The sequence below is a fragment of the Oncorhynchus mykiss genome, chromosome 32, assembly GCF_013265735.2.
Source record: "Oncorhynchus mykiss isolate Arlee chromosome 32, USDA_OmykA_1.1, whole genome shotgun sequence".
Taxonomy (NCBI): domain Eukaryota; kingdom Metazoa; phylum Chordata; class Actinopteri; order Salmoniformes; family Salmonidae; genus Oncorhynchus; species Oncorhynchus mykiss.
The window spans coordinates 6,297,073-6,369,161 of record NC_050572.1 but is presented as its reverse complement, the minus strand read 5'-3'; the positions used below and the strand labels follow the sequence as shown (position 1 = coordinate 6,369,161).

The following is a 72,089-nucleotide window of genomic DNA, read 5'->3' as shown; positions in this document are numbered from 1 at the left end:
GAGCCAACACCTACTCAAACAAAACCTACTACTTAATGGCAAATAAACCTGGTAAATATCATGTGGCACTCAGAAAACAAATACACACAAAACTAGAAATAATTTTAAAGATAAAGATGCAAATGTGCTTATCAGAATGAAATAATGTGATTTATAAATCAGATTGAAATAACATTGCGATTATTAATCAGAATAAAACAACAATGTGATTTTAAATTAGAATGAAACAACAGTTGGACTGATCCTACAGAGTTCTTAGACTCAACAACCCTGAAGCAATTATCAGTAGACAAATAAGAAACACAATTTTTTATATATTAGACACTGGTAGCTTAAAGATTGTACCCTTTTCTTTAAAAAGTTCGGCCTAAAATGACATACCCATATCTAACTGCCTGTAGCTTGGGATCTGAAGCAAGGATATTCATATTCTTGGTACCATTTTAAAGGAAACACTTTGAAGTTTGTGGAAATGTGAAATTAATGTAGGAGAATATAACACATTAGATATGGTAAAAGATAATATGAACAAAACACTTTTTATTTTTATCATCTTTGAAATGCAAGAGAAAGGCCATACTTTCAGATAGGATTCTAGGTGTAATTTAGATTTTGGCCAACAGATGGCAGCGGTGTGTGTGCAAAGTTTCAGACTGATCCAGTGAAGAATTATTTTACTGCACAATATTTAGCATGGACTCTGCCAGGAGTTAGCCCAAATGTGCTGAATTGATACATTTCAGTACATAACTATAGAGAATTGATACATTTCAGTACATAACTATAGAGAACATGCAAAAATTCTATGGTATTAAAAAAAAAAATGTTTAGACACTCCCAGGAATGTCATACATGATGGATCATTAGTTTATAAACTAACTTTCACACATCTAGATGGCCGGGCGGGGAGGGTGTGGAGCCAGAGACAGCAGTGGGGTTTAACTGTAAACCCCAGTTCCTTCATTTGGACATAAAAATGGATTTTATCGAACAAAACTATGCTACATTTAATCTCTGGGACCCTCAGGATGACAAATCAGAGTAAGAATACTGAATATAAGTACATGATTTACCTTCAGAGGTGAATGTATCAAACCAGTTGCAGTGAAACAGAAAGGCAAAAATCTTCCCAGGGTTTATTAAAAATAGACAAACAAATACAATAACATATTTTAGCGTAACACAATACGCTAAAAAACAAGATATAGATTTACCAATAATGGCTGTTGTCTCAATGAGCAAGGCTGAACAGGCTCCAGCCCACGATGGCACCAGTGGACCAGTCAATCGAGGGATTGTGTCGCTGGAGCCAAGAGAATCCCAATACCACAGGAACCTGCAGAGACTCAATTAGCAGGAATTGGATCGTCTGGCTGTGGTTCCCTGACACTCCTAGGTTGACGGGGGTGGTATGGTGGGTGACCCGGCCTATAGAGCGCCCATCCAGTGCTCTAACATCCATGGGAATGGAGAGGGGTTGAGTGGGGATGACCCGCTCGGATGCCAGGGTAACATCCAAAAGACTTTTATCGACCCCCAATTCGATGAGTATCTGGAGAGACTTGGACTGGTCCCCCCACAGCAGGATGGCGTGGAGAGAGGGGTGAGTAAGGCGAGAAGAACCATTATATTTAAGACCCAGCAGAGTACTCATTCCTACCAATGAGCTAGGTGTCTTGAAGTGACAGGTAGACACATAATGATCGGCAGTACCACAATACAGAGAACTCTGGGTGTTAAGTCTGCGTACGCGTTCGGCTGGAGACAACCCTGCCAAGCTGCATCGGCTCGGGAAGAGGTAAATCGGCAGACTTAGGAGGCTCTTGGAGGAACTCGGGTAAGCTCGGATCATCTCGGGGGCATAGGACTTCCAGAATTCATCAGATGCGAGGTGGGATCCTTGAGTGAGCGATTGGGACACAATCAGACCTCTTCTCCCTCCTATGTTCCCTTAGCCGTCCATCAATCTGGATGGTCAAAGCGATGAGTGTGTCGTGATGCGTCTGTAGTTTCCGGGCTGCAAGCTCATCCTTTACTTCCTCCAATAATACGTGCAGGAACGTGTCGAACAGTGCTTTCGGGTTCCAGGCATCCTCTGCTGCTAGCGTGCGGAAAACCACTGCATAGTCTATCACACTGAGGGACTCCTGCTGAAGCTGGAGTAACTTCCGGGCAGCCTCTCTCCCAGACACCGAGCCTCAAAAACCTCCAGACTTAGGCAGACAGTGGATTGTTGCTCCCACAACACCGTGGCCCAGGCGAGTGCCCTCCCAGACATCAGCGTATTACATTACTCGAGTGGTCCGAGGGGAACAAAGAAGAAGGCTGAAGCTCGAAAATGAGGAAGCACTGAGAGGGAAAGGCCCGGCAGGTTCTGGAATCTCTATTGAGGCGCTCCGGCTGCTACCAGTCGGGTTGCTGAGGGGCTGGGAGGTTCCCATCGTGGTAACCTACGAAATTGCTCCCGCAATGTGCCCAATGCTAGGTTGTGACGTTCGGCCACGTCCTGGAACCCTTCCATCAGACCACGAAGCAACTCGTCGTGTCTACCAATGGTGGCTCCTTGGGAGGAGATGTCGCTGCGGGTGGGGAAGTGGGGTGGGGAAGATGGGTGACACCTGGAGGGGGGTGGAGACAAGCACAAGAACAGGTGAAAAGGCTTTTGACTGTTTTTGATGGCCTTTTTTTAATTGAACATTTTGGAAGCTTTTAACTTTTCAGCTTGAAATAATAAATGTTATAAAAATATTATATAAATGTCTTAACACAAAAAATATACACAAAATAATAATACATTATCTGATGATGGAATTGCTTTAGAACAGAACTTATGAACAGCATTCTCACATAGGTATTCCTCTTATCCAGATGGGTTAGGGCAGTGTGCAGTGTGGAGTGTGGTTGAGATTGCATCGTCTGTGGACCTATTTGGGCGGTAAGCAAATTGGAGTGGGTCTAGGGTGTCAGGTAGGGTGGAGGTGATATGGTCCTTGACTAGTCTCTCAAAGCACTTCATGATGACGGATGTGAGTGCTACGGGGCGGTAGTCGTTTAGCTCAGTTACCTTAGCTTTCTTGCGAACAGGAACAATTCATCCAACTTTGCCGACATCTTGCCAGTATCCCCACCGAAGAGGCCAAATGCTATTTTAAATAAATGTATAGAAAATTACCCAATTTAGTAATTTTATATATGACTATTATACATACAAATTATACCCATCCACAACAAAAAAAACATTTTGTGTCAGAGGAAACACCTTACACCTGGTGACCGTGTCAGACCTCAAATCAAATCAAATCAAATCAAATTTTATTTGTCACATACACATGGTTAGCAGATGTTAATGCGAGTGTAGCGAAATGCTTGTGCTTCTAGTTCCGACAATGCAGTAATAACAAGTAATCTAACTAACAATTCCAAAACTACTGTCTTGTACACAGTGTAAGGGGATAAAGAATATGTACATAAGGATATATGAATGAGTGATGGTACAGAGCAGCATAGGCAAGATACAGTAGATGGTATCGGGTACAGTATGTACAAATGAGATGAGTATGTAAACAAAGTGGCATAGTATAGTATAAAGTGGCTAGTGATACATGTATTACATAAGGATACCGTCGATGATATAGAGTACAGTATATACGTATGCATATGAGATGAATAATGTAGGGTAAGTAACATTTATATAAGGTAGCATTGTTTAAAGTGGCTAGTGATATATTTACATCATTTCCCATCAATTCCCATTATTAAAGTGGCTGGAGTTGAGTCAGTGTCAGTGTGTTGGCAGCAGCCACTCAGTGTTAGTGGTGGCTGTTTAACAGTCTGATGGCCTTGAGATAGAAGCTGTTTTTCAGTCTCTCGGTCCCAGCTTTGATGCACCTGTACTGACCTCGCCTTCTGGATGATAGCGGGGTGAACAGGCAGTGGCTCGGGTGGTTGATGTCCTTGATGATCTTTATGGCCTTCCTGTGACATCGGGTGGTGTAGGTGTCCTGGAGGGCAGGTAGTTTGCCCCCGGTGATGCGTTGTGCAGACCTCACTACCCTCTGGAGAGCCTTACGGTTGAGGGCGGTGCAGTTGCCATACCAGGCGGTGATACAGCCCGCCAGGATGCTCTCGATTGTGCATCTGTAGAAGTTTGTGAGTGCTTTTGGTGACAAGCCGAATTTCTTCAGCCTCCTGAGGTTGAAGAGGCGCTGCTGCGCCTTCTTCACGATGCTGTCTGTGTGAGTGGACCAATTCAGTTTGTCTGTGATGTGTATGCCGAGGAACTTAAATCTTGCTACCCTCTCCACTACTGTTCCATCGATGTGGATAGGGGGGTGTTCCCTCTGCTGTTTCCTGAAGTCCACAATCATCTCCTTAGTTTTGTTGACGTTGAGTGTGAGGTTGTTTTCCTGACACCACACTCCGAGGGCCCTCACCTCCTCCCTGTAGGCCGTCTCATCGTTGTTGGTAATCAAGCCTACCACTGTTGTGTCGTCCGCAAACTTGATGATTGAGTTGGAGGCGTGCGTGGCCACGCAGTCGTGGGTGAACAGGGAGTACAGGAGAGGGCTCAGAACGCAACCTTGTGGGGCCCCAGTGTTGAGGATCAGCGGGGAGGAGATGTTGTTGCCTACCCTCACCACCTGGGGGCGGCCCGTCAGGAAGTCCAGTACCCAGTTGCACAGGGCGGGGTCGAGACCCAGGGTCTCGAGCTTGATGACGAGCTTGGAGGGTACTATGGTGTTGAATGCCGAGCTGTAGTCGATGAACAGCATTCTCACATAGGTATTCCTCTTGTCCAGATGGGTTAGGGCAGTGTGCAGTGTGGTTGAGATTGCATCGTCTGTGGACCTATTTGGGCGGTAAGCAAATTGGAGTGGGTCTAGGGTGTCAGGTAGGGTGGAGGTGATATGGTCCTTGACTAGTCTCTCAAAGCACTTCATGATGACGGATGTGAGTGCTACGGGGCGGTAGTCATTTAGCTCAGTTACCTTAGCTTTCTTGGGAACAGGAACAATGGTGGCCCTCTTGAAGCATGTGGGAACAGCAGACTGGTATAGGGATTGATTGAATATGTCCGTAAACACACCGGCCAGCTGGTCTGCGCATGCTCTGAGGGCGCGGCTGGGGATGCCATCTGGGCCTGCAGCCTTGCGAGGGTTAACACGTTTAAATGTCTTACTCACCTCGGCTGCAGTGAAGGAGAGACCGCATGTTTTCGTTGCAGGCCGTGTCAGTGGCACTGTATTGTCCTCAAAGCGGGCAAAAAAGTTATTTAGTCTGCCTGGGAGCAAGACATCCTGGTCCGTGACTGGGCTGGATTTCTTCCTGTAGTCCGTGATTGACTGTAGACCCTGCCACATGCCTCTTGTGTCTGAGCCGTTGAATTGAGATTCTACTTTGTCTCTGTACTGGCGCTTAGCTTGTTTGATAGCCTTGCGGAGGGAATAGCTGCACTGTTTGTATTCGGTCATGTTACCAGACACCTTGCCCTGATTAAAAGCAGTGGTTCGCGCTTTCAGTTTCACACGAATGCTGCCATCAATCCACGGTTTCTGGTTAGGGAATGTTTTAATCGTTGCTATGGGAACGACATCTTCAACGCACGTTCTAATGAACTCGCACACCGAATCAGCGTATTCGTCAATGTTGTTATCTGACGCAATACGAAACATCTCCCAGTCCACGTGATGGAAGCAGTCTTGGAGTGTGGAGTCAGCTTGGTCGGACCAGCGTTGGACAGACCTCAGCGTGGGAGCCTCTTGTTTTAGTTTCTGTCTGTAGGCAGGGATCAACAAAATGGAGTCGTGGTCAGCTTTTCCGAAAGGGGGGCGGGGCAGGGCCTTATATGCGTCGCGGAAGTTAGAGTAACAATGGTCCAAGGTCTTTCCTCCCCTGGTTGCGCAATCGATATGCTGATAAAATTTGGGGAGTCTTGTTTTCAGATTAGCCTTGTTAAAATCCCCAGCTACAATGAATGCAGCCTCCGGATAAATTGTTTCCAGTTTGCAGAGAGTTAAATAAAGTTCGTTCAGAGCCATCGATGTGTCTGCTTGGGGGGGGATATATACGGCTGTGATTATAATCGAAGAGAATTCTCTTGGTAGATAATGCGGTCTACATTTGATTGTGAGGAATTCTAAATCAGGTGAACAGAAGGATTTGAGTTCCTGTATGTTTCTTTCATCGCACCATGTCACGTTGGCCATGAGGCATACGCCCCCGCCCCTCTTCCTACCAGAAAGATGTTTGTTTCTGTCTGCGCGATGTGTGGAGAATGTGTGGAGAAGACCTGGTGACCGAGTCCCTACAGCGCGATGGGACAAGGACGTCCCGGTCGGCCAAACCTTCCCCTAACTCGGATGACGCTGGGCCAATTGTGGGTCGCCTCATGGGTCTCCCGGTCGCGGCCAGCACGGGTCTCTAACCAGCATCTGTAGAAACGCAGTTTGCGCTGCGATGCAGTGTCTTAGACCCCTGCAGCACTTGGGAAGGTCCATCCACATTTTTTTATGCTTATCAATTGCCTTGCACAAAGTATCAAAATACTAAAATACCACACATGACTCTTAAAGAATTTAATTTAAATGTTAATAGTATTTTTTGATGACAGAAAGAATGAGGAAAATATGGAAAAAATAAATAATGAAATGTTAATTACATAAAGCAGCCCCTGTAATCATCTGCCAGAGAGTAGCCCCAATCCGCCCGAGCCCCAAGTAGTACATTTGGGCCAGATAACTCACATCGGAATTGGCCCGAGCTTAATCCCCGCATCCTAGCCATAAGTAATACTGCCGAAGGCTGCCCAGACTCGGGCCACATGACGTCGGCCAAGTGCCCTGACTCTCAGAATCGTCCCAGATCCACTGTGCTAGCTGGGATAGCTTTCACCTGTATTTACCTGGTCAGTTTATGTCTTGGAAGAGCAGGTGTTCATAATGTTTGTACACTCAGTGTATCGTTAAATCCACTTAAGAGGAACAACGGATAAATATTGAAGATCCTCATACCTTTTTATGTGTTTATTTTCAAAATATTAAGCTAAGACAATTACCAACTTCATAGTTAAGAACACTAAAACAATATAGAACACTATAACAATATAACTATATAGAACACTATAACAATAAAGAACACTATAACAATATAGAACACTATAACAATATAGAACACTATCACAATATAGAACACTATAACAATATAGAACACTACAACAATATAGAACACTACAACAATATAGAACACTGTAACTATATGGAACACTATAACAATATAGAACACTACAACAATATAGAACACTACAACAATATAGAACAATACAACAGTATAGAACAATACAACAGTATAGAACACTACAACAGTGTAGAACACTACAACAATATAGAACACTACAACAATATAGAACAATACAACAGTATAGAACACTGTAACTATATGCTAAGATTCTCCGAAAGAATTCCTCTCATGTACTGTAGTCTGTCTTTAGTCTCCCTACCTATTACCTATTAACGTACTGTAGGCTCTCACCTTTAGTCTCCCTACCTTTAGTCTCCCTACCGATTAATGACCTTGGGTCTGTCTTTAGTCTCCCTACCTATTAACATACTGTAGTCTCTGTCTTTAGTCTCCCTACCTATTAATGTACTGTAGTCTCTATCTTTAGTCTCCCTACCTATTAATGTACTGTAGTCTCTGTAGTCTCCCTACCTATTAATGACCTTGGGTCTGTCTTTAGTCTCCCTACCTATTAACGTATTGTAGGCTCTCTCTTTAATCTCCATACCTATTCAGATACTGTAGTCTCTTTGTAGGCTCCCTACCTGGACCAGTACTGTGATCTCCATATATGAATGTACTGTAGCCTCTATTTAGTCTCCATATATATGAATGTACTGTAGTCTCTCTTTAGTCTCCATATATATGAATGTACTGTAGTCTTCCTGTTGTCTCCATATATATGAATGTACTGTAGTCTCTCTTTAGTCACAATATATATGAATGTACTGTAGTCTCTCTTTAGTCTCCATATATATATGTATGTACTGTAGTCTCTCTTTAGTCACAATATATATGAATGTACTGTAGTCTCTCTGTAGTCTCCATATATATGAATGTACTGTAGTCTCTCTTTAGTCTCCATACATATTAATGTACTGTAGTCTTTCTGTAGTCTCCATATCTATTTACGTACTGTAGTTTCTCTTTAGTCTCCCTGTACTGTAGTCTCTCTGTAGTCTCCATATATATGAATGTACAGTAGTCTCTCTGTAGTCTCCATATCTATTTACGTACTGTAGTTTCTCTTTAGTCTCCCTGTACTGTAGTCTCTCTGTAGTCTCCATATATATGAATGTACTGTAGTCTCTCTGTAGTCTCCATACATATTAATGTACTGTAGTCTCTCTGTAGTCTCCATATCTATTTACGTACTGTAGTTTCTCTTTAGTCTCCCTGTATTGTAGTCTCTCTGTAGTCTCCATATATATGAATGGACTGTAGTCTCTCTGTAGTCTCCATACATATGAATGTACTGTAGTCTCTCTGTAGTCTCCATACATATTAATGTACTGTAGTCTCTCTGTAGTCTCCATATCTATTTACGTACTGTAGTTTCTCTTTAGTCTCCCTGTATTGTAGTCTCTCTGTAGTCTCCATATATATGAATGGACTGTAGTCTCTCTGTAGTCTCCATACATATGAATGTACTGTAGTCTTTCTGTAGTCTCCATATCTATTAAGGTACTGTAGTTTCTCTTTAGTCTCCATATCTATTAAGGTACTGTAGTTTCTCTTTAGTCTCCATATCTATTAAGGTACTGTAGTTTCTCTTTAGTCTCCATACCCATCACCAAAATGTAGTGGGAAGAAGTTAGCGCTGTATCCTTCCAGTGTGTGTAGCTGTACAACAGTAGCAGGCAGCAGGACCATCGCGTGCTATAAACTGAGCTGCTCACAAACACTACTACTGAATTATTAACACACTTTTCTCTGCACGGCACCAGGACGGGACCGAGGGATGGGTGGGGGGGAGGGGAGGATAGAGGCAGTTGGAGAAGGGGTTGGGGTGAAAGGGAGGGAGAGGAGAGAGGGATGGTTGGAAAGAAGGAGGGAAAGAAAGTGAATATGTGGTCAGGGATACGGACAAGAAACGCAGACTCAGTGAGCGTCAAATCAAATCTTATTGGTCACATACACGTGTTTATCAGATGTTAAATGCGAGTGTAGCGAAATGCTTGTGCTTCTAGTTCCGACAGGGCAGCGATATCTAACAAGTAATATCTAACAATTCCACAACTAATAGCTAATATACATACATCTAAGTAAAGGAATATAATTAAGAATATAGAAATATATGGACGAGCAATGTCAGAGCGGCATAGACTACGATAGTATAGAATCCAGTATATACATATGAGATGAGTAATGCAAGATATGTAAACATTATTAAAGTGACATTGGGTGCTGTAGGTGTCCTGGAGGGCAGGTAGTATGCCCCCGGTGATGCGTTGTGCAGACCGCACCACCCTCTGGAGAGCCCTGCGATTGTGAACAGTGCAGTTGCCGTACCAGGCGGTGATACAGCCCGACAGGATCCTCTCAATTGTGCATCTGTAAATGTTTGTGATGGTTTTAGGTGACAAGACAAATTTCTTCAGCCTCCTGAGGTTGAAGTGGTGCTGTTGCACCTTCTTCACCACACTGTCTGTGTGGGTGGACCATTTCAGTTTGTCAGTGATATGTACACTAAGGAACTTAAAACATTCCATCTTCTCCACTACTGTCCCGTCAATGTGGATAGGGGGGCGCTCCGTCTGCCTTTTCCTGAAGTCCATGATCATCTCCTTTGTTTTGTTGACGTTGAGTGAGAGGTTATTTTCCTGACACCACACTCCCAGAGCCCTCACCTCCTCCCTGTAGACTGTCTCGTCATTGTTGACAATCAAGCCTACTACTGTTGTGTCGTCTGCAAACTTGATTACTCAGTTGGAGGCGTGCATGGCCACACGGTCATGTGTGAACAGGGAGTACAGGAGAGGGCTAAGCACGCACCCTTGTGGGGCCCCAGCATTGAGGATCAGCGAAGTGAAGGTGTTGTTTCCTACCTTCACCACCTGGAGGCGGCCCATCAGGAAGTCCAGGACCCAATTGCACATGGCGGAATTCAGACCCCTTAATGATGAGCTTGGAGGGTACTATCCTGCTGAATGCTGAGCTTTAGTCAATTAACAGCATTCTTATATAGGTATTCCTCTTGTCCAGATGGGATAGGGCAGAGTGCAGTGTGATGACGATTTCATCGTATGTGGACCTGTTGGGGCGGTAAGCATATTCGAGTAAGGTGGAGGGGATATGATCCTTGACTAGTCTCTCAAGGCACTTCATGATGACAGAAGTGAGTGCTAGTCATTTAGTTCTGTTACTTTTGCATTCTTGGCTACAGGAACAATGGTGGCCATCTTGTGGGGACGTGGGGACAGCAGACTGGGATAGGGAGAGATTTAATATGTCCGTAAACACACTAGCCAGCTGGTCTGCGCATGCTCTGAGGACTTGGTTATTGATGTCGTCTGGGCCGGCAGCCTTGCGAAGATTAACACGTTGAAATATCTTACTCACGTCGGCCACGGAGGAGGAGAGCCCACAGTCCTTGGTAGAGGGCCGTGTCGGTGGCACTGTGTTATCCTCAATTCGGGCAAATAACGTGTTTAGCTTTCCGGCAGCAAGACGTCAATGTTAGGGTAGGTATGAATAGTCGCAGTGGGTACAACATCTCCTATACACTTCTTGATAAACTCAGTAACCGTATCAGTATTTATATAGCTATTATTCTCTGAAGCTACCCGGAACTTATCCCAGTCCACGTGATCAAAACAATCTTGAAGCGTGGATTCTGATTGGTCAGACCAGCGTTGAATAGTCCTTAGCACGGGTACTTCCTGTTTGAGTTTCTGTCTATAGAAAGGGAGGATCAAAATCGAGTCATGGTCAGATTTGCTGAAAGGAGGGCCGGGGAGGTTCTTGTTTGGGGACACGCACCTCAGGGCGAGTGCGTGGAAAGGAACAGGGTGTACTGGGCTCTGGAGGCGCACAGGAAGTCTGGTGCATGGTGTTGGCACTGGTGGTACTGGGCTGGTGACACGCACCTCAGGGCGAGTGTGAGAAGGAGGCACAGGACCATGGAGACGCATTGTAGATTTAGAACAAAGAGCTGGCTCAATACGCCTTGGCTGGATGCCCATTCTAGCCCGGCAAATGCGAGGAGCTGGAATAGAGCGCACCGGGCTAGAATAGCACACTGGAGACACAGTGCGCATCTCTGCTCTACCCGGTGCCTGACCAGTTATACGCTCCACACGGTAAGCACGAGGAGTTGGCTCAGGTCTCCTACCTGACGCAGCAAATCACCTCGTGTGCCCCCCCCAAAAACAATCTTGGGGCTGCCTCTCGGGCTTCCGTGCTAGCCGTGTACTTTCACATCGTCACTGTTCCTCTATTCTCCTATATTTATCCTTGTAGTATCGCCATTCCGCTTTCGCTGCCTCTAACTCCTCCTTAGGACGGCGATGCTCCCCCAGCTGTGTCCAGGGTCCTGCTCCATCTCCTCCCAGGTCCATTTCCCCATTAAGCGCTGTTCCTCCTTTTCACGCTGCTTGGTCCTGGTTTGGTGGGTTATTCTGTCACGTTTGTCATAATGATGAGACCAAGGCGCAGCGTGATAAGAATACGTGTGTGAGCAAGGAGGCCTACAAACCTGACTCAGTTACACCAGCTCTGTCAGGAGGAATGGGCCAAAATTCACCCAAAATATTGTGGGAAGCTTGTGGAAGGCTACCAAAAATGTTTGACCCAAATGAAACAATTAGGTAAACAATTTAAAGGCAATGCTACCAAATACTAATTGAATGTATGTAAACTTCTGACCCACTGGGAATGTGATGAAAGAAATAAAAGCTGAAATAAATCATTCTCTCTACTGTTATTCAGACATTTCACATTATTAAAATAAAGTGGTGATCCTAACTGACCTAAGACAGGGAATTTTTACTAGGATTATGAATGTCAGGATTTGTGAAAAACTGAGTTTAAATGCATTTGGCTAAAGTGTATGTACACTTCCGGCTTCAACTGTATGTCCCACAGCTGACACAGACTCACAAAGAATTTGAAAACAAATAAAACATTGATAAACTCTCATATTGTACATACCACAATGTGCAATCACAGCAGCATGATGCTTTACCCGTTGCCATGAGAAAGCGTCAAAAAGTGGAGCACAAACAACATTGTAAATTCAACCAATATTTTTCTGATTACTTATCTTCCCCTACTATTCGTACAACTATTTCCACATTGTTAAAAAAAACACTGTAATGTACATAGCTGATGATCTAACATTTAAATAGCTGATGATCTAACATTTATATAGCTGATGATCTAACATTTATATAGCTGATGATCTAACATTTATATAGCTGATGATCTAACATTTATATAGCTGGTGATCTAACATTTATATAGCTGATGATATAACATTTATATAGCTGATGATATAACATTTATATAGCTGATGATATAACATTTATATAGCTGATGATCTAACATTTATATAGCTGATGATCTAACATTTATATAGCTGGTGATCTAACATTTATATAGCTGATGATATAACATTTATATAGCTGATGATCTAACACTTACATAGTTGATGATATAACATTTATATAGCTGATGATCTAACACTTATATAGCTGATGATATAACATTTATATAGCTGATGATCTAACATTTATATAGCTGATGATCTAACATTTATATAGCTGATGATAACATTTATATAGCTGATGATCTAACATTTATATAGCTGATGATCTAACATTTGCAATGTCTTCATCCCTCTCAGACCTTCATGATACCATGTTTACTGTTGTTTGTAAATTGTTTCTTCTCACTCTTGTTTATTTGTTTTTGTGTTTTTGTATTTTATATATATATATATATATATATATATATATATATATATATATATATATATATATATATATATATATATATATACTATTCCTGTTAGCTGTTGCCATCCAGTTAACAATGGGAATTCCAACTATAATCTATCAATGGCTTCATCCGAAATGGTACCCTTATCCCTATGTAGGGCACTGCTTTTTATTTTTTACCAGGGACCATAGGGCACTGATCAAGTATAGTCTATAAGGAATAGGGTACCATTTGAGACGTGTTCCCTATTCATTAGGCCTATAGAACAAGCTCCACTTGCACAGTCTATTCCATGGTAACCGTTTAGTAACTACTGTGCATATGACTGTCCACATTTGCCACAGACATTAAAGGGATAGTTCGGGATATCTACTTCCCGCCCCCCAGAGTCAGATGAACCAATTTTTACGACTCCACTTCCAGTGTGAAGGAAGTTTAGAGGTAGTTTTGCGAGCTAATGCTAACTGGCTTAGCGCAAATACTGGAAGTCGTCGCATGCTAGCTGAAGCCGAAGCGTCTGCGCCAAGCTAGCGGAACTGCATCCAACTTTCTTCATTATATATATTTTGTCATAACATGGTTTGTCCTCCTTAAGTTATCCTGACCAATAGTGGGGCTAATAACAGTCCATGGGTCACATTCACACACACCAGTCACACACAGTAATCACATTGGTTATGCACGAGGGGTTGGTGGTCACCCACACACTCACAATAAACCATGCCGAGACCTTCTAGCTTGTACGTGACCCGTGTAATTGGCACCTTGGGAGGTCCCCTACTGTGAAAAGAGGGAAGCTACACCCCTCTCCCTGAAAAGACCTTCACTTTTTTATAAAATGTAAAATGAAAACAGCAATATTAATACTTTGTCCTTCTTGAGAAGCCGTAGCCAGTAGACACTTTCTCAAAATAGTCAGAATTAAGAAATCTGTCATTCTTTTTTGTATTTTCCTTAATTATTATTTGCCCCTACCCACCCGTCCCCTAATTAGAGTAAACTAATGGCTTTTACTTCCTGTTTATACATACTATATACATGTTACGGACACAGTATATTTTACATTGTTTTTTTGCTAAGAGTATAATTATATTATTGTTTAATTGACTATGACTTTTCAAATCACCCAGCAGCGCTATTTGCAGAGTTAGCTCCAGGTAAATGTTGTCCTTCTTCAACCATTCCTGAACCTGCGTCCAGACACAAGCTACATATGGACAGTACCAAAACGAGCTACATATGAACAGTACCAAAACAAGCTACATATGAACAGTACCAAAACAAGCTACATAGGAACAGTACCAAAACAAGCTACATATGGACAGCACCAAAACAAGCTACATATGGACAGTACCAAAACAAGCTACATATGGACAGTACCAAAACAAGCTACATATGGACAGTACCAAAACAAGCTACACATGGACAGTACCAAAACAAGCTACATATGGACAGTACCAAAACAAGCTACACATGGACAGTACCAAAACAAGCTACATATGAACAGTACCAAAACAAGCTATATATGAACAGTACCAAAACAAGCTACATATGAACAGTACCAAAACAAGCTACATATGAACAGTACCAAACAAGCTACACATGGACAGTACCAAAACAAGCTACATATGAACAGTACCAAAACAAGCTACGTATGAACAGTACCAAAAGAAGCTACATATGAACAGTACCAAAACAAGCTACATATGGACAGTACCAAAACAAGCTACATATGAACAGTACCAAAACAAGCTACATATGAACAGTACCAAAACAAGCTACGTATGAACAGTACCAAAACAAGCTACATATGGACAGTACCAAAACAAGCTACATATGGACAGTACCAAAACAAGCTACATATGAACAGTACCAAACAAGCTACATATGGACAGTACCAAAACAAGCTACATATGAACAGTACCAAAACAAGCTACATATCAACAGCACCAAAACAAGCTACATATGAACAGTACCAAAACAAGCTACGTATGAACAGTACCAAAACAAGCTACATATGGACAGTACCAAAACAAGCTACATATGGACAGTACCAAAACAAGCTACATATGAACAGTACCAAACAAGCTACATATGGACAGTACCAAAACAAGCTACATATGAACAGTACCAAAACAAGCTACATATGAACAGCACCAAAACAAGCTACATATGGACAGTACCAAAACAAGCTACATATGAACAGCACCAAAACAAGCTACATATGAACAGTACCAAAACAAGCTACATATGAACAGTACCAAAACAAGCTACATATGGGCAGCACCAAAACAAGCTACATATGAACATTACCAAAACAAGCTACATATGAACAGCACCAAAACAAGCTACATATGAACAGCACCAAAACAAGCTACATTTGAACAGCACCAAAACAAGCTACATATGGACAGTACCAAAACAAGCTACATATGAACAGCACCAAAACAAGCTACATATGAACAGTACCAAAACAAGCTACATATGAACAGCACCAAAACAAGCTACATATGAACAGTACCAAAACAAGCTACATATGAACAGCACCAAAACAAGCTACATATGAACAGCACCAAAACAAGCTACATATGGACAGCACCAAAACAAGCTACATATGAACAGTACCAAAACAAGCTACATATGAACAGTACCAAACAAGCTACATATGGACAGTACCAAAACAAGCTACATATGAACAGTACCAAAACAAGCTACATATGAACAGCACCAAAACAAGCTACATTTGAACAGCACCAAAACAAGCTACATATGGACAGTACCAAAACAAGCTACATATGAACAGCACCAAAACAAGCTACATATGAACAGTACCAAAACAAGCTACATATGAACAGCACCAAAACAAGCTACATATGGACAGTACCAAAACAAGCTACATATGGACAGCACCAAAACAAATTATCTAATGATTTTTTTCTCTTTGCAGAAAAATCTGCATAGCTGGGATGGTTGTATCCCCCGTATATATAACATTATATTACTTGCAAGAATTTTGTATAACAATTTCAATAGAAAAACTCTCAATTTTGAATCCGGCGTCCTTTTGTGCATCAGTTCAGGAGATATTATCTGAGGAGATCTTAGCCGCGTAATTTAACAAGACAATCATGTTTGGTGCAGTATTTCTCAATGAAAGAAATGTGTATGACAACAAAGACTTTAGTTAAGAATCCCTACTGCTGACCAATCACCAACGAAGGGGCGTAGACTTCGCCTACTGACTTCGGCTTGCCTCAAGAAATTCTCCGAACAACCGAAAAAAAAGTCCAAAACTACATGTCATCATAATATATGAACAAACTCTTCCGAACCGTTTAGTTTGGGAAGCATGCGGATGCCTTTAGCCTCCTCTACCCTCCCTTACCCTCTCGTGACAAGAAACCCCATGACTACACCACCATCCCGTCCCCTCCCCTCCCCTCCTCTCCTCTCACCTCACCCCTCTCAATCCTTGCCCTTATACCTCTACACGCTACAGTAAGTAGGCCTGCAAGCCAGTTTACACAGTGGCGCGCACACACGCGCACACACACACACAGGGACAGCTAGGCAGTATTGTCTGATAAGGAGAATAGAGCATATTTTATAATCAGTTAATAATATCTAATCCCTTTTCAATGAACTCCAGAGTCAGGGCAGAGAGTCAGGGCAGAGAGTCAGGGCAGAGAGTCAGGGTCCTGTTCGAGTGGGAGAGTTAGGGCAGAGAGTCAGGGCAGAGAGTCAGGGCAGAGAGTCAGGGTCCTGTTCGAGTGGGAGAGTTAGGGCAGAGAGTTAGGGCAGAGAGTCAGGGCAGAGAGTCAGGGCAGAGAGTCAGAGCAGTGAGTCAGGGCAGAGAGTCAGGGTCCTGTTCGAGTGGGAGAGTTAGGGCAGAGAGTAGGGGAGAGACTGGATCCTTTGGGAGAGTTAGGGGAGAGAGTGGTGGAGAGACTGGGTACTAAGGGAGAGTTAGGGGAGAGAGTAGGGGAGAGACTGGGTACTAAGGGAGAGTTAGGGCAGAGAGTGGTGGAGTGACTGGGTACTAAGGGAGAGGTAGGGGAGAGACTGGGTACTAAGGGAGAGTTAGGGGAGAGAGTAGGGGAAAGATCATGTGGGGAGACAATGGGAGTGGCAGACTGTGGGAACCGTTTCTCCCCTGGGAACAAGAGACACTTCCACCTAGTCACCACACAGTCCCCATTCACATACACACAGTCTCCCATTCACTCACAACATTCACTCACTGGCAGTTAGGGTTAGCTATTGAAGGAGAGAGCCACGCTATGCTAAATATGCAACCCACAAGGCACAATAGCTGGCTTCTCTAGTTAAACAAGCACAGAGTCTCTCTCTTTCTCTGTCAAAGACAGAAACACCAACCCTTTCTCTCACACTTTCACAACTAAACCAGTGTGTTTCTGCTGTATGAGCGATTTTGGAGATGTTACCTTTCTTTCTACCTCTCTCTCTCACATACACACACACACACACACACACACACACACACACACATACACACACACACACACACACACACACACACACATGTGCGCGCGCACACACACACATGGACACACAAAGGACCTGCAACTAGGCCAGCTGCGATATGTTTCCTGTCACTAGGCCAGCTGCGATGTGTTTCCTGTCACTAGGCCAGCTGCGATGTGTTTCCTGTCAGTAGGCCAGCTGCGATGTGTTTCCTGTCACTAGGCCAGCTGCGATGTGTTTCCTGTCACTAGGCCAGCTGCGATGTGTTTCCTGTCACTAGGCCAGCTGCAGGGTGTTTCCTGTTACTAGGCCAGCTGTAGTGTGTTTCCTGTCACTAGGCCAGCTGCAGTGTGTTTCCTGTCACTAGACCATCTGCAGGGTGTTTCCTGTCACTAGTATCAGTGGAGAACACCCCTTCCAGGCCAATAGGAGACACCATATTACATAGTTTAAGGGATATATCAGTGGAGACCACCTCTTCCAGGACAATAGGAGACACCATGTTACATTGTTTAAGGGATGTATCAGTGGAGACCACCTCTTCCAGGACAATAGGAGACACCATATTTCTCTCAGCCAGGGGGGAAGAAGAATGTCTAAACCGATTTAGGAAAATGTTGCCTTAAAATACAATTTAAAGTTTGGTATGGATGCATACAGTCTTTTACCGTCTTTCCGTATTCGTAAATTTGTTAATTTTATCCGAGATTGTTTAACTTGCGATATACATTTTGAAACTGCACTATCGATTTTGTTTCCCAATACCAAGAAGGGAGGGCCATGGGAAGCATTGAACAACAGATATTCATCCTTAAGCAAATTATTAATTTTGACAGTAGATATTCTGCTGGTTAAAACAAGAGGGACATTAGTCCATCTACTGAGGTCGGATTGAATTGATTTGAGCGTTCTGTTAAGGTTTCTGACAACAGTTTAATCTAAGGAAGGAAATAGAGCTACTCCCAAATATTTTAAATGGGAAACGATTGTGATTTCATAAGTAGAGACGGAGTCCTCCATCGGGATCCTGAGAGACAATAAGGCTAATTTCCTTAGATTCATTTTAGAACTTGAGATGGAGCTGAATTTGTCTACGATTCGCAGAGCTTTTGGGAGGAATTGAGATACATTGTCTAGATATAGTAAAATATTGTCTGTGTATAATGAGATTAAGGCATCGTTGGATTTTAGAGTAATTGGTGTTATTTTCTTCGATTGGCCAATTGCCCGTGTAATAGGTGTGAAACGGCTAGCTAGTTAGCGGGGTGCGCACTAATAACGTTTAAATCGGTGACGTCACTCGCTCTAAGACCTTGAAATAGTTGTTTCCTTTGCTTTGCAAGGGCGCGGCTTTTGAGGAGCGATGGGTAACGATGCTTCGAGGGTGTCAGTTCTTGAGGTGTGCAGAGGGTCCCTGGTTCGAGCCCAGGTAGGGGGGCGGAGAGGGATGGAAGGAACACTCTTATACCTGGGCCAACGGTTCCATGGATAATAAGAATAGCAAAGGTGAAATTGGATCCCCTTGTCTGCTGCTTCTAGTGATTCTGAACGGAGGAGAACAGATATTGCGTGTTATAACTATGGCTGAGGGATTGGCATATAATATTTTAATCGCATTAATGAAATTGAAGTCCCAAATGTTCCAAGACGGAGATAAAACAGCCCAAGGAGCTTTGTTCCTAATAAAATAAATATAACATATGAAATTATATGAGATTATAAACTGGGGGGTCCAGCCCTGAATACTGATTGGCTGACAGTCGTAGTATATCAGACCGTATACCAAGTGGGCATGACAAAACTTTTATTTTTACTGCTCTAATTACATTGGTAACCAGTTTATAATAGCAATAAAGCACCTTGGGGGTTTGTAGTATATGGCCAATATACCACCACTAAGAGCTGTGTCATACTTCCGACAGAGATGGCCACCTCGCTTCGCATTCCTAGGAAACTATGCAGTATTTTGTTTTTTTACGTGTTATTTCTTACATTGGTACCCCTACGTAATCTTAGGTTTCATTACATACAGTCGGGAAGAACTACTGAATATAAGAGCAACGTCAACTCACCATCAGTACGACCAGGAATATGACTTTTGCGAAGCAGATCCTGTGTTCTGCCTTCCATCCAGGACAACAGAATGGATCCCAGCCTGCGACCCAAGACAACGACGTCGTAAAAGAGGCAAACGAAGCGGTCTTCTGGTCAGGCTCTGGAGACGGGCACATCGCGCGCCACTCCCTAGCATACTACTCGCCAATGTCCAGTCTCTTGACAACAAGGTTAATGAAATCCGAGCAAGGGTAGCATTCCAGAGAGACATCAGAGTCTGTAACATTCTTTGCTTCACGGAAACATGGCTCACTCGAGAGACGCTAACAGAATCGGTGCAGCCAGCTGGTTTCTTCACGCATCGCGCCGACAGAAACAAACATCTTTCTGGTAAGAAGAGGGGCGGGGCGTATGCCTTATGATTAACGAGACGTGGTGGGATCACAACAACATACTCAAGTCCTTCTGTTCACCTGACTTAGAATTCCTCACAATCAAATGTCGACCTCATTATCTACTAAGGGAATTCTCTTCAATTATAATCACAGCCGTATATATTCCCACCCAAGCAGACACACAGCTGTTCCATCAGAGTCCCTGGGTTCGCGCCCAGGCTCTGTCGTAACCGGCCGCGACCGGGAGGTCTGTGGGGCGACGCACAATTGGCCTAGCGTCGTCCGGGTTAGGGAGGGCTTGTTCGGTAGGGATGTCCTTGTCTCATCGCGCACCAGCGACTCCTGTGGCGGGCCGGGCGCAGTGCGCGCTAACCAAGGTTGCCAGGTGCACAGTGTATCCTCCGACACATTGGTGCGGCTGGCTTCCGGGTTGGATGTGCGCTGTGTTAAGAAGCAGTGCGGCTGGTTGGGTTGTGTATCGGAGGACGCAATTGGATACCACGAAATTGGGGAGAAAAAGGGGTTAAAATTAAAAATAAAAATAAATGTTGGGGACCAAGCATCACGTGTTAATGTTTAAACCAAGCATCACGTGTTAATGTTTAAACCAAGCATCACGTGTTAATGTTTAAACCAAGCATCACGTGTTAATGTTTAAGCCAAGCATCACGTGTTAATGTTCAGACCAAGCATCACGTGTTAATGTTTAAACCAAGCATCACGTGTTAATGTTTAAACCAAGCATCACGTGTTAATGTTTAAATCAAGCATCACGTGTTAATGTTCAGACCAAGCATCACGTGTTAATGTTTAAACCAAGCATCACGTGTTAATGTTTAAACCAAGCATCACGTGTTAATGTTTTAACCAAGCATCACGTGTTAATGTTTAAACCAAGCATCACGTGTTAATGTTCATAACAAGCATCACGTGTTAATGTTTAAACCAAGCATCATGTGTTATTGTTGACACCAAGCATCACGTGTTAATGTTGAATCAAGCATCACGTGTTAATGTTGAATCAAGCATCACGTCTTAATGTTGAATCATGCATCACGTGTTAAATGTTGAATCAAGCATCACGTGTTAATGTTGAATCAAGCATCACGTGTTAATGTTTGAACCAAGCATCACGTGTTTATGTTTAAACCAAGCATCACGTGTTATTGTTCATACCAAGCATTACGTGTTAATGTTTAAGCAGGGGGACACGTCTGGCAATGCAGGATTTGAGTCCCTGGCGGCGTAGTGTGTTACTGATGGTAGGCTTTGTTACTTTGGTCCCAGCTCTCGGCAGGTCATTCACTAGGTCCCCCCGTGTGGTTCTGGGATTTTTGCTCACTGTTCTTGTGATCATTTTGACCCCACGGGGTGAGATCTTGCGTGGAGCCCCAGATCGAGGGAGATTATCAGTGGTCTTGTATGTCTTCCATTTCCTAATAATTGCTCCCACAGTTGATTTCTTCAAACCAAGCTGCTTACCTATTGCAGATTCAGTCTTCCCAGCCTGGCGCAGGTCTACAATTTTTGTTTCTGGTGTCCTTTGACAGCTCTTTGGTCTTGGCCATAGTGGAGTTTGGAGTGTGACTGTTTGAGGTTGTGGACAGGTGTCTTTTATACTGATAACAAGTTCAAACAGGTGTAGTGGCGGTCGTTCATTGGCTGAATAATGCAACGTGACAGAAATATGATGCCACGTTTTCAAACTACCGGTAGTTTTTATAGTTTCTTTTATACAAAGTGAAGTGTGCATTTGAACAACAGCATAAATACACCTATTTCACTTTTGCATGTCAAAAGTCGAATGACCACTGGCTGCACATGCTGCCACTGTTTTCAAACGAATTAGATTATACAATTTAGAACGAATGCAGCAGGGAGAATAGAACTAGCATGCAGATGCAATAAGTGAAAACACATGATCTAACTGGGGATAGCTAGCTAACATTTCACAAATCATGATGCGCTAGCCAGTTAACTTTCATCCTGAAATAACTAGCTAGCAAGCTACCAGCCTGTGGTGATTCGGTTTCTGACATGAAGTTAAGTGTATTTACACTACCGTTCAAAAGTTGTTGTTTTTTTGTCCATTAAAATAACATAAAATTGATCAGAAATACGGTGTAGACATTGTTAATGTTGTAAATGACTACTGTAGCTGGAAATGGCTGATTTTTCTTCTGAAACTCTATTCTTGTATATTATTGTTTTGTGAAATGAAGGCCAATCCAAGCAAGACATTGCCAAGAAACTGAAGATCTCATACAACGCTGTGTACTACTCCCTTCACAGAACAGCGCAAACTGGCGCTAACCAGAACAGAAAGAGGAGTAGGAGGCCCCGGTGCACAACTGAGCAAGAGGATAGAAGAGCAAGAGGTACATTAGAGTGTCTAGTTTGAGAAACAGACGCGTCACAAGTCCTCAACTGGCAGCTTCATTAAATAGTAACCGCATAACACCAGTCTCAATATCAACATTGAAGAGATGACTCCGGGATGCAGGTCTTCTAGGCAGAGTTCTGTGTTCTTATGCCCATCTTAATCTTTGATTTTTATTGGCTAGGTTGAGATATGTCATTTCTTTTGCTACTCTGCCTATGCCTCTACTGTGCTCCTGTGGCGTGTATTCATATTTGTTCATGAGATATACTGTGCTTTTTTTCCAAATCTTGTTAAGTATACCCTGTTCTATTACCACCCATACCCTACCTCATCTCCCTCCCTCTACCCATATTCTACCTCATCCCCCTCCCCCCACCCATATCCTACCTCATCTCCCTCCCCCACCCATATCCTACCTCATCTCCCTCCCCCCATATCCTACCTCATCTCCCTCCCCCCACCCATATCCTATCTCATCTACCTCCCTCCACCCAAATCCTACCTCATCTCCCTCCCCCCACCCATATCCTACCTCATCTCCCTCGCCCCACCCATATCCTATCTCATCTACCTCCCTCCACCCATATCCTACCTCATCTCCCTCCCTCCCTCTCTCCCTCCACCCATATCCTACCTCATCTCCCTCCCCCACCCATATCCTATCTCATCTCCCTTCCCCCACCCATATCCTACCTCATCTCCCTCCCTCCCTCTCTCCCTCCACCCATATCCTACCTCATCTCCCTCCCCCACCCATATCCTATCTCATCTCCCTCCCCCCACCCATATCCTACCTCATCTCCCTCCCCCCACCCATATCCTATCTCATCTCCCTCCCCCCACCCATATCCTACCTCATCTCCCTCCCTCCCTCCACCCATATCCTACCTCATCTCCCTCCCCCACCCATATCCTACCTCATCTCCCTCCCTCCCTCCACCCATATCCTACCTCATCTCCCTCCCTCTCTCCCTCCACTCATATCCTGATGGTGGTGGGGGGCGTTTTTATCGATTGAGAAGATTCTCTAAATTACTTGACTTCCAGCAGTGACACCCTAACACACACACACACACACACACACACACACACACACGTACATTCAAACACATCACACACACACACATTCAAACACATCACACACACATTCAAACACATCACACACACACTCAAACACATTCAAACACATCACACACACACACATTCAAACACATCACACACACACACATTCAAACACATCACACACACACACATTCAAACACATCGCACACACACACACGTGTACACTGATGCACGCATGCAAAAGTTACTTCGGAGAGACTGTGTGTGTGCGTGAATAAGTGTTTAAGGTTATACCATTGTTAATTTAAAAGAAGATACATGAGGTCTGTGGGAGAATGGAAGAAGAAAGAGAGAGGGCAGAAGAAGAAAGGGGAGGTATGTTGGTAGTGTCACGCCCTGACCTTAGAGATCCTTTAAATTCTCTATTTGGTCGGTCAGGGTGTGCCTAGGGTGGGAAATCTATGTTCATATTTATTTGTTGGCCTGAGTATGGTTCCCAATCGGAGGCCGCTGTCTATCGTTGTCTCTGATTGGGGATAGTACTTAGGCAGTCCTTTTTCCCCACCTTGTGTTGTGGGATCTTGTCTTTGTGTGTTGCACGTGTTTGCACTACTAGCTTTACGTTCGTTGACTTGTTTATTGTTTTTGGTGGAACAATTATAATTAAAAGAAAATGGTCTTCCTTTAACAACGAGCGTAGCAGGTAGAGAGGGGTGAGAGGTCAACGACGAGCCTCTGTAGAAATGTTTAAGGCAAAGAAAGAGCTCTTTTCTCCTCTCACATCCAATGAATATGTTGCCAGGCACACCAGGATGTGAGGAGGCATCAAACGCTACCTAGACATTCTAAAGTGACCTACCACACTTGTGTAAATCAAATCAAATTGTATTGGTCGCATGTACGTGGTTAGCAGATTTTAAAGCGATTGTAGCAACATGCCTGTGCTTCTAGTTCCCGACCGTGCAGTAATATCTAACAAGTCATCTAATAATTTCACAACAACAAAGGAATGAATAACAATATGTACATATAAATACATGGATGAGCGATGGCCGAGCGGCATGGGCAAGATGCAGTAGATGGTATAAGGTACAGTGTATATACTGTATATATATATATATATATATATGAGATGAGTAATGTAAGCTATGTTTACATTTTATTTAAAGTGCCGTTATTTAAAGTCACTAGTGATCCATTTACTATAGTGGCCAGTGACAAAAGGAGAGTCTCTGCCACTGAATGGTTTCGATGAGTGTCTTTTCCCACACTGATAGTCAGAGCTGTTTCCCAGACAGATAAAATGCACAAGACGTATTATGTCTCGAAGAGACAGCCTGAGAGTTACGGTGTTCTCAGTACCCAGCTGGTCTGGAGAACACACAGTACATCTCTGCTGCCGATAAATAAACTCCTCCCCCCTTTTGTCTCGTCTTCTAGAGTTGTGTTCTTGTAACCATAGTGATGATCATGCAGCCTAGACCCAGATACCTTTTTTTGTCCTGTTTAGTCGTAGCCAACTATCTATGGTCGTTGTCAGTGGTTGGCACAAACTGATCTGGCACAAGGCTACACATCAGGGCCTCGAGTAAAAGTGCCAAGAGTGTGCAAAGCTGTCATCAAGGCAAAGGGTGGCTATTTCGAAGAATATCAAATATCAAATATATTTTGATTTGTTTAACACTTGTTTGGTTACTACATGATCCCATATGTGTTATTTCATAGCAGAAGTGCCTGGGTGACCATAGAAACAACTGACATCAAAATGATTAAATCAGTAACACATACAGAAACACACACGCAGCCAAGAAGATAGATAATCAGAGAGATCGCTCAAGATCCACTGCGAAATTATATTTTGGTCCAGGAAAGCAGGGTGCCATGAGATTACTTCAAAACCAGCCACTACGGGCAACGGTGAGCGCTATTAGGGAGTTGTGGACGGGGATTGAGGATGGGCTCCGAGGGGTTCAATCCCAGTGCTAAGCAGGGTTCAATCCAAGTGCTAGGCAGGGTTCAATCCCAGTGCTAAGCAGGGTTCAATCCAAGTGCTAGGCAGGGTTCAATCCAAGTGCTAGGCAGGGTTCAATCTCAGTGCTAGGCAGGGTTCAATCTCAGTGCTAAGCAGGGTTCAATCTCAGTGCTAAGCAGGGTTCAATCTCAGTGCTAGGCAGGGTTCAATCCCAGTGCTAGGCAGGGTTCAATCCCAGTGCTAGACAGGATTCAATGTCAGTCCTAGGCAGGGTTAAATCCCAGTGCTAAGAAGGGTTCAATCTCGGTGCTAGGCTGGATTCAATATCAGTGCTAGGCAGGGTTCAATCTCAGTGCTAGGCAGGGTTCAATCGCAGTGCTGGACAGGGTGCAATCCCAGCGCTAGGCAGGGTTCAATCCCAGTGCTAAACAGGGTTGAATCCCAGTGCTAGGCAGGATTCAATATCAGTGCTGGACAGGGTGCAATCCCAGTGCTAGAAAGGGTTCAATCCCAATGCTGGGCAGGGTTCAATCCCAGTGCTGGGCAGGGTTCAATCCCAGTGCTAGGCAGGGTTCAATCCCAGTGCTAGGCAGGGTTCAATCCCAGTGCTAGGCAGGGTTCAATATCAGTGCTGGACAGGGTGCAATCCTAGTGCTAGGCAGGGTTCAATCCCAATGCAGGGCAGGGTTCAATCCCAGTGCTGGGCAGGGTTCAATCCCAGTGCTAGGCAGGGTTCAATCCCAGTGCTAGGCAGGGTTCAATCCCAGTGCTAGGCAGGGTTCAATCCCAGTGCTAGGCAGGGTTCAATCCCAGTTCTAGGCAGGGTTCAATCCCAGTGATAGGCAGGGTTCAATCCCAGTGCTAGGCAGGGTTTAATCCCAGTGATAGGCAGGGTTCAATCTCAATGCTAAGCAGGGTTAAATCTCAGTGCTAAGCAGGGTTCAATCTCAGTGCTAGGCAGGGTTCAATCCCAGTGCTAGGCAGGGTTCAATCCCAATGCTAGACAGGATTCAATGTCAGTCCTAGGCAGGGTTCAATCCCAGTGCTAAGCAGGGTTAAATCCCAGTGCTAGGCAGGGTTTAATCCCAGTGATAGGCAGGGTTCAATCCCAGTGATAGGCAGGGTTCAATCCCAGTTCTAAGAAGGGTTCAATACAAGTGCTGGGCAGGGTTCAATCTCAGTGCTAGGCAGGGTTCAATCGCAGTGCTGGACAGGGTGCAATCCCAGCGCTAGGCAGGGTTCAATCCCAGTGCTAAACAGGGTTCAATCCCAGTGCTAGGCAGGATTCAATATCAGTGCTGGACAGGGTGCAATCCCAGTGCTAGAAAGGGTTCAATCCCAATGCTGGGCAGGGTTCAATCCCAGTGCTGGGCAGGGTTCAATCCCAGTGCTAGGCAGGGTTCAATCCCAGTGCTAGGCAGGGTTCAATCCCAGTGCTAGGCAGGGTTCAATATCAGTGCTGGACAGGGTGCAATCCTAGTGCTAGGCAGGGTTCAATCCCAATGCAGGGCAGGGTTCAATCCCAGTGCTGGGCAGGGTTCAATCCCAGTGCTAGGCAGGGTTCAATCCCAGTGCTAGGCAGGGTTCAATCCCAGTGCTAGGAAGGGTTCAATCCCAGTGCTAGGCAGGGTTCAATCCCAGTTCTAGGCAGGGTTCAATCCCAGTGATAGGCAGGGTTCAATCCCAGTGCTAGGCAGGGTTTAATCCCAGTGATAGGCAGGGTTCAATCTCAATGCTAAGCAGGGTTAAATCTCCGTGCTAAGCAGGGTTCAATCTCAGTGCTAGGCAGGGTTCAATCCCAGTGCTAGGCAGGGTTCAATCCCAGTGCTAGACAGGATTCAATGTCAGTCCTAGGCAGGGTTCAATCCCAGTGCTAAGCAGGGTTAAATCCCAGTGCTAGGCAGGGTTTAATCCCAGTGATAGGCAGGGTTCAATCCCAGTGATAGGCAGGGTTCAATCCCAGTGCTAAGAAGGGTTCAATACCAGTGCTGGGCAGGGTTCAATCCCAGTGCTGGGCAGGGTTCAATCCCAGTGCTAGGCAGGGTTCAATCTCAGTGCTAAGCAGGGTTCAATCTCAGTGCTAGGCAGGGTTCAATCCCAGTGCTAAGCAGGGTTCAATCCCAGTGATAGGCAGGGTTAAATCCCAGTGATAGGCAGGGTTAAATCCCAATGCTAGGCAGGGTTTAATCCCAGTACTAGGCAGGGTTTAATCCCAGTGATAGGCAGGGTTAAATCCCAGTGATAGGCAGGGTTCAATCCCAATACTAAGCAGGGTTCAATCCCAGTGCTAAGCAGCGTACAATCCCAGTACTAGGATTGTTTCAATCCCAGTGCTAGGCAGGGTTCAATCCCAGTGATAGGCAGGATTCAATCCCAGTACTAGGCAGGGTTCAATCCCAGTGCTGGGCAGGGTTCAATCCCAGCGCTGGACAGGGTTCAATCTCAGCTCTGGAGAGGGTTCAAACTCAGTACTGGACAGGGTTCAATTCCATTGCTAGGCAGGGTTCAATCCCAGTGCTAAGCAGGGTTCAATCCCAGTGCTAAGCAGGTTTCAATCTCAGTGCTAAGCAGGGTTCAATCCCAGTGCTAGGCAGGGTTCAATCCCAGTGCTGGGCAGGGTTCAATCCCAGTGCTGGGCAGGGTTCAATCCCAGTGCTAGGCAGGGTGCAATCCCAGTGCTGGACAGGGTTCAATCTTAGTGCTGGGCAGGGTTCAATCCCAGTGTTGGGCAGGGTTAAATCCCAGTGCTAGGCAGGGTTCAATCCCAGTGCTGGGCAGGGTTCAATCCCAGTGCTAGGCAGGGTTCAATCCCAGTGCTGGGCAGGGTTCAATCCTAGTGCTAAGCAGGGTTCAATCCCAGTGCTAGGCAGGGTTCAATCCCAGTGCTGGGCAGGGTTCAATCCCAGTGCTGGGCAGGGTTCAATCCCAGTGCTAGGGAGGGTTCAATCCCAGTGCTAGGCAGGGTTCAATCCCAGTGCTGGGCAGGGTTCAATCCCAGTGCTGGGCAGGGTTCAATCCCAGTGCTAGGCAGGGTTCAATCCCAGTGCTGGGCAGGGTTCAATCCCAGTGCTAGGCAGGGTTCAATCCCAGTGCTGGGCAGGGTTCAATCCCAGTGCTGGGCAGGGTTCAATCCCAGTGCTGGGCAGGGTTCAATCCCAGTGCTGGGCAGGGTTCAATCCCAGTGCTAAGCAGGGTTCAATCCCAGTGCTAAACAGGGTTCAATCCCAGTGCTAAGCAGGGTTCAATCCCAGTGCTAAGCAGGGTTCAATCCCAGTGCTAGGCAGGGTTCAATCCCAGTGCTAAGCAGGGTTCAATCCCAGTGCTGGGCAGGGTTCAATCCCAGTGCTAGGCAGGGTTCAATCTCAGTGCTAAGCAGGGTTCAATCTCAGTGCTAGGCAGGGTTCAATCCCAGTGCTAAGCAGGGTTCAATCCCAGTGATAGGCAGGGTTAAATCCCAGTGATAGGCAGGGTTAAATCCCAATGCTAGGCAGGGTTTAATCCCAGTACTAGGCAGGGTTGAATCCCAGTGATAGGCAGGGTTAAATCCCAGTGCTAGGCAGGGTTCAATCCCAATACTAAGCAGGGTTCAATACCAGTGCTAAGCAGCGTACAATCCCAGTACTAGGATTGTTTCAATCCCAGTGCTAGGCAGGGTTCAATCCCAGTGATAGGCAGGATTCAATCCCAGTACTAGGCAGGGTTCAATCCCAGTGCTGGGCAGGGTTCAATCCCAGCGCTGGACAGGGTTCAATCTCAGCTCTGGAGAGGGTTCAAACTCAGTACTGGACAGGGTTCAATTCCATTGCTAGGCAGGGTTCAATCCCAGTGCTAAGCAGGGTTCAATCCCAGTGCTAAGCAGGTTTCAATCTCAGTGCTAAGCAGGGTTCAATCCCAGTGCTAGGCAGGGTTCAATCCCAGTGCTGGGCAGGGTTCAATCCCAGTGCTGGGCAGGGTTCAATCCCAGTGCTAGGCAGGGTGCAATCCCAGTGCTGGACAGGGTTCAATCTTAGTGCTGGGCAGGGTTCAATCCCAGTGTTGGGCAGGGTTAAATCCCAGTGCTAGGCAGGGTTCAATCCCAGTGCTGGGCAGGGTTCAATCCCAGTGCTAGGCAGGGTTCAATCCCAGTGCTGGGCAGGGTTCAATCCTAGTGCTAAGCAGGGTTCAATCCCAGTGCTAGGCAGGGTTCAATCCCAGTGCTGGGCAGGGTTCAATCCCAGTGCTGGGCTGGGTTCAATCCCAGTGCTAGGGAGGGTTCAATCCCAGTGCTAGGCAGGGTTCAATCCCAGTGCTGGGCAGGGTTCAATCCCAGTGCTGGGCAGGGTTCAATCCCAGTGCTAGGCAGGGTTCAATCCCAGTGCTGGGCAGGGTTCAATCCCAGTGCTGGGCAGGGTTCAATCCCAGTGCTAGGCAGGGTTCAATCCCAGTGCTAGGCAGGGTTCAATCCCAGTGCTGGGCAGGGTTCAATCCCAGTGCTGGGCAGGGTTCAATCCCAGTGCTAAGCAGGGTTCAATCCCAGTGCTGGGCAGGGTTCAATCCCAGTGCTAGGCAGGGTTCAATCCCAGTGCTGGGCAGGGTTCAATCCCAGTGCTAGGCAGGGTTCAATCCCAGTGCTGGGCAGGGTTCAATCCCAGTGCTGGGCAGGGTTCAATCCCAGTGCTGGGCAGGGTTCAATCCCAGTGCTGGGCAGGGTTCAATCCCAGTGCTAAGCAGGGTTCAATCCCAGTGCTAAACAGGGTTCAATCCCAGTGCTAAGCAGGGTTCAATCCCAGTGCTAAGCAGGGTTCAATCCCAGTGCTAGGCAGGGTTCAATCCCAGTGCTAAGCAGGGTTCAATCCCAGTGCTGGGCAGGGTTCAATCCCAGTGCTAAGCAGGGTTCAATCCCAGTGCTAGGCAGGGTTCAATCCCAGTGTTGGGCAGGGTTCAATCCCAGTGCTGGGCAGGGTTCAATCCCAGTGCTAGGCAGGGTTCAATCCCAGTGCTAGGCAGGGTTCAATCCCAGTGCTTGGCAGGGTTCAATCCCAGTGCTAAGCAGGGTTCAATCCCAGTGCTAGACATGGTTCAATCCCAGTGCTAAGCAGGGTTCAATCCCAGTGCTGGGCAGGGTTCAATCCCAGTGCTAGGCAGGGTTAAATCCCAGTGCTGGGCAGGGTTCAATCCCAGTGCTGGGCAGGGTTAAATCCCAGTGCTAAGCAGGGTTCAATCCCAGTGCTAAGCAGGGTTCAATCCCAGTGCTGGGCAGGGTTAAATCCCAGTGCTAAGCAGGGTTCAATCCCAGTGCTAAGCAGGGTTCAATCCCAGTGCTGGGCAGGGTTAAATCCCAGTGCTAAGCAGGGTTCAATCCCAGTGCTAAACAGGCAAACAAAGCGCAGCGTGGTGAGCGTACATTTTACTTTTATTCAAAACGTGTCCAACAAAAACAAGAAACAACAAACACAACCGTGAAATGTACAAGGGCTATAGTGCCTGTAACAAAGACAACTTCCCACGATCACAACAGGGAAAGGGCTGCCTAAGTATGATTCCCAATCAGAGACAACGATAGACAGCTGTCCCTGATTGAGAACCCTACCCGGACAAAACATAGAAAAAAATAAACATAGAAAACAGAACAGAGAACGCCCACCCAAATCACACCCTGACCAAACCAAATGGAGACATAAAAAGGCTCTCTAAGGTCAGGGTGTGACACTCCCCAATGAATGGGGAAGAGGTGTATTTATCCTGGGACACACCCAAGCTCAGGTGTGTCTCATGTCGCTGACGACCCTCCCTGCTCCGCCCACCATAAGGAAAACAAGAAAGAGTGGGAGGGTCGTCACAGGACCTACAACCAAACATATAAATTATATAAATAAGGGACGTTTGTAAATCGTATATAGTCATAATTATTGTACTTTTGGAATGGTTTTAAAATTATTTAAAAACTGTTCTCTTTTCTTGGAAATCTATTCTCTTGACGATTTACACTTCAGACTTGCAGTTGGGTGGATATTGGGTGGATCCAGTTGGGTGGATATCCAGAAAGATGGATGGACTACCCTGGTGTAAATAAAGTGCAAAACAACTTGTTGTTGTTACCAGGACAGTGGTGCGTTGTTACCAGGACAGTGGTGTGTTGTTACCAGGACAGTGGTGTGTTGTTACCAGGACGGTGGTGTGTTGTTACCAGGACGGTGGTGTGTTGTTACCAGGACAGTGGTGTGTTGTTACCAGGACGGTGGTGTGTTGTTACCAGGACGGTGGTGTGTTGTTACCAGGACGGTGGTGTGTTGTTACCAGGACGGTGGTGTGTTGTTACCAGGACAGTGGTGTGTGGTTCACTGTTTATTTTGGCTTTGTGTTTTATGTATAGATAGGGAAGACATTATTTTTGGAAAGAGTGTGTGTGCGTGTTAGAGAGAGAGGGAGAGAGAGAGGGGACGGGAGAAGAGAAGGCGAGAGTGTGAATGTGAGTCTTGAGATGATAGGAAATGTGTGTTTGTGTGTGCCAAAAACGTATTTCTTGGAGAATATTTCAAGAATGGCAGATATGTTATTGCTGCCAGACATCAGTTATGTAACAGGGTACCTCTGTTTAATCAAGTTTGTTCCTGTTAAGACTCTCTCGCCATCCAAACTCACTCTCTATCATTCTCTCTGTTTAGTCTCTCTCTTTCTCTGTTTCCAGTAGAATCAACTGAATCACCACTCCTCCTTCTCCCCCCCCCCCTCTCGCTCTCTTTATCGCTCTCTCTATCTCTCTCTCATAGGTAGAGTCTGTGCTATTTCTCTACGATGAGAATTGATTCTACCCAGAATGCAATAACAGGCGATGGGTGAACGGGGACGAGTGACTAACAGCATCTTTTCAATCACTCTGTTGACAGGGTTGCTAGAAGACTCTGTCTCTAACACACACACACACACACACACACACAAAGGCATGGATGCACACATACACACACCCACAGTCAGACTCACACAATGGAGGAGTACCCCCCCACCATTGAGTTTGGGCCTCATTACCATATCATCTCAGCAGGCCGTCAGAGCAAGGATTGGATGAGCCTCTTTGATTCTTTAAAATTCGGACAATTCGAAAACAGCTCGAGTCTCCTGACTGAGAGGGGCTACTGGTCACAGCTGGTCAGACAGACAGACAGACAGACAGACAGGGAGGGAGGGAGGGAGGGAGGGAGGGAGGGAGGGAGGGAGGGAGGAGTGTGTCCCAGGGCTGAAACCCCCAGAGGACTGACAGTGGCTTCACGTAATGAGGGATGAAGATAAAAACAGAAATGTGTGACGACAGGAGTGATGACCTTGTCTTCTCCTCTCCATCCTGCTGTGACCTTGTGAACCCTGTGACCCACCCCCCAAAACACACATACACACAACACCTCCTTCTCTCCCTGCCATGCTTCACGCTGCCTCTCTGACTTGGTTTCTCTAGACGTTTGATCTAATATCGGATATCTGATCTGTAAGGAGTAACTACACAGATATTGAACCATGATCTACATGTGCAACTGATGACTGTGTTAGGCCACTGAGCTAGTGGATCTAAGGTCTAGGGGATCTAAAGTCTAGGGGATCTAAAGTCTATCGGATCTAAAGTCTGGGGGATCTAAAGTCTGGGGGATCTAGGGTCTAGGGGATCTAATGTCTAGCGGATCTAAAGTCTGGGGGATCTAAGGTCTAGGGGATCTAAAGTCTAGCGGATCTAAGGTTTAGGGGATCTAAAGTCTAGGGGATCTAAAGTCTGGGGGATCTAAGGTCTAGGGGATCTAAAGTCTAGGGAATCTAAAGTCTGGGGGATCTAAGGTCTAGGGGATCTAAAGTCTGGGGGATCTAAGGTCTGGGGGATCTAAGGTCTAGGGGATCTAAAGTCTGGAGGATCTAAGGTCTAGGGGATCTAAAGTCTGGGGGATCTAAAGTCTGGGGATCTAAAGTCTGGGGGATCTAATGTCTAGCGGATCTAAAGTCTGGGGGATCTAAGGTCTAGGGGATCTAAAGTCTAGCAGATCTAAAGTCTGGGGGATCTAAAGTCTAGGGGATCTAAAGTCTAGGGGATCTAAAGTCTGGGGGATCTAAGGTCTAGGGGATCTAAAGTCTAGGGGATCTAAAGTCTGGGGGATCTAAGGTCTGGGGAATCTAAAGTCTAGGGGATCTAAAGTCTGGGGGATCTAAAGTCTAGGGGATCTACATCCTAGGGAAGACTATACCCGTACGCCAGGTCTAGTTTTAAGATGGTCATATGGAATTGTTTTAATAAGATGGTTATACCAAGGATCATTTATTTGATTTAGAATTTTAGGACCCCTTCAGGTATACATTAAAAAATAAAAATATTCTCAGTATATACAGTACCAGTCACAGGTATGGACACACCTACTCATTCAAGGGTTTTTCTTTATTTTTACTATTTTCTACATTGTAGAATAATAGTGAAGATGTCAAAACTATGAAATAACACATATGTAATCATGATGTAGTAACCAAAAAAAGTGTTAAACTAATCAAAATGTATTTTATATTGGAAATTCTTAAAAGTTGCCACCCTTTGCCTTGATGACAGCTTTGCATGCTCTTGGCATTCTCTCAACCAGCTTCACCTGGAATGTTTTTCCAACAGTCTTGAAGGGGTTCCCACATATGCCGAGCACTTGTTGGCTGCTTTTCGTTCACTCTGCAGTCCAACTCATCCCAAACCATCTCAATTTGGTTGATGTCGGGTGATTGTGGAGGCCAGTATGACATACCAGTGCTGTGATGTAATAGGATCATTTCATATGCAGATTGCCGCTATCACTCCTCTATTCTGAGAGCAGACACCAATTAATTGTCACATCCTGTGTGATAATGGCCCACTTAAAGCACGACTACACACCGAGGGATATATGTGTGTGTCTGAGAGAGAGAGAGAGAGAGAGAGACAATATGAGAGAGGGGTAAAGAGAAATAAAGAGAGTGTTGAGATAGAAGGAGAGACACAGAGTGAGAAAGAAAGAAAGAGATGTGAAACAGGAAAGGTACTCAGAAGGATATGCTAATTTGGTATAGAGCAGACCTAACTCACTCTATTAAACTAATCAAAACAGGAACATTTTACATTTGCCTAGAAATTCAAAAGGAAATGATCTCAACAGAGAAAAATGTCCTCCTGTGTGCTACCTAGAGTATATCCCCCCACTTAAATCCCAATACTTTAATGAGGACAGCTTCTCCATCCTTGAGGTGGAAATAAATAATGTCATGGCCCAGGGACATGTACTAGTCTGTGGCAACCTAAATGCCAGAACTAGACAAGAACCTGACACCCTCAGCATACAGGAGGGCAAAAACCTGCCTGGAGGTGACAGCATTCCCTCCCCCATATGCTCCCCCAGGCATAACTATGACAACATAACCAACAAAAACGGGTCACAACTCCTGCAGCTCTGTTGCATGCTGGGTATGTACATAGTCAATGGTAGGCTTCGAGGGGACTCCTACGATAGGTACACCTATAGCTCATCTCTTGGCAGTAGTACTGTAGACTACTTTATCACTGACGTCAACCCACAGTCTCTGTGTTCACAGTCAGCCTACTGACACTGACTATATGATCACAGCAAAATCACAGTCTACTTGAACAGAGCAACACTCAATCATGAGGAATCAAAGCCAAGGGAACTGAGCAATATTTAGAAATGCTATAGACGGATGAAAGTAGCGTGTAAACCTACCAAAAAACAATTAGGCAACAACAAATTCAATCCCTTTTAGACAACTTCCTGGACGAAACATTCCACTGTAATAGTGAAGTTGTAAACTTGGCAGTAGAAAATCTAAACAATATATTTTACCTCAGCTTCCCTCTCAAATCAAAAAAATAGTTTGATGAAGAATGCAAAAACCTCAAAGAAATTGAGAAACCTATCCAACCAGAAACATAGAGACGCAGAAAACCTGACACTACGCCTTCACTGTGGTGAATCACTAAGGGGGTACCGCTTGCCATGCGATAGCAGAGAGAACAGTCTATGACTAGGGTGGCTGGAGTCTTTGACCATTTTTAGGGCCTTCCTCGGACACTGCCTGGTATAGGGGTCCTGGATGACAGGAAGCTTGGCCCCAGTGATGTACGGGGCCGTACGCACAACCCTCTGAAGTGCCTTGCGGTCGGAGGCGAGCAGTTGCCGTACCAGGCAGTGATGCCCTCGATGGTACAGCTGTAGAACCTTTTGAGGGTCTCAGGACCCATGTCAAATATTTTCAGTCTCCTGAGGGGGAAAATTATTTTTTTCTTGAAGTCCCCTCCAGGTCTGTTTTACCCTGTCCCAACCCAGCACATCTGGTTTCCCTGGATCTGCACTCCATGTCTCCCTGTGTTACAATAAATACCTTGGTTCATTCATCTGTATCCTCGTCTAAGTCCACTATTGGGTTCCCCTGCATTTACACAAACCCAATTTTGATCAACTGTGATAAAATCACAACAGCAAGATTCGTGACCTGTTGCCACAAGACAAAGGGCAACCAGTGAAGAACAAACACCATTGTAAATACAACCCATATCTATGTTTATTTATTTTCCCTTTTGTACTTTAACTATTTGCACATAATATGACATTTGAAATATGTGTAAATGCTTCTGGGATTTTTGTTTATCTATTTCACTTGCTTTGGCAATGTTTACATATGTTTCCCATGCCAATAAAGCCCCTTAAATTGGTGAGTGAGAGAGTCAGTGAGAGAGAAACGTCTAAGTCTTCAGCTGTCTTTATGTAATGTAACTTCCAAAGGGGAATGGGAGAGAACCCTCTCTCTATTCCCTGTCAGGTCGGGGGACTGTAGATCTGGTGGACTCGATGAGGTAGATGGCGGTTGCGTGAGCAGCAGCATTGTGTGTGTGTTTGATCAGCTGGTGAGCAGATACACATGGCCTAACAGAGCAGAGCACTGGCTTGGCTTCACTATCGACTGAGATGTGTGTGCGTGTTTGTGGACACTGGGGGTCTTTCACATCTTCAGGATGATACTGATCGCAGACATAATATAAAGGCTCTGACACACCAATAGCGTTTGCTGGCCGAGAGTACTTAGCACCTCTGAGAGTAATTTGCCAACCAAGTGCGCAAAAGATCTAGTGAGAAATGTCGCCAGTCAGACGACTACAGCGGATGGTACCTAAAACACAATGCGCTGAACGATCGGCAGAACGCTAGAAGCACTCTTCAGTGCGATGTGTTCGAGCCTTTAAGAGCCTTAAGATGCACTGAGGACATCAGACACCGCAGCCATATGTTGGGCACAACACACACACACACACACGGACACACACATGATTCCAATAACAGCTCAAATAGCACTGTAACAGTATTTCAAATGTAATCAATACGTATATATCTATCGACACCGGATTACACAAGAAACACAAGGAGTGATAGGTACAATATATACATAAATATACGGTGTGTATAAACAGTTTATTAAAATGTAGCAGTAGTGAGCTATGTCGAGAATACAGTATTTAAATACACCGTACAAAACCCCCATAGCAAAATTGATAGAATTGCAGGAAATTATGCCCCGTTCAAAACACCTGGGAGCTCTGAACTTGGAACTCTGAAATCTCCGACTTCAGTGCGTTTTAAGACAACTGTGAACTCGGGGGGAAAATTCATTTTGAACGGTCATCCAACTAGGAATTCCAAGTCGGCAGCTCGGGACTCTTTCTAGAGCTTCGGTTTTCCGACCTTAATATCACTGACATCATGATTTGACCTAGTTTTTCCCGAGTTCCCAGTTGTATTGAACACACCATTAGCTTCTGGACCTCAGTCCGGAATATAAAGACTATATATGTATGTGAAAAATGTGTATAGACAGTATGGACAGTATGGACAGTATAGACAGTATGGACAGTATGGACAGTATGGACAGTATGGACAGTATGGACAGTATGGACAGTATGGACAGTATAGACAGTATGGACAGTATGGACAGTATGGACAGTATAGACAGTATGGACAGTATGGACAGTATGGACAGTATGGACAGTATGGACAGTATAGACAGTATGGACAGTATGGACAGTATAGACAGTATGGACAGTATGGACAGTATGGACAGTATGGACAGTATGGACAGTATGGACAGTATAGACAGTATGGACAGTATGGACAGTATGGACAGTATGGACAGTATGGACAGTATAGACAGTATGGACAGTATGGACAGTATAGACAGTATGGACAGTATGGACAGTATGGACAGTATAGACAGTATGGACAGTATGGACAGTATGGACAGTATGGACAGTATAGACAGTATGGACAGTATGGACAGTATGGACAGTATGGACAGTATGGACAGTATAGACAGTATGGACAGTATGGACAGTATAGACAGTATGGACAGTATGGACAGTATGGACAGTATAGACAGTATGGACAGTATGGACAGTATAGACAGTATGGACAGTATGGACAGTATGGACAGTATGGACAGTATGGACAGTATGGACAGTATAGACAGTATGGACAGTATGGACAGTATGGACAGTATGTGAATAGAAAAGGTATTGACATCAGTAGTTATATAGGATGGTGTGTATAGACAGTAGTTATACGGGATGGTGTGTAGAGACAGTAGTTATATGGGATGGTGTGTATAGACAGTAGTTATATAGGATGGTGTGTATAGACAGTATGGACAGTATGTGAATAGAAAAGGTATTGACATCAGTAGTTATAAAGGATGGTGTGTATAGACAGTAGTTATATAGGATGGCGTGTATAGACAGTAGTTAAATAGGATGGTGTGTATAGACAGTAGTTATATAGGATGGTGTGTCTAGACAGTAGTTATATAGGATGGTGTGTATAGACAGTAGTTATACAGGATGGTGTGTATAGACAGTAGTTATATAGGATGGTGTGTATAGACAGTAGTTATATAGGATGGTGTATATAGACAGTAGTTATATAGGATGGTGTGTATAGACAGTAGTTATATAGGATGGTGTGTATAGACAGTAGTTATATAGGATGGTGTGTATAGACAGTAGTTATATAGGATGGTGTGTATAGACAGTAGTTATATAGGATGGTGTGTATAGACAGTAGTTATATAGGATGGTGTGTATAGACAGTAGTTATATAGGATGGTGTGTATAGACAGTAGTTATATAGGATGGTGTGTATAGACAGTAGTTATACAGGATGGTGTGTATAGACAGTAGTTATATAGGATGGTGTGTATAGACAGTAGTTATATAGGATGGTGTGTATAGACAGTAGTTATATAGGATGGTGTGTATAGACAGTAGTTATATAGGATGGTGTGTATAGACAGTAGTTATATAGGATGGTGTGTATAGACAGTAGTTATATAGGATGGTGTGTATAGACAGTAGTTATATAGGATGGTGTGTATAGACAGTAGTTATACAGGATGGTGTGTATAGACAGTAGTTTTATAGGATGGTGTGTATAGACTGTAGTTATATAGGATGGTGTGTCTAGACAGAAGTTATATAGGATGTTGTGTCTAGACAGTAGTTATATAGGATGGTGTGTCTAGACAGTAGTTATAATAGGATGGTGTGTATAGACAGTAGTTATTTATAGGATGGCGTGTATAGACAGTAGTTATATAGGATGGTGTGTATAGACAGTAGTTATTTAGAATGGTGTGTATAGACAGTACTTATATAGAATGGTGTGTATAGACAGTAGTATATAGGATGGTGTGTATAGACAGTAGTATATAGGATGGTGTGTATAGACAGTAGTTATATAGAATGGTGTGTATAGACAGTAGTTATAAAGGATAGTGTTTATAGACAGTAGTTATATAGGATGGTGTGTATAGACAGTATAGACAGTAGTATATAGGATGGTGTGTATAGACAGTAGTTATAATAGGATGGTGTGTATAGACAGTAGTTATATAGGATGGTGTGTATAGACAGTTGTTATAAATGATGGTGTGTATAGACGGTATAGACAGTAGTTATATAGGATGGTGTGTATAGACAGTAGTTATATAGAATGGTGTGTATAGACAGTAGTATATAGGATGGTGTGTATAGACAGTAGTATATAGGATGGTGTGTATAGACAGTAGTTATATAGAATGGTGTGTATAGACAGTAGTTATAAAGGATAGTGTTTATAGACAGTAGTTATATAGGATGGTGTGTATAGACAGTATAGACAGTAGTATATAGGATGGTGTGTATAGACAGTAGTTATAATAGGATGGTGTGTATAGACAGTAGTTATATAGGATGGTGTGTATAGACAGTTGTTATAAATGATGGTGTGTATAGACAGTAGTTATATAGGATGGTGTGTATAGACAGTAGTTATATAAGATGTTGTGTACAGCAGTAGTTATATAGGATGGTGTGTATAGACAGTATAGACAGTAGTTAAATAGGATGGTGTGTATAGACAGTAGTTATATAATATGGTGTGTATAGACAGTATAGACAGTAGTATATAGGATGGTGTGTATAGACAGTATAGACAGTAGTTATAATAGGATGGTGTGTATAGACAGTAGTTATATAGGATGGTGTGTAGAGACAGTATAGACAGTTGTTATATAGGTTGGTGTGTCTAGACAGTAGTTATATAGGATGGTGTGTATAGACAGTAGTTATATAGGATGGTGTGTATAGACAGTATAGACAGTATAGACAGTATAGACAGTAGTTATATAGGATGGTGTGTATAGACAGTATAGACAGTATAGACAGTATAGACAGTAGTTATATAGGATGGTGTGTATAGACAGTAGTTATATAGGATGGTGTATAGACAGTAGATATATAGGATGGTGTGTATAGACAGTAGATATATAGGATGGTGTATAGACAGTAGTTATATAGGATGGTGTGTATAGACTGTATAGACAGTAGTTATATAGAATGGTGTGTCTAGACAGTAGTTATAGAGGATGGTGTGTATAGACAGTAGTTATATAGGATGGGGTGTATAGACAGTAGTTTTTAGGATGGTGTGTATAGACAGTAGTTAGATAGAATGGTGTGTATATACAGTAGATATATAGGATGGTGTGTATAGACAGTAGATATATAGGATGGTGTGCAAAGACAGTAGTTATATAGGATGGGGTGTATAGACAGTAGTTTTTAGGATGGTGTGTATAGACAGTAGTTAGATAGAATGGTGTGTATATACAGTAGATATATAGGATGGTGTGTATAGACAGTAGATATATAGGATGGTGTGCATAGACAGAATAGACAGTAGTTATATAGGATGGTGTGTATAGACAGTATAGACAGTAGATATATAGGATGGTGTGTATAGACAGTAGTTATATAGGATGGGGTGTATAGACAGTAGTTTTTAGGATGTTGTGTATAGACAGTAGTTAGATAGAATGGTGTGTATATACAGTAGATATATAGGATGGTGTGTATAGACAGTAGATATATAGGATGGTGTGTATAGACAGTATAGACAGTAGTTATATAGGATGGTGTGTATAGACAGTAGTTATATAGGATGGTGTGTATAGACAGTATAGACAGTAGTTATATAGGATGGTGTGTATAGACAGTATAGACAGTAGTTATATAGGATGGTGTGTATAGACAGTAGTTATATAGGATGGTGTATAGACAATAGATATATAGGATGGTGTGTATAGACAGTAGATATATAGGATGGTGTATAGACAGTAGTTATATAGGATGGTGTGTATAGACTGTATAGACAGTAGTTATATAGAATGGTGTGTCTAGACAGTAGTTATAGAGGATGGTGTGTATAGACAGTAGTTATATAGGATGGGGTGTATAGACAGTAGTTTTTAGGATGGTGTGTATAGACAGTAGTTAGATAGAATGGTGTGTAAATACAGTAGATATATAGGATGGTGTGTATAGACAGTAGATATATAGGATGGTGTGCATAGACAGTAGTTATATAGGATGGGGTGTATAGACAGTAGTTTTTAGGATGGTGTGTATAGACAGTAGTTAGATAGAATGGTGTGTATATACAGTAGATATATAGGATGGTGTGTATAGACAGTAGATATATAGGATGGTGTGCATAGACAGTATAGACAGTAGTTATATAGGATGGTGTGTATAGACAGTAGTTATATAGGATGGTGTGTATAGACAGTAGTTAAATAGGATGGTGTGTATAGACAGTAGTTATATAGGATGGTGTGTATAGACAGTATAGACAGTAGTTATATAGGATGGTGTGTATAGACAGTAGTTATATAGGATGGGGTGTATAGACAGTAGTTTTTAGGATGGTGTGTATAGACAGTAGTTAGATAGAATGGTGTGTATATACAGTAGATATATAGGATGGTGTGTATAGACAGTAGATATATAGGATGGTGTGCATAGACAGTATAGACAGTAGTTATATAGGATGGTGTGTATAGACAGTAGTTATATAGGATGGTGTGTATAGACAGTAGTTAAATAGGATGGTGTGTATAGACAGTATAGACAGTAGTTATATAGGATGCTGTGTATAGACAGTATAGACAGTAGTTATATAGGATGGTGTGTATAGACAGTGTCTAAGTTGCAAGGTGGAGAATCGAAAGTAGCTGGCTAGAGACTTTGTCTAATGTTCAGTGCAGAATACCAGGCGGAGCCCGGATTGTATATCTGTCTCTCGGTCGCAGCTTTGACTCACAGCAGGGTGAACCAGCCGTGGGTTCGGGTGAGGTCTATATCATGGTCACGTGGTTATTAAATCACAGTCTTGTAATGTTGCATCATGACATCCTTGTAAAAAAAGGACTCCTTGGAAATGACTATGTCCCTTTAAACGGCAGGCGTGGCTTTTCTACTCTCCCCACGCCTTTTATGCAAACCACCGTCTTTCTCTCCCGCATCATATAGTGCACTAGTCGGGTTGTCAAGTGTCCATTGTGAAATCTATCTAAGTTACTGGATTTGGAAAGTAGACCTACGAGTTACTTTTCCCAGTTTGGTGCCGAATGCTGCGTACTAGTCAAATAGTGAGCGTTCAACTGAAAGCAACAGCTATTTATTGAGTGTAATTTACCGCAAGAAGCTTCAGCGTCGCTGTGTTGGTTACTACGCATTATAGGAATTCATTAAGAAGACGCCCGTTCAATTTCACCAACGCTAAAAGGATTACTCAAATATTTAACCTAGATAACATTTAATTTTTTTCTTCATCCCCGGACGGAAGTGTGTTCTATTTATTTACTATAGCCCACTACTAGAAAGCATACATCGCAGTGTTTTCAGAAGTTTGGGGTTTGTGAACACGCCTGTTGTTATTTAATTATGGCAGATTTAGGCCTACCAGTGGATTGGGATTTATTTGCTCTCTTGCTTTTTCTCAATGCTTTGTGAGATAACGGTTTGTTTTGACTACCGTAAAACGTCGTGTTGCTCTGAAGACGCAAAACTTTTATTTATTTATTGAGACATCTGGGAATTGTTGTTTTGGTAATCATTTAAACGACATTTTATTAGCCACGTAACCCGAAAGAGACATACAGGGTGTTATAAGCGTTTTTTTGTGTGTGTTTTTTTTTGCCTACAAAGAGAGGGTTGCTGAACTGTGGCTCTACTTCCCCGGTGTAGTTGGACTGTTGTATTAGGTAATGCAAACTATGTTGCGAAACGTGGTGTTACGTAGTTGTATCATAACAGACTATTGTGTTTATTGTAGCAGTCCAACGTGCTAGGCTGATTCCAAGTCTCTCTGTTCCGTGGTAGGATAGTCTTAACGGAGATCAGTTCACAGTTGAAGAGTGCGCTTCCTCAACCACGCCTGCCCTGACCTCTAGATGCCGGGCATAAACTCCACCACCGCCTCTCACTATGAGTCCGGCTGGGAGATGGGGTACGACCACTATCAACATTACTTCTACGACGACCACGATCCTGACGAGGATTTCTCTAAATCTACTGCGCCCAGCGAAGACATATGGAAGAAATTTGAACTAGTACCAACCCCGCCCATGTCCCCTATTCGGACTTTGGAGGGGGCCGCCGGGGTCGGGATGGTCTGCCCTTCGCTGGGGGACAAACTCGAGTGGGTGTCCCAGTTTTTGGGTCAAGAGGACGACCAGGATGTGCCGTGTAAATTCAGTTCCGCCGACGAGGCTTTGGGGAACCTGAGCTCCATTATCGTACAGGACTGCATGTGGAGCGGCTTCTCAGCGGGCAAGCAGCTGGAGAAAGTTTTCGGGGAGCGGCTTGCCTCCTGTCCGAATAAACTACCCATGCAGGCGCTGGGAGCTGCAATCACCACCGCCGGGAGGGCGCAGTGCGTGACGGTGCCAGTGGACGCGGCTGTTCCAGTTCTCGGTAGCCTGGCGACGGATTGCGTGGACCCGGCTGCTGTTCTCGCCTTCCCGCTAACCGGGGGAACGTTTAAGAAACCGTTGGTGTCCTCCTGTTCAGAGACCCACACAGACTCATCAGGTACGTTATAAGTTCAACATTGGACTGTGAAACTGACTATGAAAAGCTCTTATATAATGTCAATCATAAGTGTGGATGCAGCCAATTTGCCATAAGTGACCTTACTGGCCACAAAGTTTTAGTAGGTGGCAGTTTTCACAATGTGTTTTTCTGAACAGTATTGGTAGTACTGTGGCTGCTGAAGGCTTAGTGACTGCATTTCGTTGCCCCTGGCAGCCCCGCTGCTCTGTGAAAATGACCCTCCCATCGGAAACATCTGTTGATTGGCTATGGTCCAAGACACCAGCTGCTAGAGAGAACGGTGTCTTGGCCTACTCTCCCTTTTCAAGTATAATTTATGGTTCACTTTAATGGTCTTACCATTTCCTCATCCTCAACTACACTGAAAGAAACACGTTACATTTTATATATATTTATATATGTATATGTGTGTATGTATATGTGTGTGTGTGTGTGTGTTAAATATCACTTCTTGGATAAACTTGAATAACTTGTAAATATGCTCTCTACATTCTCTTCAATTCATTGAACTACTTTTCGTTGGTCTTCAGTGTAGGTATTTAGGTTGGCATGTGACTAGTCTTTCTATCTAATATGTTAAATATCGCTTCTTGGATAAACTGAATAACTTGTAATAAATATGCTTTCTTCATTCTCTTCATTTCATTGAGCTACTTTCCGTTGGTCTTCAGTGTGGGTATTTAGGTTGGCATGTGACTAGTCTCTCTCTATCTAATGTGTGTGGAATGTCACAATGGAGACTTGTTGCAGTGCAGAGTCTTGGCATTCCTTCCTGGACTGAAGTGGCAACGGCACCAATTGTGTCAGAAGTTGGGTTTGGTCAACTTACTAGTGATGGGCTAGTAGACCAGTGATGAAAAAGGTTCATTCACCTTCATCTCTCGCAGTGTGTGACACTGTTTCATACCAGGCTTGATATTCGTATTTATTAAGTCACATATGTAGTATCATCTATTTCAATACTGTATGAAAGGGGGTTGGGTGCCAGAAAGCTAGGAATGAATGATTCCTCAGTGCAGGTAGGCATACACTCGTTCAGCACAGAAGTGTTTTAAAAGGAAAATTGAGTTTTAATGGAAAATGCAGAATAGGCCTCAGATCAGTACTAGTTGGTTGACAGACAGATACCAAGGAACCAATCTGTCCTTATCTCTATCTGACCTCATGCATGATAATGGTATATAGCAGGGTTATTCAACTATATTCTTAAGGGGCCAGACATTTTTTTTAAATTAAAAAAACAAAACAAAAAATTTAAAGGCTATTAACAGGGGGGGTCAGACATGTTCTACATGGGATTGATCTTCCTAAAACCTCTATATATATATATAAAAATATATATTTTAAAAAGACACAAACACAATTCTAATCTTATGAAGCACTTTTATTAACATGAAATGTTGCTAAAAAATATATATTTTAAGTGCTTGAAAATTACCCCAGTTCATGAATTTCTACTTTCCTGTCCATTGTACATAGCTTCATCTCTTCTTTCTTCTACACATAGGAAATCATTTATCTCAGTTGACCAGCATCACATTCTGTTTTCTGTTTCTTTATCATTTAGTTATTTTCTGTCTTGTTTATTGCTATTTTTCTACACATAAACCTTTTTTTTTTAATGCATGGCGTTTCTCAGTTGCTTAGCTTTTTGAAGAGACGTCTCTCGCCTGCATCAGTAGAGAACAACTCCCTGTAATAAACTGCATCACCTCTGTGGTGACTTCATCTCGTTCCAAAGTTAGCTCTTCAGTTTATCTAAAAACTCTGACATCACGGAGTGATCTGCACTGATGACTTGGATCGTGATGCTCAGCAGACTTCGAAACAAGCCGTGTTGCAGGCCAGGTGTTGATAGGATAACGTTTCTGATAGCCCATAACTGAGTCCATAGTGTTTCTTTGAGTCATCGCTGAGTTAAGCACAAAGCACGCTCTGGTGTATGAGGTAGTTTAAGTATCTGATTTGGTGAAAGAGCCAATAGGCGGGCAGACATACCCTGCACCCCTGTTAGCAGCTCTGATTGGCTGTAACTGGTACGTTGGATAATATTGATTGACAGCACATAATGGACGGGACTACAGAAAAACAGATTCTCCCATTGGAGAATATTGGATGAGGGCTCCTTTTGGCACTAAACATCACATTTTTTGTCGGATTCGTTTTTTTGGGGGGGCAGATTTGTTTTTAATTAATGTTCAGAGGATATCGCTCTCTGAGGCTGACGTGAGAAAGGTCTTTAATCAGGTTAAGGCTGCGGGACCTGAATGTATTCCAGGGTACGTAATCAGAGCATACGCAGAACTTTAAGGCTTCATGCCACAATAACTACCACCCTGTAGCCCTCACATCTGTAATCAGGAAGTGCTTTGAGAGGCTGGTTATGGCACACATTAACTCCATCATCCCAGACACCCTTTTCATTTGCATACCACCTCAACAGATCCATGACGCAATCTCAATTGCACTCCACACTGCCCTCACCCACCTAGATACCTACGTATGTGAGGATGCTGTTCATTGACCACAGGTTCAACACCATCGTCCCCTCTAAGCTCGTCACCAAGCTACGGACTCTGGGTCTGAATACATCCCTCTGCAACTGAATCCTGGACTTCCTGACGGGCCGACCCCAGGTGGTGAGGGTAGGCAACATCGCCTCCGGCACACTGACCCTCAACATGGGGGCCCCACAGGGTTGTGTGCTCAGTCCCCTCCTGTACTCCCTGTTAACCCACGACTGCGTGGCCACTCATGACTCCAACACCACCATCAAGTTGGCTGACAACACGACGGTGGTAGGCCTGATCACCGGTGACAATGAGTCAGCCTACAAGGAGGAGGTCAGTGACCTGACAGTGTGGTGCCAGAACAAACAATCTCAATGTCAGTAAGACCAAGAAGCTGATCGTGGACTAGAGGAAACTGGGGGGGGACTCTATATTGACGGGGCTGCAGTGGAGCGGATTGAGAGTTCCTCGGTGTCCAAATCACTAAATACTTAAAATGGTCCAAACACATGCACGGCCATGAAGAAGGCGCGACGGCGCCTCTTCGCCCTCAGGGAGTTGAAAAGGTTTGTCATCTGCCCTCAAATCCTCAAAATAGTTTTACAGCTGTACCATCGAGAGCATCTTGACTGCTTGGTACGGCAACACCACTGCCCTCCATCGCATGGTGCTACAGAGGGTGGTGTGGACAGCCCAGTGCGTCACTGCGGCCGAGCTCCCTGCCATTCAGGACCTCTATATCAGGAGGTGCTGCAGGAAGGCCAGGGGAAATGGTTAGACTCCAAGCACCCAAGCCATAGACTGTTCTCTCTGCTTCTGCACAGCAAGCTGTACCAGTGCATCAAGTCTGACACCAACAGGCTCTTGAACAGCTTCTATCACCCAAGAAATAAGACTGATAAAATAGCTACCCGGACGATCTGAGTTAACCTTGTGTTTGTATGGACCCTTTTTTTGAATTTTAATTTTTTTGTCACCGTCTCTATGCACAGTGAAAGGGCCCTTCACACCCTTCACACTCACACATAATATGCTCCTACATGTATACTGACTCTACACACTCACATACAAGCGGCTGTACAAGCTGCTGCTACTCTGTTTATCTCACACTGTCGTTCAAAAGCTTGTGGTCACTTAGAAATGTCCTTGTTATTGAAATATTTTTTTTTTTGTCCATTTAAAATAACATCAAATTGATCAGAAATACAGTGTAGACATTGTTAATGTTGTAAATGACTATTGACTAATGACTCTACGTAGGCGTAGAGGCCAATTATCAGCAAGAATCACTCCTGTGTTCCAATGGCATGTTGTGTTCGCTAATCCAAGTTTATCATTTTAAAAGGATAATTGATTATTAGAAAACCCTTTTGCAATTATGTTAACACAGCTGAAAACTGTTGTTCTGATTAAAGAAGCAACTAAACTGGCCTTCTTTAGACTAGTTGAGTATCTGGAGCATCAGCGTTTGTGGGTTCGATTACAGGCTCAAAATGGCCAGAAACAAATCACTTTCTTCTGAAACTCGTCAGTCTATTCTTGTTCTGGGAAATGAAGGCTTTTCCATGTGAGAAATTGCCAAGAAACTGAAGATCTCGTACAACGCTGTGTACTACTCCCTTCACAGATTAGCGCAAACTGTCTCTAACCAGAATAGAAAGAGGAGTGGGAGGCCCCGGTGCACAACTGAGCAAGAGGACAAGTACATTAGTGTCTAGTTGGAATGCGGGTCTCCTAGGCAGAGTTCCTCTGGCCAGTGTCTGTGTTCTATTGCCCATATTAATATTTTCTTTTTATTGTCCAGTCTGAGATTCGACCTTTTGGCTATATAGTATGGTATTGAACTGACCCTGTATATAGTGTGGTATTAACTGACCCTGTATATAGTATGGTATTAACTGACCCTGTATATAGTATGGTATTGAACTGACCCTGTATATAGTATGGTATTGAACTGACCCTGTATATAGTATAGTATTAACTGACCCTGTATATAGTATGGTATTAACTGACCCTGTATATAGTATGGTATTGAACTGACCCTGTATATAGTATGGTATTGAACTGACCCTGTATATAGTATGGTATTAACTGACCCTGTATATAGTATGGTATTAACTGACCCTGTATATAGTATGGTATTAACTGACCCTGTATATAGTATGGTATTAACTGACCCTGTATATAGTATAGTATTAACTGACCCTGTATATAGTATGGTATTAACTGACCCTGTATATAGTATGGTATTGAACTGACCCTGTATATAGTATGGTATTGAACTGACCCTGTATATAGTATGGTATTAACTGACCCTGTATATAGTATGGTATTAACTAACCCTGTATATAGTATGGTATTAACTGACCCTGTATATAGTATTGTATTAACTGACCCTGTATATAGTATGGTATTAACTGACCCTGTATATAGTATGGTATTGAACTGACCCTGTATATAGTATGGTATTAACTGACCCTGTATATAGTATGGTATTAACTGACCCTGTATATAGTATGGTATTGAACTGACCCTGTATATAGTATGGTATTGAACTGACCCTGTATATAGTATAGTATTAACTGACCCTGTATATAGTATGGTATTAACTGACCCTGTATATAGTATGGTATTGAACTGACCCTGTATATAGTATGGTATTGAACTGACCCTGTATATAGCATAGTATTAACTGACCCTGTATATAGTATGGTATTAACTGACCCTGTATATAGTATGGTATTAACTGACCCTGTATATAGTATTGTAATAACTGACCCTGTATATAGTATGGTATTGAACTGACCCTGTATATAGTATAGTAATAACTGACCCTGTATATAGTATGGTATTAACTGACCCTGTATATATTATGGTATTAACTGACCCTGTATATAGTATGGTATTAACTGACCCTGTATATAGTATGGTACTAACTGACCCTGTATATAGTATGGTACTAACTGACCCTGTATATAGTATAGTATTAACTGACCCTGTATATAGTATGGTACTAACTGACCCTGTATATAGTATGGTATTAACTGACCCTGTATATAGTATGGTATTAACTGACCCTGTATATAGTATGGTATTAACTGACCCTGTATATAGTATAGTATTAACTGACCCTGTATATAGTATGGTACTAACTGACCCTGTATATAGTATAGTATTAACTGACCCTGTATATAGTATGGTATTAACTGACCCTGTATATAGTATGGTATTAACTGACCCTGTATATAGTATGGTATTAACTGACCCTGTATATAGTATGGTATTAACTGACCCTGTATATAGTATGGTATTAACTGACCCTGTATATAGTATGGTATTGAACTGACCCTGTATATAGTATGGTATTAACTGACCCTGTATATAGTATGGTATTAACTGACCCTGTATATAGTAGGGTATTGAACTGACCCTGTATATAGTATGGTATTAACTGACCCTGTATATAGTATGGTATTAACTGACCCTGTATATAGTATGGTACTAACTGACCCTGTATATAGTGTGGTACTAACTGACCCTGTATATAGTATGGTATTAACTGACCCTGTATATAGTATGGTATTAACTGACCCTGTATATAGTATGGTATTAACTGACCCTGTATATAGTATGGTATTAACTGACCCTGTATATAGTATGGTATTAACTGACCCTGTATATAGTAATGGTATTAACTAACCCTGTATATAGTATGGTATTAACTGACCTTGTATATAGTGTGGTATTAACTGACCCTGTATATAGTATGGTATTAACTGACCCTGTATATAGTATGGTATTAACTGACCCTGTATATAGTATGGTATTAACTGACCCTGTATATAGTATGGTATTAACTGACCCTGTATATAGTATGGTAATAACTGACCCTGTATATAGTATGGTATTAACTGACCCTGTATATAGTATGGTATTAACTAACCCTGTATATAGTATGGTAATAACTGAACCTGTATATAGTATGGTATTAACTGACCCTGTATATAGTATGGTATTAACTGACCCTGTATATAGTATGGTATTAACTGACCCTGTATATAGTATGGTATTAACTGACCCTGTATATAGTATGGTATTAACTGACCCTGTATATAGTATGGTATTAACTAACCCTGTATATAGTATGGTATTGATATTTCTTGATATTTCTTATTATTTATTTTACATATATATTGATTACTGCTTTCTTGCGGTTAGAGTTTGCAAGAAAGGCATTTCACTCTACTTGTGGACGTGACATTAAACCTTGAATTGATCAAAAGACCATTTTAAATTGCGAAACAAGCTGGATCTGTTCCGCGGGCCTCTGCTCTATAGCCTATAATCCCCTCCTCCCTTTGGGCCATTGGGCTGCCATTATATTTATCTCCAAGCTATTACCACTTCAACAGCAGCCGAATCCACAGGGAATCAATTACTTTGGTGTCTTTCTCTTTCAATTTACAAGGAGAAAGCATCCCAAATGGAACACTTAGACCCTATATAGTCCACTACTGATTTTTTTTTTTTTTTTTTGCTCTTGTCAAAAGTAGTTCACTATATAGGGACTAGGGTGCCATTTGGGATGGGTGGAGGGAGCAGCAGTACTACCACTGGCTCCTTGGTGTCTAGTCCAGAGTTGGAGCTGATATCAACTGTTATTACATATGTGTGTTAAATCAAGGCCCAGTGTTAAAAATCACACGTTGACACAAGGCTAAGAGATTTCTGCGTTGTGAATGACTGAAGTTCTTAAAAGCAACGATGCCTAAAATATGTATTACTGTATAGTGAATGAATGGCTGTAGTGAATTTCTTACGGCACGTGGCTTGATTGCCCAGGCTCATTTCAGAGAGAGAGAGAAAGAGAGACAGAGAGAGAGAGAGAAGGGGAGAGAGAGAGAGGGGGGGGGGGGGAGACAGAGAGAGAGAGAGGGGGGAGCAAGAGAGAGAGAGGTACATTCGGGAGGAGGTTAGGAAGTGCCGCTCTGTTTCCAGCTCATTTTGTGGGCAGTGGCCACATGTATATCCTGTCTTCTCTTTGAGATCATGCGGTTGGGCTTTGATGCCTCGTGGTTGAGTGTTGCTCTGTTCAAATAGACTGTGATTTTGCTCTGATCTGATAGGGGTGTCAGTGGGCTGACTGTGAACGCTCTGAGATACCCTGGGTTGAGGTCAGTGACAAAGTAGTTTACAGTACTACTGGTAAGAGCTGAGCTATAGGTGTACCTATCGTAGGAGTCCCCTCGAAGCTTACCATTGACTATGTACATACCCAGCATGCAACAGAGCTGCAGTAGCTGTGACCTGTTTTTGTTGGTTATGTTGTCGTAGTTGTGCCTTGGGGGGCACATGGGGGAGGGAACGCTGTCACCTGCAGGCAGGTGTTTGTCCCCCTGTGTGCTGAGGGTGTCAGGTTCTTGTCCGGTTCTGGCATTTAGGTCGCCACAGACTAGTACATGTCCCTGGGCCTGAAAATGACAGCTTCTCCACTCTGGAACGGGAAATCAGTCTTCATTAAAGTATGGGGATTCTAGTGGGGGGATATCGGTAGCACACAGGAGGACATTTTTCTCTGTTACGATCATTTTCTTTTTGAAATTCTAGCCAAATGTAAAATGTTCCTGTTTTGATTAATTGAATGGAGTGAGTTAGGTCTGCTCTATACCAAATTAGCATACCCCCTGAGTCCCTTCCCTGTTTCACACCTGGTAGTTTGATGGATGGGACTACCAGCTCTCTGTAACCTAGAGGGCAACCAGTGGGTCCATCTCCTCTATACCAGGTTTCTTGTAGGATGACAAGGTCTGTATTTCTGATTTATTTGAAGTCTGGATTCCTGCTCTTTGGGCCAAAGGCAGATGACCTCAGGCCTTGAATATTCCAGCATGAGATAGTGAAGGCTTTGTGTTCTATAGTGGTGTGGTTTGGCCTCAGGCCAGTAAGTGTGAGCAGAGTCTGCTGAGCATCTGATACATACCATTGGCTTGGGCTAGTGTAAGAGTGGGGGTTGGGCCTGTTTTCCTGCTCACGGCCTGGGCGTATGTGTGACTCATGTTCAGGCCTTCTTTGCCGGAGGTGGAGGGCAGGAGGGGCATTGGTCTGGTCGTGCAGTGGTCTCGGTCTCTCTCTCGCTCTCTGTGTCTATTTCTCGTTCTCTCTCTCGCCCTCTGTGTCTACTTCTGTGTGTCTATTTCTCTGTCTCTCTCTCTGTGTCTATTTCTGTGTGTCTATTTCTCTGTCTCTCTCTCTGTGTCTATTTTGGTTTGTCTATTTCTCTGTCTCTCTCTCTCACTCTCTCTGTGTCTATTTCTGTGTGTCTATTTTAAAGGTCGACCGATTGTGATTTTTCAACGCCGATACCGATACCGACTATTGGAGGACCAAAAAAGCCGATATCGATTAATTTGACTATTTTTTATATTTTTTTATGTAATAATGACAATTACAACAATACTGAATGAACACTTATTTTAACTTAATATAATACATCAATAAAATCAATTTAGCCTCAAATAAATAATGAAACATGTTCAATTTCGTTTAAATAATGCAAAAATAAGTGTTGGAGGAGAAAGTAAAAGTGCAATATGTGCCATGTAAGAAAGCTAAGGTTTCAGTTCCTTGCTCAGAACATGAGAACATATGAAAGCTGGTGGTTCCTTTTAACATGAGTCTTCAATATTCCCAGGTAAGAAGTTTTAGGTTGTAGTTAATATAGGAATTATAGGACTATTTCCCTCTATACCATTTGTATTTCATTAACCTTTGACTATTAGATGTTCTTATAGGCACTTTAGTATTGCCAGTGTAACAGTATAGCTTCCGACCCTCTCCTCGCTCCTCCCTGGGCTCGAACGAGCAACACAACAACAACAGCCACCATCGAAGCAGCGTTACCCACGCAGAGCAAGGGGAACAGCTACTGGAAGGCTCAGAACGAGTGACGTTTGAAACGCTATTAGCGCGCGCTAACTAGCTAGCCATTTCACTTCGGTTACACCAGCCTCATCTCGGGAGTTGATAGGGTCGGAAGCTGCGCAATGACGCACAGCGAAGAGCTGCTGGCAAAATCAATCAATCAATCAATCCCTATACCAGTCTGCTGTTCCCACATGCTTCAAGAGGGCCACCATTGTTCCTGTTCCCAAGAAAGCTAAGGTAACTGAGCTAAATGACTACCGCCCCGTAGCACTCACATCCGTCATCATGAAGTGCTTTGAGAGACTAGTCAAGGACCATATCACCTCCACCCTACCTGACACCCTAGACCCACTCCAATTTGCTTACCGCCCAAATAGGTCCACAGACGATGCAATCTCAACCACACTGCACACTGCCCTAACCCATCTGGACAAGAGGAATACCTATGTGAGAATGCTGTTCATCGACTACAGCTCGGCATTCAACACCATAGTACCCTCCAAGCTCGTCATCAAGCTCGAGACCCTGGGTCTCGGCCCCGCCCTGTGCAACTGGGTACTGGACTTCCTGACGGGCCGCCCCCAGGTGGTGAGGGTAGGCAACAACATCTCCTCCCCGCTGATCCTCAACACTGGGGCCCCACAAGGTTGCGTTCTGAGCCCTCTCCTGTACTCCCTGTTCACCCACGACTGCGTGGCCACGCACGCCTCCAACTCAATCATCAAGTTTGCGGACGACACAACAGTGGTAGGCTTGATTACCAACAACGATGAGACGGCCTACAGGGAGGAGGTGAGGGCCCTCGGAGTGTGGTGTCAGGAAAACAACCTCACACTCAACGTCAACAAAACTAAGGAGATGATTGTGGACTTCAGGAAACAGCAGAGGGAACACCCCCCTATCCACATCGATGGAACAGTAGTGGAGAGGGTAGCAAGTTTTAAGTTCCTCGGCATACACATCACAGACAAACTGAATTGGTCCACTCACACAGACAGCATCGTGAAGAAGGCGCAGCAGCGCCTCTTCAACCTCAGGAGGCTGAAGAAATTCGGCTTGTCACCAAAAGCACTCACAAACTTCTACAGATGCACAATCGAGAGCATCCTGGCGGGCTGTATCACCGCCTGGTATGGCAACTGCACCGCCCTCAACCGTAAGGCTCTCCAGAGGGTAGTGAGGTCTGCACAACGCATCACCGGGGGCAAACTACCTGCCCTCCAGGACACCTACACCACCCGATGTCACAGGAAGGCCATAAAGATCATCAAGGACATCAACCACCCGAGCCACTGCCTGTTCACCCCGCTATCATCCAGAAGGCGAGGTCAGTACAGGTGCATCAAAGCTGGGACCGAGAGACTGAAAAACAGCTTCTATCTCATGGCCATCAGACTGTTAAACAGCCACCACTAACACTGAGTGGCTGCTGCCAACACACTGACACTGACTCAACTCCAGCCACTTTAATAATGGGAATTGATGGGAAATGATGTAAATATATCACTAGCCACTTTAAACAATGCTACCTTATATAAATGTTACTTACCCTACATTATTCATCTCATATGCATACGTATATACTGTACTCTATATCATCGACGGTATCCTTATGTAATACATGTATCACTAGCCACTTTATACTATACTATGCCACTTTGTTTACATACTCATCTCATTTGTACATACTGTACCCGATACCATCTACTGTATCTTGCCTATGCTGCTCTGTACCATCACTCATTCATATATCCTTATGTACATATTCTTTATCCCCTTACACTGTGTACAAGACAGTAGTTTTGGAATTGTTAGTTAGATTACTTGTTATTACTGCATTGTCGGAACTAGAAGCACAAGCATTTCGCTACACTCGCATTAACATCTGCTAACCATGTGTATGTGACAAATAAAATTTGATTTTGATTTGATTTGAAATGCACGGAAGAGCTGTTTGAATGAATGTTTACGCGCCTGCTTCTGCCTACCACCGCTCAGTCAGATACTTAGATACTTGTATGCTTGTATGCTCAGTCAGATACTTAGATACTTGTATGCTTGTATGCTCAGTCAGATACTTAGATACTTGTATGCTTGTATGCTCAGTCAGATACTTAGATACTTGTATGTTTGTATGCTCAGTCAGATACTTAGCTACTTGTATGCTCAGTCAGATACTTAGATACTTGTATGCTTGTATGCTCAGTCAGATACTTAGATAATTGTATGCTTGTATGCTCAGTCAGATACTTAGCTACTTGTATGCTCAATCAGATACTTAGATACTTGTATGCTTGTATGCTCAGTCAGATACTTAGCTACTTGTATGCTTGTATGCTCAGTCAGATACTTAGATACTTGTTTGCTTGTATGCTCAGTCAGATACTTAGATACTTGTTTGCTTGTATGCTCAGTCAGATACTTAGATACTTGTATGCTTGTATGCTCAGTCAGATACTTAGATACTTGAATGCTCAGTCAGATACTTATTTACTTGTATACTCACTCTGAAACTTAGATACTTGTATGCTCAGTCAGATTATTTGCCATGCAGGACACGCTAGATAATATCTAGTAATATCATCAACCATATGTAGTTAACTAGTGATTATGATTGATTGTTTTTTATAAGATAAGTTTAATGCTAGCTAGCAACTTACCTTGGCTTACTGCATTCGCGTAACAGGCAGTTTCCTTGTGGAATGCAACGAGAGAGAGGCAGGTCGTTATTGCGGTGGACTAGTTAACTGTAATAAGATTGGATCCCCCGAGCTGACAAGGTGAAAATCTGTCGTTCTGCCCCTGAATGAGGCAGTTAACCCACAGTTCCTAGGCCGTCATTGAAAATAAGAATGTGTTCTTTAACTGACTTGCCTAGTTAAATGAAGGTATACATTTTTTTTAGATCGGCAAATCGGCGCCCAAAAATACCAATTTCCGATTGTTACGAAAACTTGAAATCGGCCCTAATTAATCGGCCATTACGATTAATCGGTCGACCTCTAGTCTATTTCTCTCTCTCTCTCTCGCTCTCTGTCTATTTATGTGTGTCTATTTCTGTGTGTCTATTTCTGTGTGTCTATTTCTGTGTGTCTATTTCTCTCTCTCTCTCTCTCTCTCTCTCTCTCTCTCTCTCTCTCTCTCTCTGTCTCTCTCTCTCTCTCTCTCTCTCTCTCTCTCTGTCTCTCTCTGTCTCTCTCTCTCTCTCTCTCTCTCTCTCTCTCTCTCTCTCTCTCTCTCTCTCTCTCTGTGTCTGTGTCTGTCTGTCTCTCATGACACATGACTGAGATGGATAACCGGAGAGAGAGAGAGCTTGAGCCCAGTGGAGGCTGCTGAGGGGAGGACGGCTCATAATAATGGGTGGAACAGAGTGTTTGGAAACGGTGTGTTTTTGATGTATTTGATACCATTCCAGTGATTCTTGCTCCAGCCATAACCACGAGCCCGTCCTCCCCAATGTTAAGGTGCCACCAACCTCCCTTATGTGTGTGGCCATGTCTAAATACCTGTACCTACGTTCTAAATACTAGGGCATTATGGGTAGGCAAAAATATAACTTTTTATAGTATGTGAAATATAGAAAAAAAAGGGTATGCTTTAAATGCCAGAATGTTTGTACTCAATCTGTCTTTTCAGCTAGTTGAATTTGCTGCAGAAATATCGAGGAAGAGAGTCATTCTTTTCAAGATCCATGTGTGTTTGACAACAGCTGATAATCAAACATGGTGACATGGTTAAAAAGGGTACACGGAAAGGGATTTCTGGAATCAACATCATGCTTATTGTCACATTGTTCTGCTGTGGTCACTAACTTGCTCCATTCATTGTTCCAACAGATGACGAATCTAGTGACCATGACGACGACGATGATGATGACGACGACGACGAAGAGGAGATTGATGTGGTGACGGTGGAACACAAGCGGTACAAGTCCCGACGGCTGGTCAACAGCAGAGTTACCGGGGGCCGCGGCGGCAGGCTAAACAGACGGACGCCGGTGACAATCATGGTCCGGGCGGATGCTCTGAACCCGTGTATGAAACGCTTCCACATCTCTATCCACCAACAGCACCACAACTACGCAGCGCCCTCCCCGGACACACACACAGCCCCCGCCCTCCCTGGACACACAGCCCCCGCCCTCCCCAGAAAGAGGTTCCGACACGAGCCCTCAAACTCTTCTCATAACTTCTCTAACACCCAGCCACACCTGCACCCCGCCTCCACATCCAATCAGAACTCTGAGAGCAAACCACATGTCGCCGTAGCAACCATCGGGTCGGAATCATCTGACGCCAACACACCCTCCCCTTGTGGATCCCCGTCTGCCTCTCCTCGATTATCCTCCTCTCACCCCTGCAGCCCCCAGTCCTCCGACTATGAGGACACAGACAAACGCAAGACACATAACTTCCTGGAACGAAAACGGCGCAATGACCTGCGCTCTCGTTTCCTGACACTGCGGGATGAGATCCCCGACTTGGCAGAGTGTTCGAAGACGCCCAAGGTGGCCATCCTGACACGCGCCACTGAGTACCTGGGACAGCTGCATTCCAGCGAGCGCCAGCGGGCGCAGGAGAAACGGCAGCTGAAGGCCAGGCAGCAGCAGCTGCTCCGTAGGCTGGCACAGCTCAAACAACATCCCTAAACTCACTGACTGGCAGGTTGGCACAGCTCAAACAACACCCGTAAACTCACTGACTGGCAGGTTGGCACAGCTCAAACAACACCCCTAAACTCACTGACTGGCAGGTTGGCACAGTTCAAACAGCACCCCAAACTCACTGACTGGCAGGTTGGCACAGCTCAAACAGCACCCCTAAACTCACTGACTGGCAGGTTGGCACAGCTCAAACAGCACCCCTAAATTCACTAACTGGCAGGTTGACACAGCTCAAACAGCACCCCTAAACTCACTGACTGGCAAGGTTGGCACAGCTCAAACAGCACCCCTAAACTCACTGACTGGCAGGTTGGCACAGCTCAAACAGCACCCCTAAACTCACTGACTGGCAGGTTGGCACAGCTCAAACAACACCCCTAAACTCACTGACTGCCTGAATGACTGGCAGCGACCTCTAGTCGATGGAACGTACTCTTCACCAGGACTGACTGAAAACCAACTCACTGACAGACTGTTAGTGGCTAGCATGGAGAGAAGCCTTTGGATGGATCTGAACCCTATATTATAAACCAGGACTGAGTCAAAACCAGGGATGGATCTGAACCCTATATTATAAACCATGACTGAGTCAAAACCAGGGATGGATCTGAACCATATATTATAAATCAGGGATGGATCTGAACCCTATATTATAAATCAGGGATGGATCTGAACCCTATATTATAAACCAGGACTGAGTCAAAACCAGGATGGATCTGAACCCTATATTATCAACCAGGACTGAGTCAAAACCAGGGATGGATCTGAACCCTATATTATAAACCAGGACTGAGTCAAAACCAGGGATGGATCTGAACCATATATTATAAATCAGGGATGGATCTGAACCCTATATTATAAATCAGGGATGGATCTGAACCCTATATTATAAACCAGGACTGAGTCAAAACCAGGGATGGCTCTGAACCCTATATTATAAACCATGACTGAGTCAAAACCAGGGATGGATCTGAACCCTATATTATAAACCAGGACTGAGTCAAAACCAGGGATGGATCTGAACCATATATTATAAATCAGGGATGGATCTGAACCCTATATTATAAACCAGGACTGAGTCAAAACCAGGGATGGATCTGAACCCTATATTATAAACCATGACTGAGTCAAAACCAGGGATGGATCTGAACCCTATATTATAAACCAGGACTGAGTCAAAACCAGGGATGGATCTGAACCCTATATTATAAACCAGGACTGAGTCAAAACCAGGGATGGATCTGAACCCTATATTATAAACCATGACTGAGTCAAAACCAGGGATGGATCTGAACCCTATATTATAAACCAGGACTGAGTCAAAACCAGGGATGGATCTGAACCCTATATTATAAACCAGGACTGAGTCAAAACCAGGGATGGATCTGAACCCTATATTATAAACCAGGGATTTGTTAAAATCAGGGATGGATTGAGGTTGGCCCTATATTATTTGCAAACTGTGCATCTATTGTATGTCCTGTTATTGTCTGTAAGGTTCTATGATGTCATGAGTGAATCCATTGATTGTGAACTATGTCCAGATCAGCATGGCAATGTACATAGACTGTCACGTGTGTGTCTCTCTTTCTCTTTGTATGTCTCTGTCTCTCTCTTTTTCTCTCTTTTTTTCTCTCTCTCTCTCGCTCTCTCTCTGTGTGTATGTGTATCTCTCTCGCTCTCTCTCTGTGTGTGTATCTCTCTCGCTCTCTCTCTGTGTGTGTATCTCTCTCGCTCTCTCTCTGTGTCTGTGTGTGTATCTCTCTCTCGCTCTCTCTCTCTGTGTGTGTGTATCTCTCTCGCTCTCTCTCTGTGTGTGTATCTCTCTCGCTCTCTCTCTGTGTGTGTATCTCTCTCGCTCTCTCTCTGTGTGTGTGTGTGTATCTCTCTCTCGCTCTCTCTCTGTGTGTGTGTGTGTGTATCTCTCTCGCTCTCTCTCTGTGTGTGTGTGTATCTCTCTCTCGCTCTCTCTCTGTGTGTGTATCTCTCTCGCTCTCTCTCTGTGTGTGTATCTCTCTCGCTCTCTCTCTGTGTGTGTGTGTGTATCTCTCTCGCTCTCTCTCTCTGTGTGTATGTGTATCTCTCTCGCTCTCTCTCTGTGTGTGTGTGTGTATCTCTCTCGCTCTCTCTCTGTGTGTGTGTGTATCTCTCTCGTTCTCTCTCTCTGTGTGTGTGTGTGTATCTCTCTCGCACTCTCTCTCTCTGTGTGTGTGTGTATCTCTCTCGTTCTCTCTCTCTGTGTGTGTGTGTATCTCTCTCGTTCTCTCTCTCTGTGTGTGTGTGTGTATCTCTCTCGTTCTCTCTGTGTGTGTGTGTACCTCTCTCACTCTCTCTCTCTGTGTGTGTGTGTGTATCTCTCTCGCACTCTCTCTGTGTGTGTATCTCTCTCACTCTCTCTCTTTGTGTGTGTGTGTGTATCTCTCTCGCACTCTCTCTGTGTGTGTGTGTGTATCTCTCTCGCACTCTCTCTGTGTGTGTATCTCTCTCGCTCTCACTCTCTCTCTCTCTGTGTGTGTGTGTGTGTATCGCTCTCTCTCTCTCTCTCTCTCTCTCTCTCTCTCTCTCTCTCTCTCTGTGTGTGTGTATGTCTCTCTCTCTATATATATATCTTTGTGTGTGTGTGTATGTCTCTCTCTCTCTATATATATATATCTCTGTGTGTGTGTGTATGTCTCTCTCTCTCTATATATATATATATATCTCTGTGTGTGTGTGCATGTGGTACTAGTATCCTTCTGTAATGAAACAACAGCAGAGCATTCAGATCTCTTCCTATATTGTCTTTCCTGTGTGTCCTGAAACTGGGTTAGCTCAAACATGTCTCAAAATGCTTCTATTTTTTGTTAATAAAGAGGATAAATGAATAAAAACATTTAAATAAAAATAATAACACTATTGAAACTTTACTTTGATCACATTAATGACACTGTTTTCAATGCCTGTCTTTACATTTTTTGTTTGTTTTGTTGTCAGAATTGCAGGGGGGGATAAGGAAAGGTTTTGTACTATTTTTTCCTACAGAGTTGCTTTCTTGGTGTGAGCTGAAGACTGGTTTACAATTGTATTATTTAGATGTATGGTTGGTATGAGCTGCTGTTCTCCTCCCTCTTCCCTCTGTCTCTCTCTCTCTGTCTCTCTCTCTCTGTCTCCCTCTCTCTCTCTGTCTCCCTCTCTCTCTGTGTCTCTGTCTCAATTCAATTCAAGGGCTTTATTGGCATGGGAAACATGTGTTAACATTGCCAAAGCAAGTGAGGTAGACAACATACAAAGTGAAAATATAAAGTGAAAAACAACAAAAATTAACAGTAAACATTACACATACAGAGGTTTCAAAACAGTAAAGACATTACAAATGTCTCTCTCTCTGTCTCTCTCTCTCTCTCTCTCTGTCTCTCTCTCTCTGTCTCTCTCTCTGTCTCTCGCTCTGTCTGTCTCTCTCCCTGTCTCCCTCTCTCTCTCTCTCTCTGTCTCTCTCTCCCTCTGTCTCTCTCCCTGTCTGTCTCTCTCTGTCTCTCTGTCTCTCTGTCTCTCTGTCTCTCTCTCTCTCTCTCTCTCTCTCTCTCTCTCTCTCTCTCTCTCAAGGTAAAGTCATTTGCAGACTGCTCCTCTGTTTAATCCAATCACATGTCTAGCTTTCACTCTCTAAAATATCACGTTAGTGTACCCAAGAGGATCAAGTGCTTAAATGCCTTGACTGGTCCGTGGCCCCATGTGAACCCACCATCTCAGCCCTATCCCACCAGCTAGTTAGAAAGGCTGGGGTTGATTAGTTCAAGCCATAGCAACAGAGTTGCTCTGAAACTAGGAATGTGTTCCAAATTGCGCACTCTTTTTTTTATTTTTATATAGTGCACTAATTCTGACCAGAGCCATATGGCACCCTATTCCCTATTTAGTGCACTACATTAGACCAGTACTTTATGGCACCCTATTCCCTATATAGTGAACTTTTTATCCAGTATTTTTTGTTGTTGTTGCAAGAACCCTATGGGTCCATTAGAAGCCTATGGGTCCTGGTCCAAAGAAGTTCACTATGTAGGGAATAGAGTGCTATTTGGGACAGGCCCTAGCCCTGTACTGTAACAGACTTGAGGGTGTCTTAATATAGCCTACTCAGTGGGCTGTCATCATCCTTAACCAGTGAGAGATCTCAGAAGAAGTTATTATTTTATTGTGTATGCTTTTTGTTTTTGTTCCTCACTTTAAACAACGAATTCTGTATAGTTTGTTAATAAGGGGCCTTGTAAGTAAGTATGTAGGGAATAGAGTACTATTTGGGACAGGCCCTAGCCCTGTACTGTAACAGACTTGAGGGTGTCTTAATATAGCCTACTCAGTGGGCTGTCATCATCCTTAACCAGTGAGAGATCTCAGAAGAAGTTATTATTTTATTGTGTATGCTTTTTGTTTTTGTTCCTCACTTTAAACAACGAATTCTGTATCGTTTGTTAATAAGGGGCCTTGTAAGTAAGTATGTAGGGAATAGAGTACTATTTGTGACAGGTAAGTAAGTATGTAGGGAATAGAGTGCTATTTGGGACAGGTAAGTAAGCATTTCACGGTCAAAAAAAACTGTTGTATTCGGGCACATGTGAGAAATAAAATTTTATTCGATCCGTTTTTTGGGGGGCTTGTACAAAACATTATCAACATCTCTTTCCATGATATAGACTGACCAGGTGAATCCAGGTAAACGCTATGATCCCTTATTAATGCCAGTTGTTAAATCCACTTCAATCAGTGTTGATGAAGGGGAGGAGACGGTTTAAATAAGTATTTTTAAGCCTTGAGACATGGTGTAGGTATGCCATTCAGAGGATGAATAGGTAAGACCGGGGGTATGGTAGTAGGTGCCAGGCACACCAGTTTGAGTGTGTAAAGAACTGCAACGCTGCTGGGTTTTTCACGCGCAACAGTTTCCCAGTGTGTATCAAGAAAGGTCCACGACCCAAAGGACATCCAGCTAACTTGACAACTGTGGGAAGCATTGGAGTTACCATGGGCCCAGCATCCCTGTGGAACGCTTTCAACACCTTGTAGAGTCCATACCCCGAGGAATGTTCTAAGGGGAGGGGGGGGGGGGTGCAACTCCCAATATTAGGAAGGTGTTCTTAATGTTTTGTACACTCCGTGTATATGGACAGATCCTAGATCATTACTCCGACGCTTTGTGGATACGGGCCCAGAGAGCTTGAGGTTCAGGTTGGGTGGCACCTTTTTGGCAGCCTGGGTTCAGAGGCTGAGCTGCTACTGAAGGTACTCCTGAAAGCTTGGATTACTCCCTCTGGCTGAGAGAGAGAGAGATGATGAAGAGGGTGAGAAAATAGGGGAGAGAGAGAGCAGGAGGGAGAGAGAGCCGGAGGGAGAGAGAGCCGGAGGGAGAGAGAGCAGGAGGGAGAGAGAGCCGGAGGGAGAGAGAGCAGGAGGGAGAAAGAGCCGGAGGGAGAGAGAGAGCAGGAGGGAGAAAGAGCCGGAGGGAGAGAGAGCCGGAGGGAGAGAGAGCAGGAGGGCGAGAGAGCAGGAGGGCGAGAGAGCAGGAGGGCGAGAGAGCAGGAGGGAGAGAGAGCAGGAGGGAGAGAGAGCAGGAGGGAGAAAGAGCCGGAGGGAGAGAGAGAGCAGGAGGGAGAGAGAGCAGGAGGGAGAGAGAGCCGGAGGGAGAGAGTAAAACGGAAATCATCTCTTCGCTTTCACTACTCTTTCTATTCATCCCTTCTTTCAGGTCTATTTACGCCTCCTCCGGATTGGCTGTTGCCCACTGGTGGTGTTTGTATTTGTCACTAGTCCGTCTCTGCTGTCAGACACAGTCACGTTGGCAGTGGACCAGAATACGTTTCACTCTGGGGTGGCACGTTTCACTTCCTCATAAGCCTTCTACGTGTGGAAGAGAATCAGACAACGATAATACATTTAATTTAAAACGTAACCTCAGGTCTCTGTTCTCCATTCTATGTCTAACCTACTTCCTGTTCATGTATAATGCCAATCTCATAGGAATGGTCTAGAATCATTCACACTGTGAAAACAGAGAAGATAGTCACAGATACAGTGCCTTGCGAAAGTATTCGGCCCCCTTGAACTTTGCGACCTTTTGCCACATTTCAGGCTTCAAACATAAAGATATAAAACTGTATTTTTTTTGTGAAGAATCAACAACAAGTGGGACACAATCATGAAGTGGAATAATATTTATTGGATATTTCAAACTTTTTTAACAAATCAAAAACTGAAAAATTGTGCGTGCAAAATTATTCAGCCCCTTTACTTTCAGTGCAGCAAACTCTCTCCAGAAGTTCAGTGAGGATCTCTGATTGATCCAATGTTGACCTAAATGACTGATGATGATAAATACAATCCACCTGTGTGTAATCAAGTCTCCGTATAAATGCACCTGCACTGTGATAGTCTCAGAGGTCCGTTAAAAGCGCAGAGAGCATCATGAAGAACAAGGAACACACCAGGCAGGTCCGAGATACTGTTGTGAAGAAGTTTAAAGCCGGATTTGGATACAAAAAGATTTCCCAAGCTTTAAACATCCCAAAGAGCACTGTGCAAGCGATAATATTGAAATGGAAGGAGTATCAGACCACTGCAAATCTACCAAGACCTGGCCGTCCCTCTAAACTTTCAGCTCATACAAGGAGAAGACTGATCAGAGATGCAGCCAAGAGGCCCATGATCACTCTGGATGAACTGCAGAGATATACAGCTGAGGTGGGAGACTCTGTCCATAGGACTACAATCAGTCGTATATTGCACAAATCTGGCCTTTATGGAAGAGTGGCAAGAAGAAAGCCATTTCTTAAAGATATCCATAAAAAGTGTTGTTTAAAGTTTGCCACAAGCCACCTGGGAGACACACCAAACATGTGGAAGAAGGTGCTCTGGTCAGATGAAACCAAAATTGAACTTTTTGGCAACAATGCAAAACGTTATGTTTGGCGTAAAAGCAACACAGCTGAACACACCATCCCCACTGTCAAACATGGTGGTGGCAGCATCATGGTTTGGGCCTGCTTTTCTTCAGCAGGGACAGGGAAGAGGGTTAAAATTGATGGGAAGATGGATGGAGCCAAATACAGGACCATTCTGGATGAAAACCTGATGGAGTCTGCAAAAGACCTGAGACTGGGACGGAGATTTGTCTTCCAACAAGACAATGATCCAAAACATAAAGCAAAATCTACAATGGAATGGTTCAAAAATAAACATATCCAGGTGTTAGAATGGCCAAGTCAAAGTCCAGACCTGAATCCAATTGAGAATCTGTGGAAAGAACTGAAAACTGCTGTTCACAAATGCTCTCCATCCAACCTCACTGAGCTCGAGCTGTTTTGCAAGGAGGAATGGGAAAAAATTTCAGTCTCTTGATGTGCAAAACTGATAGAGACATACCCCAAGTGACTTACAGCTGTAATCGCAGCAAAAGGTGGCGCTACAAAGTATTAACTTAAGGGGGCTGAATAATTTTGCACGCCCAATTTTTCAGTTTTTGATTTGTTAAAAAAGTTTGAAATATCCAATAAATGTCGTTCCACTTCATGATTGTGTCCCACTTGTTGTTGACTCTTCACAAAAAAATACAGTTTTATATCTTTATGTTTGAAGCCTGAAATGTGGCAAAAGGTCGCAAAGTTCAAGGGGGCCGAATACTTTCGCAAGGCACTGTATAATGACAGAATGATAACAATACCCACTTATTTATGGACTATAATATAAAATGGTGAGACGGTGTTTAAGATGAGCGTTCATAAAAAAACGTCTTCATTTCCCTGGTGGGTAAGAACTTCGTATAACTACTCTCAACACACGTGAGATGGGAAGGAACTGACCCTCTTTTTCTTGATATTTTGTGTTGCTGAAGTAAGCTTGTCAGTAGGGTCCTAGGTCTCCTGTGTTACGTTCCCCAGTTTATATGTTGTAGTTTGTGTATTTGCATGTGTTTATTTCAGGAAAATGGCTTCCTGAAATCCCTCAAGCAGCTGATTGGTCGACTCCAGGGTTAATTGGAGAGCTGACCCCGCCCCCTCGTCAAGACACAGCTGTCTCCAGTTACACATTCATTCAGAAGCTATATAAAAGCCAGTGTTCTGTTCAGGATAGAGAGATTTTTTTTGCTGGAGGTTGATTTTGCTGGGAGTTCATTGCTGAGAGTGGGTATGTTCTGAGTTTGTTGCTCAGGTAGAGCTTAGTTGATGTCCTTTGTTTCTTAGTTTGTTTGTAAAATTGTGTAATATTCTGTTTCATTTGTTCCCAGGGGGGAAGGGGAAGGCACCTTGGGAGTGCTTAGGCAAGAGGCCCGCGGGCATACATATACCCGTAGTATATTCATTGTCTAGGTACACTAGGTAAGACCTGGGCGGACCACCCCCTGTATTTTGGTTAGGGCACCAGGTGGTGCTAAATTAGGTAAGTAGTGGGTAGGCAGGTAAGATGGGGGGGGGCTTTGAGATTTACTTTCTTTGCTTTGGTTCCGTCCAGCCCCTTTTCCCCATATTACCGTGTACAGGAATAAAGTCCTTGTAAAACGGTACCACATTCTGCCTGTTGTCATCCTTACTCGCACCTACAGTCCATACCTCTTTCGCTTCACAGAGCGTTTAGTTGTAGCAGGGGGTTGCGTTCCCTCTTCATAGAGGCGTGCGTAACAAAATGGGGGCTCATCCGGGATATTTCCATTAAACCCACCGGACCCTGCTGCTCTGAGTTCTCTGTGGTTAGTGATTGAGGTGTGATGGTAGGTTGTGAGTTTGGATGACTTGTTTAGTTAGTGTGTTCAGTAGACTGCGTTGTATAAGATGGCTGCCTCAGCCATCTCTAAGTTTTTTGAAGCACCCTCTATTGATTGTTTGGTGAGGTTTCGTAAAGTAGACCTTATAGCTATAGCTGACCATTATGGATTTGTTGTCCCTGAGAAAGCCCTAAAGGCTGAGCTTTTGGTGCTAGTCAGGGAGGGTTTAGTGAGAGAACGGATTCTCTCATTGCAAGGAGAGGAGACGGGTAGACCTTCCGATGCCAAGTCGGAGGACAAGGCGGAGGAAGGGGTTCCTCGTACCCCTTTTACATTGCCCCGATTCGATCCTTTATCTTCTGCTTCGCGTCGTTCAGATGGAACTGCTAGGCTGAAGGTCAGGCTGGCTCGGTTAGAAATGGAGCAAAAAGATAAAGAGAGACAGATGAATTTTGAACTTGAAATTAGGAGAATAGAAGCTGACAAGGAGGAGCTAGACGCTCGCTCCAGTGCGACTCTACAAGCTGCTCAACATCAAACCCACTTCGATGTGAGTAAAAACATAGCTTTAGTCCCTCCATTCCGAGAGTCGGAAGTGGATTCTTATTTCTCTGCGTTTGAGCGTGTAGCCGCTGCGCTGCATTGGCCACTCAAGGTTTGGCCGCTCCTGTTACAATGTAAATTGTCTGGGAAAGCCCAGGAAGTAATAGCTGCTCTCTCCCTGGAAGACAGTTTACACTACAATACAGTTAAAACTACCGTGTTGCGGGCTTATGAGTTGGTGCCGGAAGCTTATAGACAGATAGCTTCAGGAACCACAAGAAACTCTCTCAACGTACATTTGTTGAATTTGCTAGGGACAAAGAGTCTCTGTTTAGTCGCTGGTGTTCAGCCAGCAAAGCTAACACCTTTGCTGATATTAAGGAGTTGATGCTGTTGGAGGACTTTAAAGGCAACCTCCCAGATAGAATTGTAGTTCATTGAAATGAACAGAAGGTGGTGACATTGGCCCAAGCAGCAGTGTTGGCAGATGAGTACGCTTTGACACACAAGACTGTCTTTGGTGCACCTCGTTTTGAAGGCCGGACGATTACGTCATCAGTTCCTCGTTCAGGTCGCTTTTCCTCTGAAAACCCTAAGCCTTTTCATGAAATCCGTGAATGTTTTTACTGTCACCAAAAGGGTCACGTGATTGCGGACTGCCCAGTTTTGAAAAATAAACCGAAACAGTCCCAGTCACCGTCCCCAAAAATGAAAAGTTTGGGTTTAGTGAAGTCTTTGGCTCGTCCATTGGATCGAGTTGTTGATTCAGCATTTGAGAAACCGGATCCTGTCTATGCTCCGTTTATCTCTACCGGTTATGTTTCCTTAACAGGAGAACAAGCTGATCAAAAGCCTATCCAAATCCTACGAGACACTGGGGCGGCGCAGTCAGTAATCATTACTGATGTTTTACCCTGGTCTCCTGAAACATATTGTGGCTCACATGTCATATTACAGGGGATAGAGACAAAAACCGTGCCTGTACCATTACACTGGGTCCACTTAGTGTCAGACTTGGTATCAGGACGTTTCCGTGTTGGTGTAGTATCTACACTCCCAGTAAAAGGAGTCACATTGCTACTAGGGAATGATATTGCTGGTGGTAACGCCATTCCTGTGTTAGAGGTAGTAGACAATCCAGAAATCAGAACTACAGATGAGAAATTGGTTCAAGCATTTCCACATGTTTTTCCTGCTTGTGTGTTAACGAGGGCACAATCTCGCAAGCTAGGAGATGTGGTGGATTTGGCTAGTTCTATTTTTGAGAATGTTGAGGTAGAAGACAATGCACCGAGTATGCCTTCTGCAATGCCGACAGTTTTTACACCCGTAAAAACTAAGGCAGGGGAAAACGAAATTGTGCCCCAATTACATGACATTCTTTTGTCTGTCACCCCTGAGAAGGTGATTGAATGTCAAAAAGAAGACACCAGTCTTCGCAAGTGTTTTGCTTCGGTAATTTCCATTGAGGAAGCTAAAAGAGAGACCGCCTACTTTATGGAAGCAGGAGTTTTGATGCGTAAATGGGCATCTCATGACACCATTAATGACTGGAGTGAAGAGTGTCAAGTGGTTGTTCCTACACCGTTTCGACAGCAGGTGCTGTCACTCGCCCATGACCAGGCGTGGTCTGGACACTTGGGGATCACAAAGACTTATAACCGGGTCCTTCGTCATTTCTTCTGGCCAGGTTTGAAGTCTGACGTGGTCCAATTTTGTAAAACATGTCACATATGTCAACTCACTGGGAAAGTGAATCAAAAGTGTTCCACGAGCGCCACTCTGCCCGATTCCTGTGGTGGGGGAACCGTTTGAAAGAGTGATAATTGATTGTGTAGGTCCATTGCCGAAAACCAGGTCAGGTAACCAGTTCCTACTAACAATAATGTGCAGTGCTACTCGATACCCAGAGGCTATTCCTCTCCGTACTATAACGGCTAAGACTGTGGTGAAGGCACTAGTGAAGTTCTTCTCTACGTTTGGACTCCCTAAAGTAATCCAAACTGATCAGGGATCCAACTTCATGTCTAAACTGTTTTCAAATGTGTTAAAGACATTGTGTATTTCCCACCAGGTCTATAGTCCGTATCATCCAGAGAGTCAAGGGGCTCTAGAACGCTGGCATCAGACGCTGAAGACAATGCTACGCAAGTATTATATGGATACCAGTACTGATTGGGATGAGGGGGTGCCCTTTGTCCTATTTGCTATAAGGGAAACGATACAAGAGTCCTTAGGGTTCAGCCCTGCTGACCTTGTGTTTGGACACACCCCACGGGGTCCGCTTAAAGTTTTGAAGGAGCATATCTTATCTCCTACACCCAGTAGCGCCCCTAAAAATGTGTTGGAATATGTCAGTAAGATGCGGGAGAGACTGCACGCCGCATGTGCGTTAGCCCAAAAGTCTCTCTCCTCGTCTCAAAAACGCATGAAGTTGCATTATGACAAAAAGGCTGTTGGCCGTTCATTTGCACCAGGAGATCAAGTTTTAGTTTTGTTGCCAATCCCTGGCTCATCTCTGTCAGCACGTTTTTCTGGACCATATCTGGTGGAAAAGAAAATCAATGACACCAATTATGTGATAAAGACACCAGATCGAAGGCGTTCTTCCCGTGTGTCATGTTAACATGCTGAAAACATATTATGTGCGCGATTCTCCCGACAGCTCCTCAAGTAAGCCGGTCCAGCCCGCCGTCTCCAGTGTGGCTGCGGTGGTGCTGAAGCCTGGCTGGGACCTAGATGAGGATAAGGAATATCAACCCACGTTGATATTTTGTGTTGCTGAAGTAAGCTTGTCAGTAGGGTCCTAGGTCTCCTGACCCACTGATATTTTGTGTTGCTGAAGTAAGCTTGTCAGTAGGGTCCTAGGTCTCCTGACCCACTGATATTTTGTGTTGCTGAAGGAAGCTTGTCAGTAGGGTCCTAGGTCTCCTGAACCACATTGATATTTTGTGTTGCTGAAGTAAGCTTGTCAGTAGGGTCCTAGGTCTCCTGACCCACATTGATATTTTGTGTTGCTGAAGTAAGCTTGTCAGTAGGGTCCTAGGTCTCCTGACCCACTTTGATATTTTGTGTTGCTGAAGTAAGCTTGTCAGTAGGGTCCTAGGTCTCCTGACCCACTGTTATTTTGTGTTGCTGAAGTAAGCTTGTCAGTAGGGTCCTAGGTCTCCTGACCCACGTTGATATTTTGTGTTGCTGAAGTAAGCTTGTCAGTAGGGTCCTAGGTCTCCTGACCCACTGATATTGTGTGTTGCTGAAGTAAGCTTGTCAGTAGGGTCCTAGGTCTCCTGACCCACGTTGATATTTTGTGTTGCTGAAGTAAGCTCGTCAGTAGGGTCCTAGGTCTCCTGACCCACGTTGATATTTTGTGTTGCTGAAGTAAGCTTGTCAGTAGGGTCCTAGGTCTCCTGACCCACATTGATATTTTGTTTTGCTGAAGTAAGCTTGTCAGTAGGGTCCTAGGTCTCCTGACCCACTTTGATATTTTGTGTTGCTGAAGTAAGCTTGTCAGTAGGGTCCTAGGTCTCCTGACCCACTTTGATATTTTGTGTTGCTGAAGTAAGCTCGTCAGTAGGGTCCTAGGTCTCCTGACCCACTGTTATTTTGTGTTGCTGAAGTAAGCTTGTCAGTAGGGTCCTAGGTCTCCTGACCCACTTTGATATTTTGTGTTGCTGAAGTAAGCTTGTCAGTAGGGTCCTAGGTCTCCTGACCCACTTTGATATTTTGTGTTGCTGAAGTAAGCTTGTCAGTAGGGTCCTAGGTCTCCTGACCCACTTTGATATTTTGTGTTGCTGAAGTAAGCTTGTCAGTAGGGTCCTAGGTCTCCTGACCCACTTTGATATTTTGTGTTGCTGAAGTAAGCTTGTCAGTAGGGTCCTAGGTCTCCTGACCCACTGATATTTTGTGTTGCTGAAGGAAGCTTGTCAGCAGGGTCCTAGGTCTCCTGACCCACTTTGATATTTTGTGTTGCTGAAGTAAGCTTATCAGTAGGGTCCTAGGTCTCCTGACCCACTGTTATTTTGTGTTGCTGAAGTAAGCTTGTCAGTAGGGTCCTAGGTCTCCTGACCCACTGATATTTTGTGTTGCTGAAGTAAGCTTGTCAGTAGGGTCCTAGGTCTCCTGACCCACATTAATATTTTGTGTTGCTGAAGTAAGCTTCTCAGTAGGGTCCTAGGTCTCCTGACCCACTGTTATTTTGTGTTGCTGAAGGAAGCTTGTCAGTAGGGTCCTAGGTCTCCTGACCCACTGATATTTTGTGTTGCTGAAGGAAGCTTGTCAGTAGGGTCCTAGGTCTCCTGATCCACTGTTATTTTGTGTTGCTGAAGTAAGCTTGTCAGTAGGGTCCTAGGTCTCCTGACCCACTGATATTTTGTGTTGCTGAAGGAAGCTTGTCAGTAGGGTCCTAGGTCTCCTGAACCACATTGATATTTTGTGTTGCTGAAGTAAGCTTGTCAGTAGGGTCCTAGGTCTCCTGACCCACATTGATATTTTGTGTTGCTGAAGTAAGCTTGTCAGTAGGGTCCTAGGTCTCCTGACCCACTTTGATATTTTGTGTTGCTGAAGTAAGCTTGTCAGTAGGGTCCTAGGTCTCCTGACCCACTGTTATTTTGTGTTGCTGAAGTAAGCTTGTCAGTAGGGTCCTAGGTCTCCTGACCCACGTTGATATTTTGTGTTGCTGAAGTAAGCTCGTCAGTAGGGTCCTAGGTCTCCTGACCCACGTTGATATTTTGTGTTGCTGAAGTAAGCTTGTCAGTAGGGTCCTAGGTCTCCTGACCCACGTTGATATTTTGTGTTGCTGAAGTAAGCTTGTCAGTAGGGTCCTAGGTCTCCTGACCCACATTGATATTTTGTTTTGCTGAAGTAAGCTTGTCAGTAGGGTCCTAGGTCTCCTGACCCACTTTGATATTTTGTGTTGC

The 72,089-nt window shown here is 44.0% G+C and overlaps 1 protein-coding gene across 1 annotated transcript; it reads left to right on the top strand.

The window, feature by feature from the left end:
• Positions 1-42,215: 42,215 nt before the first annotated feature.
• Positions 42,216-59,584, top strand: LOC110487845 (protein L-Myc-1b). The gene is made up of 2 exons (XM_021559759.2): positions 42,216-43,784; positions 57,076-59,584. Exons 1-2 carry the CDS (start codon positions 43,145-43,147, stop codon positions 57,885-57,887), a joined length of 1,452 nt encoding a protein of 483 aa, XP_021415434.2. The 5' UTR covers positions 42,216-43,144; the 3' UTR covers positions 57,888-59,584.
• Positions 59,585-72,089: the final 12,505 nt, after the last annotated feature.

Excerpts from the sequence above, each read along its gene's own strand:
- LOC110487845 (XM_021559759.2), top strand. The coding sequence starts at position 43,145 with ATGCCGGGCATAAACTCCACCACCGCCTCTCACTATGAGTCCGGCTGG. Across the intron at positions 43,785-57,075 it reads GACCCACACAGACTCATCAG|ATGACGAATCTAGTGACCAT; the intron begins GTACGTTATAAG and ends TTGTTCCAACAG.